General features: G+C 45.8%; 1 protein-coding gene across 1 annotated transcript; it reads left to right on the forward strand.

Annotated features, from left to right (window-relative positions):
• Nucleotides 1-11460: 11460 nt before the first annotated feature.
• On the forward strand, nt 11461-40963 carry ATP5PF (ATP synthase peripheral stalk subunit F6). Its single transcript, XM_086934035.1, has 4 exons — nt 11461-11792; nt 25314-25502; nt 35185-35309; nt 40830-40963. The coding sequence occupies exons 2-4, from the start codon at nt 25333-25335 to the stop codon at nt 40853-40855; spliced, it is 321 nt and encodes a 106-aa protein (XP_086790161.1). The 5' UTR covers nt 11461-11792; nt 25314-25332; the 3' UTR covers nt 40856-40963.
• The last annotated feature ends 31126 nt before the right edge of the window (nt 40964-72089 follow it).

Genomic DNA, 72089 nt, shown 5'->3' on the forward strand with positions numbered 1-72089 from the left:
AGCGGCTTGGAGTTTCAACCGCAAACACTCGGAAATAGCCTTAGGGTTACAGGTCATAACGAAGCAAAGATCACCAGGGGTAATATTGAAAGTAGTAATTCTGGAATTAATAGGGACATTAAGATCTGGAATAAGAGTACATGATGGACAAAACTCATGGGCCGCGAAATCACCCAGAATAACATTAGGTCGGGCATTAGATACATTAAAGACATGGCGGAGGGTTTCAGTGGATGCAGGGACAGCTACCAAACAGGTCGCTAGAATGTCAGTAACGCTCTTCATAGGTGTGAGGCAAAAATGCGGAGAGTTCGTCACCCGCTTCGCGAGTGTGACCCAAAAGTTAGATGAAGTCCGCCACGCAGACCGCGAGGCTCTTATAATCCCATCAACCGGCGTCGGTGGATCCTCTCCTCTCCCGGCGTAGCAAGCCAAAAGGAGTCCAACGCCGACACATCCTGCAGCAGCAGTCCAAAGAATGATCTGGAAGAATACAAATACAGGCCTTAATCATTCTCGTAAGTAACATTTGTCAGCTGGGACAGCTTCCCAGCCATCTTTCCCTGGCTTCATCACCAAAACGGTGTTATCATGACCGGTCGCAATAATATCAGCCTGTTCAGGAGGATTTTTAGGCGATTGCACCCATATTTTAGCTCCAGGAAGATCAGACGATCCGAAGCCTTTTTGTCCTCGCACAGTTAGCAACGTTGGGGCAGAGCCTCTTTTAATCTCACCACTGAAGACAGGCATAATCAATAACTGAGCAACACGGTCAGACTTTTTAATGAACAAATCCGTCTCACTGCTATTAAGCAGGAGAACCTTAATCTCTCCCTGATAATCACTGTCAATCACTCCTCCGAGTACTTGTACACCTTTCAGGGCCAGGCCAGATCTAGGGGCAATTAATCCAAAGCTACCGGCAGGTATAGAAACACCAATGCCAGTTTCAACAATGATTCGATCCTTTCCTGGAAATTGTGCATCATTTAATGCATGCAGGTCGAGGCCTGCAGAACCTGGGGTCGCTCTACATGGAGCCAAAGCACCGGGGGTAATTTCCCAATATGTTACAGTGTTCGAAACAGAATTTGGTTTTGCATCAACATGTGGAGGAAACAAACGCATCAAAGGAGATTCAGCATGTAACAAAGGACGATTATTTAAAATTAACAAAGCTTGAAGTAGGACATCTCTCCACTGGCTGTAACGGTCATCAGTCAACTTGCGCAACTGTTCTTTCAACAAGCCATTCATTCTCTCAATCAATCCTGAAGCTTGTGGATAATATGGAATATGAAACACCCAATCAATATTGTTTTCCATACAGAATTCCTGCACCAATCTTCCACGAAAGTGGGATGCATTGTCTGATTGAATCTGGAATGGGACACCATAATACAGAATAATGAGCTCCAGGGTTTTAATTGTGTTCACTTGGGTAGCGTTCTTGCAAGGAAAAGCGACCAAAAGGCCACTATAAGTATCAACCACTGTACAAATGTATTGACAATTTCTGCTCATAGGGAGCGGACCAATATAATCAATCTGCCAAATTTGGGCGGGCAATTTACCTCGATGTAAGTGGCCTCGAACAATCTGAGGCACCTCTTTCTTCCTAGAATGCTGGCAAATGGGACAATGTAGAATGACATCTTTAATTAAAGAAAAGGGAATATGAATTCCTCTATCGGCAGCCCACCTGCTAGTGGCTTTCTCTCCAAAATGTCCTGCTTTCTGATGGGCCCACTTCGCCAATCCCGCCAAATCAGAATCTTGCATGTCAACCACTGCCTCAGAAATTTTAGACTGTTCATCTGCAATATTATGAAAAAATTTGTCAAGGGAGTCAATTGGGGTATGAGCATCCACGTGAAAGATTGTTACAGTACTCTGCGGGAGCAATTCCCAAATTTCTTGCCATAGTTCTTTACCCCATAACTCCTTGGAGTGCAATTCCCAATTATGAGACTGCCATGTTGGCAGCCACACCGCTAGTCCATTTGCAGTGGACCAAGAATCAGTAAAAATATGACATGTACCTGGTAACTCCTGTTTCAAAACCTGGTAAACCGCATAGAGTTCAGCATATTGGCTACTCTTACCGTCTCCAGTAGTGCTTAACAATTTCTTTGTAATCGGGTTATAAGAGACAGCTTTCCAATGTCTTTTGTCACCAATGAACTTCGCAGAACCATCCGTAAACCACACATGTTTTCTATCCTCCGCGGACAGATCATCAAATGATTTACCCCACTTCACGGGAGACTCCTGCACTACGGGAACCGAACACTCACTTTCAGCCTCATTGGAGGGCGCCTGCGCCACTCACTCATGTAAAATCGCCACACCTTTCGGACCCACACGTGCCCTGTCCTGAATGTACCATTTCCATTTAATCACACTAGCCTCCTGAGCATGTCCAATTCGATGGGACTTAGGTGAGCTCAAAACCCACTGCATAATGGGAATTTCAGGCCTCAAAATCACAGCATGGCCTAGGGTCAATTGCTCGGTATCCACCAGAGCCCAATAACAAGCAAGCAACTGTTTTTCAAAAGGTGAGTAACGTTCACCAGCCTCTGGTAACTTTTTGGTCCAAAAACCTAATGGCACTTTTTGTCTGCCCTGCTTTTGCCACAAACTCCAATTGGCATACAGGCCTTCCACGGACACATTCAAATCCACATCACCTTCACACACGGGCCACAAATCCAAAGCATACTGAATAGCTTCTTTAGCCAAATTAAAAGCAGTCTGTTGAGGTTCACCCCATTCAAACGCATTCTTTTTACGAGAGACTCGATACAGTGGAGCTAAGATTTGACTCAAATGGGGAATATGCTGACGCCAAAATCCAAACAATCCAATAAAGCATTGAGCTTCTTTCCTGTTTCTGGGAACAGCAAAATCAAGAATTTTTCGTTTAACCTGTGGAATCACTTCTCTGTGACCCTCATGCCAATTAATTCCCAAAAATTTTACAGCTTGGGATGGAGTTTGTAATTTATCAGGATTAATTTCCCAGCCTTTCGCTCGCAAACAGTCAATGATTTGATCTAAATGGTACTGTACCTGATCTTGCGTTTCACCCTGAATCAAAATGTCGTCAATATAATGACAAATCTGAACTTGTGGATTCGTGGGCACTTCAGACAAATGTTCCGCCACCAGCCGGTGACAGATTGTAGGACTATGTACATATCCTTGAGGAAGACTTCGGAACGTCATTTGACGTCCATTCCATGTGAAACTGAATTGTTCCTGACATTCGGGGGCAATTGGTATTGAAAAGAACGCATTAGCAATATCAATGGAAGCATACCACGTACCTGGATGCTTTTGAATTCTCTGAATCAATGTAACAATGTCAGGCACTGCAACAGTCAATTTAGGTGTATGTTTATTCAATTCTCGATAATCAACAGTCATGCGCCAAGAGTTGTCACTTTTGCGCACGGGCCAAACGGGATTATTCCAAGCAGATGTGACCGGAGTAATGACTCCTGCGTCAACCAAATCCTGAATCGTAGCGGTAATTTCTTCATGACCACCAGGGATGCGATATTGCTTTTGACAAATCACTTTCGTTGCTAAAGGTATTTTAATAGATGGCATGCGTAAACGGCCAACCCGTACGGGTCTGGTCGAAATGTACTGTCGTGTACCAAATTGATAATACCCATCATCCAAATACAAAGTCATACCTTTCAAAATGTCAATTCCAATAATATATTCCAAAAGTGGCACAACCAACACAGAGTATTCTCTACGAGGAATTCTACCAATTTTAATTTCAAGTGCAGTTTGAACTGCGGGTGTCTCTTTACCACCCAGACCGGTAATTGTGAAAGACTGTCCATTAAATTTTCTCGACTTACCATGAATTAAAGTGGCCTCCGCCCCAGTATCAACCAACGCTCGGGCCCTTTGGATATTACGATGTTTCCAAAAAATCTCAATATCTACATAAGGTCTGTAATCTCTGTGGGCCCACTTGCGTACCGGAGCTTGACCTATTTCCTAGTCATTTTTCCTGCGTTCTGTCAACCAAGACAAATCAGGGTAAATGTTCTCAGTTTTCTTGGGTATTAGAATTTCTTGTTCATATCCGTCTCCAGTACGAAACGGATTAGTGTCAGGTTCAAAAAGTTGTGAGTTACGGTCAGAGAGCCTGTTACGATCCTCCCTCTTTCTTACGTCAGGGGAATAACTCCTTGCATCTCGTCGTCTGCTAGAACCACGATCATCTCTTCCCCTCTCACGATCATCCTCTCTCCCCCTCCCATCATTACGACGAGGGGATCCCTCACGTTCATAGCGCCGATCATCACGGCGATCAGAATTCGCACGTCTTCTCTCATCACCACTGTCATCCGAACCACGATCACACTCATTCTTTCGCACACGACGGGCACCCTCCTTTCGATCCAAACCACGCTTACGAAACATGTCCCATAAGCGATTATTAGGCTCGCCATCAATGTCTTCTCTTTTGACACCATCAGCAATGAGAGCAAGAAACATGTCACGTCTTGAGAACTTGTAGTCCCCACCAGTACGACCCTCAGGTCGAGATTGTCTTTCAGGTTTAAACCATTCACCCAGCTCACCAAGCTGACGAACAGACTCAAGCACAACAGACAAAGGGTTGCCAGTTTGGTTAATCAATAATGTCATCATGACCTGCTTGTAAGCAACAGGAGAAGCACGGATTATGCGATTACGCACAGAAGATGTTAAAAGACCATCCAATAACTTGTCAGCAGTACTAAGGAAGATACACGTTTTCATGACTTCCTCTTTCAAACGTTGCGACGCATCGCGCAGAGTGTACCAAGGTTTTTCATCAGTAGGCCAATCAGATTCAGTCGGATATTTATGATTACAGCCGTCAGACGCAAGCTGGAGCAAAGAAATTTGACCAGCACCAGCGTAATTCCGAAAATGATCCTGAATCGTAGAATCAGAACTCAAAGAGCAAAATCGTAAGCAATCAACAGCATCGAGCATAATACCGGCAGCGCCAAGCTCATAAAGACGCACCATCCAGGTAAGCAAGGCCTCACCAGGCCGTTGTCTAAATCGTTGCAGAATGTCACTGACCTCCTGCTGAGTAAAATCTTCAATACAATCAAGAGCTATACCACCCGGATTACCAGGGGCCTGTTGTAATTTTCGTCGAAAAATCGGGTGAGCAGAAACTGCGGGAAGAGCTTCCGAGGAAGCCCGCATCTTAGATTTAACAGCACAATCAGGGCAAGCTACGTCATCCGTACGGGAAGAACGAGCACGGTCACAATCGGGAGTCGAATCAATACATGAAGCAGATTTACAATCACGTCCGGAGCGAGAAGACTCGCACTTACCACCCTCCTCTGCCGAGGAGTCAGAAGTATGAGAATCCCAGATATTACCGTCCCACTCATCGGGGTTCCAATCCATTCCAGCTTTTGCTACAACCATACGCACTTTGCGGGAAGACACACGTCCACGACGATGTTTATATTTGTATCGTGCAATACGGACCGCAGCTCTTTCGGCAATGGTCTGATATGTTTCAAGTTTATCGGCAAGCAATTTATTTTGACAACGCAACAAAGTGTGCGCATTTTGCAACTCAACACACTGTCCTTCCGAATCTTTAAACTGCTTCCGTAGTTGAACAAACCTCTCATGCAATATTCTGTATGCATTAAGAACAATCCACCCTCTGCGTCCTAAAATAGGAAGCTCATCACCCTTCACTACTGGCGCTTTCTGTAGGCACGAAACCACATCAGCAGGCTCCGCCTGCTCCAAGCATGAAGACCAATTTTCACTTAAACCAGTAGAATCAGCCCACTCACGGGCCAAAGCCTCGTAGGGCGTAGACTCCCAGCCGGGAATCTGGATCGGTAATTTAAAAACCGACGATGATTTTTTCGCAAACATAATAACACGCAAAAATTATATACACAATTATAAACAAAATTTTATACGTACAAGCCGAGCGCAAACCAACGAGATTAAAACAACACAATGCACACAGGCTTCGTAAGCAGTTCGTGACGCCAGATGTAATGGCCGGATTTTCTGTTTAGATGGGATCAGCCCCTAGGGGCCCCTGTGACCCAGCCAAAACGTACTCACCTTCCCTCCTTAGATCGTATTCACAATGGGTAGATATACAGATAAATATACAGGTTGCACCTAAGGATGGGGAATGACAATATACATATATGGATTTTCTACAATATCTTATTCACATCAGTTGGTCTCGCGGTCACCCCAACCCAGACCGTTCTACCCTAGGGCAGATCTGACACACAATCCGGTGTGTCTACACATGGGCCTGCAGAACCCAATGCTCCCTTTTCCAAACTGTTCACAATCCTGCGAAACTAAGCGCCAGTATCCTCCCTGGCGTTCTCACTTATTCAAGCCACAATCCAGTGGGTATGCACTGTTCTCCCACCCAGTGTTCTCATTAACGCCGCATATCAACGACGACCACATTCCTATGAACCATTATTAGGATAATATCTCAGCAATCTACTCAGGACACAACTAAAATAGTAACTTTGAATATGGTTCCAGATTGTATAGTGTACTCCCTGCTCTTGGCATCAAAGGTCCACTCACTCCCTATTTATTCGATCACCATCTACCTGATCGGGATTTCTCATCCGTTCACCTAAACGGCTTTCAACTAGAAGTGCGGTTTACCTAGATTGAACATGAACACCAGGTACACAATAATTCTATATGAATTAGGGTATTTATTAACAATAGACATAAATCACATTACTATGCAGTATAACATTTGCAAGAAAAAGGTAAAGATTAGAGTGCACATCCTAGATAAGTTGGGCGGGTGTCACCTGGTTAGTGGGAAGTCTGGACTCGGCAGTCATCTAGGCTCCTGTTTCGTCTCTGGGTCCTGGCTCGTCTTGCAGTCACCCTTAGCCGTCACAAGTACACGTCTGCACCGCTAGGCTCAATCTCGTCTGCTTCCCCTCAGGACCTCGGAACCTTGCTGTTTATTAGCTACCGTCTCTCTCTCTCTCTGTATCTGTGCGCTCCGCGCTACTTCTCGTTCAGTCTATCTCAGAGAGTTTCGGTCTTAAATCTTTCTCCGACTTCAAAGATGGCGACTCATCCACCATGAAAGTGAATAATGGCAGAGATGCTAACGGCTAGATGCCGCCTACGAACTAACTGACAAACTGACTAACACCTTCTCTAATATCAAAGCCCGTTCCTTCATGGAAAGTTACGGCCAGTAACCTGCCGCCCACCAAATTCTTGTACCTCCCCGTACCAAGGACACTTTCCCAGCCGGCCGGCCTGAAGTTGTGTCTTCGGAGTGGAGAAAAATACATTCCTTCGATAAGGGTCAGCCTGAACCGGTTCTCTCCAAGCGAACAACAGCTTAAAACTAAAACATTACTCTTCACCTAGAAAGCCTTCCCGAGCTACCGGGCAGAAAGCAAAATGGAGTCTGTCTCGTTTAAGGCCTACGGAGCCCATAATATGCATATCTCCATGAAAAACAGCTCAGCATGTTAGCAAATGAATGAATCATGACTAATACTTATATATCTATCCCCTAACTTAAATTCATAAGCCTTACTCTAAGGGAAATAATACGAAAATGCCTTTATATATGTAAGACAGGGTCCCTGTCTATCGGCCTAATCCCTATGCTATGGGGGTGATAGGCTGGAGTCACTCTCCATCATTCTCCTTCTCCAAAGAGCTAGCAAAAAGACAGCCATAACAGTGGGAAGAAAAATTTGTCTCCAACATTGAAGAGGAACTACGTCCGATGGACCTGAGACCGGTCACATACACTGGACAGAAGATTCCCATGTTAGGATACTGCCCCCTCCTGTTCGAGTTCAGGGGCCGTCACGCACAGTGCAAGCTATACATCGCAGAGAAGGGGCCCTCAGTACTAAGCTGGAAGGACCAGGGAGCGTTGGGGATACAGCTCAACCCAGGAGGCATTGAGAAAATCCTACTAATGGATTGGGAAGAGAAAGATGATACGGAGTCGTGGCGCAGAGCATATCCCAAAGTCTTCAACGGACAAATTGGAGAACTATCGAAGTACAAACACCTCATAAAACTTAAGGAAGGAGCGAAACCCGTCGTTCACAAGGTGAGGAACATCCCGTTCCGTTGTAGAGAAGCAGTGCAGATGGAGCTGGACAGGCTAGAAAAGGAAGGGGTGATCAGAGCCATAGAGAGTGCAGAATGGCTTTCACCACTGGTGGTGGCGCAGAAACCCAACAGTAAGGTGCGGCTGTGCGTTGACCTCAGGGAATTAAACAAGAACATAGTCATCGACAAATTCCCTCTGCCCCGCATAAATGAGATGCTGGCGAAGACTAAGAACATCAAGTGGTTTTCCACAGTGGATTTATCGTCCGCCTACCACCAAGTGAAACTGCACCCATCCTGTTGTCACCTCACGTCCTTCATCACGCCCTTCGGCTGCTACGAGTTCGTGAGAATGCCGTTTGGCCTGGCCTCAGCGGCGGCAGTATTTCAGAAGATGATGCACAGGATCCTGAGAAATGTTGAAGATGTACAGTTCTTTCAAGACGACATCTTAGTCATAGGAAGAACCAAGCAGGACCACAACGACAAACTTCACAAAGTGCTGCGCACACTACAAGACAATGGACTTACAGCGGAATGGACCAAATGCAAGTTCGGGGTGCAATCAGTTACCTACCTGGGTCACGAGGTAAGCGAAAGAGGGATTGAGCCAAAGAAGGCCAACATGGACGCCATCCTGCAGGCTCCCACCCCGAGCAAAAAGGAGGATGTTCGGTCATTCCTGGGAATGGCCGAATACTACAGCAAGTTCATTCCTCACTTCGCAACGAAAACCCATCTCCTGCGCCAACTACTGAAAGAAAAGAACAAGTTTGTATGGAGCCAGGAGGAACAGACGGAATTTGACACCCTCAAACGGGAAATGGGAGCCGCCATTCCACTAAAGGGATTTGACCCAACGGCAGCATCTATCCTAACAACAGATGCCAGTGACCGGGGTTTGGGAGCGGTACTGATGCAGCAATCCGAAAATGGAGACACGTCAACAGTCAGCTTTGCCTCAAGATCTCTAGCGCCAAATGAAGAAAAGTTCAGCGTAATTGAAAAAGAAATGCTGGCTGTAGTATGGGCCATGGAAAGATTCAGGCAGTACTTGTGGGGTGCAAAACTCCTGGTAAGGACTGACCACAAACCTTTGGTCAAAGTGCTGACCTCCAGTGGTCATGCTCATGCGACACCCAGAATTGCGAAAATGACACTCAGACTACTGGACTATGTGTATGAAGTAGAGCACATCCCAGGGCCGCAAAACAAAGTGGCGGACTTTCTCAGTAGAGCGGCAGCCATGGAAGCGGCGGAGGACCAGGAGAAACATAAGTGGGAAGGAGTCGTGGTGGCCACCATCCAAGAGACAGAGAAGGTAATCAGTGCCCAGGAATGGGAAGAAGCCTATAAAGAGGACAATGACTTGGAGGCCATCAAGGGGTACGTAGTCCACGGGTGGCCGGAAAAAAGACGCCTCAAGGACGAGCTCAGGAGATATTGGGAAGTAAGAGAGGAACTGTCATTAGCAGAGAACCCAACGTTCCTATTGCGAGGCAACAAAGTGATCCCGCCGCGCGGCATACTGAATCATTTGATGTCCTTACTGCATGAAGGGCACCAGGGCATCACAAAGACCAAAGCCCTTGCTAGACAAGCGTACTGGTGGCCGGCCATCGATGCTCAGATAGAAAGATATGTAAGGCAGTGTGAATCATGTGCCAAGGCGGACAAGTCGCAGAGCATGTTAAGACCACAGTTGGGTCGGTTCCCAATCCCGGATGGCCCGTGGGAAATGTTATCAGTGGACATTATGGGCCCCATCCTCAACAAAGCAGGAACGCTGAAGTATGCCATGGTTCTCATCGATAGATTTTCCAAGTGGCCGGAGGTGGAAGTGACGGAGACCGTGGACACGGAAGCAGTGGTGAACTTCTTAAGCTCCACGTTCGTCAGAGAAGGAATTCCAAAGATGGTCACGTGCGACAATGGGCCGCAATTCACATCCGCCAAATGGACTGCCTTCACCGCCAGGAATGGGATAGAAGTCAAACATACGCCCGTCTACCACCCTGCAGGAAACGGCCAAGTGGAGCGTTTCAATCTAGTGATCATGGGCACCATCCAAGCGGCGATCAATGATGGATTGGACTGGGAGAAGGAGTTGGAGAAGATGATTTGGGCCTATCGGATCACCCCGGGGAGCACGGGATACAGCCCAATTAAAGTTTTAAGAGGAAGAGAAGCCTTCACAAGAGACAACTTAGCGTGGAGGAAACTTGTGGTGCAAAGCAAATGGTCACCGGCGGTGGTCAGAAGGAACTTGGAAAGAGCTCAAGAAACATATACGACGCACTTCAACAAGAAACGCAACGTGCAAGGTGCTGAGCTGGAGAAAGGCGACTGGGTATGGGTGAAGCTAGCTATCCTCAAGAAAAAGGGAGAGAGCACGTTCTCACCGCCTTTGCAAGTATTGGAACCTTACGCACGTTCTGCCCTACTCAGTGATGGGAAAGTGTGGTCACTGGACAGAATGGCAAAATGCAGCAAGATCATCAAGTGGGGCAGTGAACAAGAGGAAGGTGCAGAGTATGTAGAAGAAGGCGAAGAAGCAAGTGGAGGAAGGCAAAAGGAGAAAGTCAGTGAAGGTGTGCAGCAAGTGGAAGACAGTGAAGAGGAAGGAAGTGCGAACGAGGGAACGAGGAGCTGGTGCAAGGAAGAGAGCAGTGAGGAAATGGTAGAAAGAGAAGGAGAAGGCAATGGAGGAAGACAGGACAGGGTTCCCGGCGCTCCGGCAAATTAAAGAGAACTTTAATTACTTATATAGCGTGTCAGCGGAGTTATTTCAATTACTACAGCTACTCACCAGAAAAGCGATTCAACACCCACCAGGGGTAACAAGTGCTATATGAATGCAAATCTTTCTTCCCCTTTTATCCCTCCGCTATCCTTCTCACTCCAAGTAACTGACTGCCACTGAAGTAATTTTATATTTCACCATATTAATTCACCACTAATCCTTTGTAGGCTTCCCGAATAGCGTGCGTCAACAAGCGCTATATAAATACAAACCTTTGTCCTCCTCTATGCTATCATTCCAAATCCAAATAACTGACTAACCTATCCACCACTTAAAATGTACTTGCATGTTTCACTATACTAATTCAACACTAATCCTCTATGGGTCCTGGAGTAGCATGCTACTTGCCGAAAAAGCGCTTCGACGCCTCGTCAGGGGTAGTAAGTGCTATATAAATGCAATTATAATACAATACTTTCACACAGCGGTCAGAGATTTAATGGAACTGAACCCACTCTTTGTTCGCTTTTTGTCTCGGCAAGAAAAGACGGACGTCCTCATCCAATGTGGCCGTCAACGTCTACGTCCTGTTAGGAACTTAATAGCCGTTCTAGTCTTCCTTCGACCTTATTTTGTCCACCCCGAGAACCTTCCTCTAAGTTTACAACGATCCAAGAGCGTGCCCTTTTTCATAACTGAGTTCTATTATTATTTTTTTCTCGAAACGGAGAGCTTTTGATACGGCTCATTTCTCTGGGCGAACACGACCGGCTAAAAACAAGTATCAGCCGCTCACGCTTAGAAGCGGTGCGCATGCGTGATTTCCCATCCTGCCCCTCGCGGTGTCTCTCCCTAGGCTGCCATCTCTGCTGGTTCCCGGAGGTTACAGTCTCGCAAGGTGAGCGAGCGAGCTTTAAGTGACGGGGATTTTCGGGATAGGGCTCGTGGCTCGCAGGCAGAGCGGCGCGAGACAGCGGTTGTAGTCAGGACCACGCGCGCCTTTGTACAGTTTATTCCTTTTAAAAGACTGTGCGCTGTCGTGCCCGTGGCAAGGTCAGATAGGTTCTGTGGTATCCGCTGGTCGCCGTGTAATTTTTAGCAGAAAGTCTTTCGTTTCAATTATCACTGCCCTTCAATTTATGCTGGGCTGCTTTAGGCAAAGCTATTTTTCTAGGTAGAATTTGCAAAGTACTTTGAGCAGAAAGTATTGCAGATTCGGTCCGCTTCATAGAAATGGAAGGGGTGCGCAACTCGGGCTTACCTGCAGCAGTTAGTTTGTTCCATCGCCGGCCGTTTTGAAGATTATTGGTGATGGTCTTAGGCCAGCATCAGAATTACCTTAGTGGCAGGGTCAGACCTTTTGTTCCAGCTAGGATAGAGTCAGAGGGTATTATGACAAGGTCTGACTGAGTTCGACAAGCGCACTGCAGACTTCAGAGCTTCTTATTATGGGTGGTAGAAGGTCAGTAAACAGCTAAATGGACGGACCCAATGTAGGAATCTAGATGTACAAACGTCATGCACAGGAATGGAAAAAAAAATCGGTTTTTAAGAAGAACCTTCAAACACAAACCTAGTTGATGGCATGTTTCATCATTGGGTTCCCATCTGTGCTGCCGAATGCAACCCAGCTGTGCTGCGAATCCTGAATTACAGTGGAGTGGGTTGGTTTTTTGTGTACTTTTTTTTAAAATAAAATGGTAGAAGAAGGTGACGAAGGTGACACTTTTTTGAGCTGTGGTGGAGAAGGCGAGCTCAGCTTGGAGAAGCTCGAAGGATGAGAAAGGCAGAGAGGGGATGCAAAATCAGAATTGCTGTCTAGATCCATATCTAGTATAGTTTCTGAAGTATTGGTGCTATCGGAAGTTGCAGAACAGTAGTTGAGAAGGATATCGTATAGTGCAACCGTCTTTAAACTTTTTTTGCTTTGAGCCAGCCACCAACCCCCCTCAAGCAGAATTTTTTTTAAGTCCGCCCCCACCAAAACTTTATTGTAAGAATTGGTGGAGTGGCAGGGCGGCGCATATGAGATAATGTCATGGGTGCTTTTTTCTGTAGCTTATGATCTACACAAAAGGTACATTTCCATATTTACTTAACCTATAAATTTATATTCACTTTTCAATGTGCAATAGGTTTTCGCCATTAACAGTGTTATAATATATTCTGAAAACGTTGCATTGTAAAACTTTCTACAGCTGTAAATCTGCAGTTCCTTGTTTCATCAGGACACCCTTTTACCTTTTTCAGGTTTTGCCTGAGGTAGCGAACTTGTACCAATATTTTGTCTTTAAAAAACACCTCTTAGAAGGGGCTTTTAGCCCAACCATTACTTAGTATTGATTGGTTTCTTTGTTAATCTAATTCCCTTGCTTCTCATTGGTCAGCATGTCTTCCACTTCCTTCTTCGTGTGTTTGCCCCTTCAGATGAAGCGTGGCCCAAGTACTAATTAATTGCATGATCAGTGTCCTCCGCTGCTCACGTGCTTCCAGAGGTACTCCTTGTTTTTTTTAGTGGCACCACTCTGTAAAAATTTGCGATGCAGGGCGTGCTAGAAAATTGGCTTTATTTATTAAATTGTTTACTTACCTCCAATTATCCATATTCCGGTTTTTAGCACCCCCGCCCCGCCTTTCTGCCCCACCGGCACTTCCTCCACGGGCTGTGGCTCTGTGTGGGTGTAAATGCAATAGGTCCTGCATTTGCGAGCGATTACGCTATTGGCATTGTAAATGACAATGCCATTTATTTATGATTTAAAAAAAAATAATAATGAGCAATGCCAATAGCTCTCCCTTTAATAATGCCGAGACCATTGCATTGTAAATGCTTGTTTCACAAATAATACTATTTCAAGTAAGAGTTGCATTTATAGTGATTTTAATGAAGGTGCTTAATTTGTTTAAAAAAATAAATACATTATAAAATAAAACAAATAGTGTGCTGCATGGCTAAATACGTATAAGGTTCCAAAGTCGAGACCTTGTAGCTTCCCAGGGAGGGTAAGCTCTAAGTGTGAAAGGTTCATAGTTTTGAGTGGATTTTTTTGTAAGAGTGCCCGATAATTTACTCGGGGTAGGGTTTGGGCTGATGCCATCAATTGTACTCCCAGGTACGGTATGGAATGTTTGGCTCAATTAATAGGAACCGTCTCTCTTTAATGTTTCTTGCTAATCCAGTGGGACAGATTTAAAATTCGGGACATCTGTTATTTAAAAAAGAATCCAGATACTTCTCCAAACCTCTTGATTGCTGTAAACGGTGGTGGGAGAGATGTAATGCTCTTCACCCGTAAACTGTTTTTTCTTCATTATCACATGAGGGCACCGTCAAATACGTGAGTTCAGCATGTGTGATGTACAAAAAAACTTTTGTTTAACCCCTTCCATGCTCATGACGAGCTCAGCTCGTCATGATGTACGGTTGAGCTATGCTGATGACGAGCTGAGCTCGTCATCCAAAATGATAATCAAAAAAAGTCAGCATGGGAGGGGAAAACACCTAGCAGCCAAGGTGTTAATAGACTAAATATTTTCTCTAAGATCAATATGAATCTAGCCCACATGTAGGGTATCCATGACTCCTGACTTGTCTTTTAGTTTACTAATAGTATTGTCATCAGGGAAGGAGCAGACATGTTTCTCAGCTCATGTATAAATACACTCTATTAATAAATGCGCTCGGTGCAGTGATGTAATCTGATATGCTAAGATGAAATGCTTCCTTCCATTAAAGAAATACACTTTTTGAATTCAACACAAAGCGTCACACAGATGAGCCTGGCATGTGTCATCCCAGTCCAAGCGATTGGCGTGGCGGGTTTGTGATCCAGCGAGCTTCGGAGGCAGCTGATGTGTTATGATTCTTTGCCGCAGCTTAGAGTATGGGAGAAACATTTGTCAAGACGGACCACATGCCAAGTGCAGTCTGACACTGCTACACAATCCTGGGCAAAGCACAGATGCAACACACGCAAGGGATGGCAAGAGCAATGTGGATCCAAACCCCAATATTTTGATCAGCCCAAAATTGACCTCTGTCAGCTCAGCTCCTGCACCCTTGATCTTGCGACAAGTCTCCACCCTTCTAGATAATAGGCCTCACAAATCAACTTAGCAGAGTACTCACATAGTGACTGGAACCACTCAATAATTGAGTTCTAGATCATGGAAAAAGTTAAAAGATTTTCAGCCAGATTCATCATCGTCCCGTTTTGCGAGTCCTTAATAGCGATTATTAAGGAATCGCTATTAAGGACTTGCAAAACGGGATTCATGTAGGAATCGCTAAATAAATTGCGATTCCTACAGCTTCCTTATTTGCGATTAGCAATTTGCTAATCGCAAATAAGGATGCGATTTCAAGGGTGCCAGGGGTGTCCAAAGGACACCCTGTAGCAACCCCGAAATGTAATCTACATTGGTGTTGCGCACACACATTGTCAAAGGATGTGTGTGTGTAACATGCAACTTGGAAAAATGCATTTAAAAGCATTTTTCTAAGTTTTCGCTATTTACCACGAGGTTTGACCTCGCGGTAAATAGCGGCCCGAAATTGCGATTTCGTAATTTAAAAATTGTTAATGAATTGCATTTAAGGAATTTCAACTAGAGATTCCTTAAATGCAATTTAGCGAATTTGCAATTACCGATTTTTGCATTTGGGATGATGAATCCCAAATGCAAAAACTGCACTCGCAAAGGGCCAGATTCTGGCCCTTTGCGAGACCATTTTTCGTTGATGAATCTAGCTGTTTATTTCAAAATGAACAATACAGAGAAATGCAAAATATATTCCACAAACGCTCAGATACGAGTACCCAGTCAGACATCAGAATTATTCTAAGTCCCAATAAGCAACCTCAGTCATAAAGATAGCATCTATAGGAGAAAAGTAAAGACTGTCTACTCTACATGGACAGAGTGCTGTAAGGAAAATCTGAAAAGTGTCTAAATAAATGGACAGATTCCCCAGAGGAACAGGGAAGTCCTCTGCCTCTCTCCCAAAGCCAAGGGGGTTTATACACATTTTAAGAATAGTTAAAGCTAAAACTGCAAATTCAGCATGGCATGATAACACATTCAGCAAATCAGAACCTAGATTGTTATAACAAAAATATAACTATCCCATTTTTGAAGGAAAACTCAATTAGCTTCCTCAGCAATAGCGCAGCCTGGAGATGTACAGCACAATCTGAAACACTTTCAAGCTAAGACTCGTACACTAATGTATTCTAGCAAGCTACGTCCGAACTTCCAGCGTAATGTTCAGAAGGATACATACAGTACTCGGTTTTATTCACAATACAGGCTCTCTAAGGAGAACCACCAATTGCACTACAGTGTCTGTGCTCTGCGAAGACTTTAGGGGAGAGAAGACCTGCATTGATTGGGAGGGGTAATGAGCAGGAGAACGATGAACAGAACATCAAAACAGCATCCATATTAATAAAATGATGTCTGCAAAAATGGGGCACAACTAAACTACATTAATAAACACACTTCTTAGTGCCTACTAAAACTCATTTCAAGAGCAGCATTAATAATTAAGCATTTACAACTATACTCATAAAAATCTTTAGTGTTCAAAAGTAATTTATCACCCAAGATTGTACATTTAGAAAAAGCTACCACCGCAGTGTGCATGCGTCTCAGGCTGTATATCCTGTCCTGTAATTAGCCAATGAGTTGCACAGTATCATTGATCGAAAACATAAGTGTGAACTGCAGTCTGATTCGCTTATTGTAACTCGGGCTCTGCATCTGAGCCTGTGCTACATTCAGCCAATCAGAACCAGTGGTGCTTGAACAATTTTCATAGTGACTAGGTCTTGCCATCAAAGTTACATCACTGAAGTCGTAGGAATTATGAAAAATCAAAGCCGCACATAAAGAACAGGTATAACACACATGGGCCACACCCATGCAGCATGAGAGCGGAAATGGTGTGGTATGTAGTCGGTGGTGCATTTTGGAGCACACTGTCACACATATTAGTAAAGCAGGATGTTGTACTGCACTGTTATTTACAGACCGCACAATTTGCGTTGAAATGGCCGCACAATTTGCATTGAAATGGCCACACAATTGCTTGTGATATACAGTTTTACTGATATAGTGTGCAAAAGATAATCTGTGGATATTGTGTTTCCAAAAATTTTTATCATTTGCACAACCAAGTAAAGTGTTCTGATATGGTTTTATCCCCGTACAATCATTGTTTTAATCACACTTCAAAACTCCAAAAATGTGCTTTTCTAATTGCTGATATATTTAGAAATATTTGTACAGTTCACTAGACGGTATTTAAATGTGTGTTAGAAAAAAATGACGCGCTACAGCCTTTCCTTTCAAACTGCCTGTATCGCAGCACGATTGTCAGACTGCTCACTTTACAGAACCCTCTAACTTTTCAGAGAAAGAAAAGCAAATACCAGTCTCCATGATAAAATAGGCCGCAATTTGTAAGAAGACATAACCTGACATTTGACCTATGTCCTTGAATGCATAGGAAATGCGCCAAGATAATATCCTTTAAAGGCATCTTTATTGCTCCTGCACTTTTTGAATGAGAAGAACACCTATTCTTTGCCAGCCCAAACTCTCTAGCCAGACAGGGCAAGTAAACCTTAAAAATAGATTTCCTGGTTATAAAAAAGTGTGTGTGAATAGAATTTCTGAGGCCCATTTGTACCTCTCTATGGGAAAAGAGAACCAGCCTTGGAGTGTTTGTACCTGCAGATGACCCATCTACAATGCTTAGGGCCAAAGCTTTTGAGTCTCTTCTAGACAAGGCCCTTGCACACTCAGGCATGTTCTGCTTGCCATTTACTAGTAGCAGGGCATTTTTCTTAGTTATTTTTCACGTTGTCACCTACGTGTAGGATCCGTTTGGTGGTGTTGCTACAACTCCTAACCAGGATAAACCTAGATTGATAGGGTCGACTTGTGCAGACATAAAAGGAAATAGCCCAGAGGCCAGAACCCCCTGTGAACAGCTTGATATCCACATTGAGGAGTGACATCGGCCTATACAATGAGCAGAGGGAACGGTTCTTTAACATTGATACCTGTAACAAAGATTTTGTGATTTCCACTGAATCTACAAATGAGTTGAACTATTGGGTCAGGAGTCGGGCCAGATTGAGGGAAAATGTTTATCAGAAGAGTGGCGTACAGTTACCCAGTCCAGGGGATATTTTAACTGGAAACCTGACGGTTGCTGAAATCGCCTCTTCTCTTTTGATAGGGAGTTTTGTGACCTTTACGTGTTTGAGAAAGTTTTGTAGTTTATTTCTAAGCAAAGTATTTCCTGATTACATGCAATGATACTTTTCCTGCTGCAGGAAGAGTTTCAAAAAAGTCCCTGTGCTCTGGTGAGATAACTGCGGCATTAGTTATGTTAACCTCCTTCCGGTTCCTCATTGCTATCAACCTCTCCTTAACTATTTTAACTCTGAGTTTACATGTAAGCTTCTTGGTTCATTTATTCTCATTTATATAATACTGTGTCGGGTTCAGAGTAATGCTTAATGGGTCAGATGTACAACCCTGTTCTGAATGCCCAAACGGGTTTGCAACCCGTTTGCGCATGCAAAATGTGAAAGGGCTATTAATTTGCGACACGCCATTTAGGATTTGCGAGTCGCTATTAGGAAAGGGCGTTCCCATCCTAATAGCGACCGCAACCCCATATATGAATGTTTTACAACCGCAATTGCGGTTGCAAAACACTCTCAAATTACCACCCTCTTCAAGAAGGTGGTAATGCAGTCGCAATTTGGAAGGGGTCCCCAGGAAACCCCTTCCACTTTGTGACTTCTCAAAAAATATTTGTAAGGGCAGGCGGTGGTCCCAGGGACCACTACCTGACCTTAAAAAATGAAGCAAAGCGTTTAATTTTTTATTTTTTTAAATTCGCCCTGTTTTCCATTAAGGAAAACGGGCTGTATTAAAAAAAAAAAAAACTGCTTTATTTAAAAGCAGTCCCAGACATGGTGGTCTCCTGATCCCAGCAGGCCACCATCCCTGGGAGTGCCTGTCATTCCCAATGGGCTCGCAAATTACGAGAGGCTCATTATTATTCATGAGCCTCGCAATTTGCGACCCCATTGGGGATCTCAAACAGTGTCTGAGACACTGTTGTACATTGTATTTAGTGCCTCGCAATTTGCGACTCGAAATTTGTTGCAAATTACGAGGCGCTAAATCCAATGGTCGTACATGTGGCCCAATATGCACCGTCCATGACCAGCATTTTGAGTTCTGGTCTGCTTAGTTTAAGCATACAACAAACCTTGGGGGAAGTGGCAGTCCCTTTGTCTATGGTTTCTAATTCTCTTACCTTAGTTTCAAGGTCTCTTTTCTTTTTCTTTTTTCTTTATTCGCACCGACTGATATTACTAGTATGGCTTCTCTAGGACCGCCTTTAAAGATTTCCCAAAGTGTGCTAAACCTAATATTTCTCCTACTACTTATGGTCAGGTATTTTTCTCTCTTATTATGTTCTTGTTGGATAAGGACTTCTCTCAGTCGCCAGTGAGTTATCGTGCCTAGACCACTAGGGAAGCGTAATTCTCGGACCACTAGAGAGACGCAGAGCAACGGGCATGCAAATATTGTCTGACAGCACCATTGTTCCCATCTCTGAGTCATGATTTCACTAGCATTTGTGGGTGGGGATCTTAAATAGTTTAGTCTCAGTAAGGTGTGATATAAGACGGACAAAAGTGTGTAGTCATTGGGGGTTGTGCCTTCCATGTGTCTCAAGCCCACTCCATTTATTTTCCTGTCCTTAATACCTCGGGTTAAAGGGAAATCTAGTGACAGGGCGAAATGCACAACGTTTCTGCAGGATAACGAGGGACAAATCCTGATGTACTGTCAGCCTTTGTCCTTCAAAGATTATAGTTCCAGTTCCAGTTTCTCTGGCAGCCTTAATGATTTTTTCTTTTAGCTTGAAGTCCTGAGCCTGTTTGAGCATGTCTACGGGTGTGCTTCCTTTTGGATGTGGAGTTGCAAAATCTTGAGAATCTCTGGTAACATCCTGCCCCTGTAGTTTTGGAGTATTTACTTGAATAGTCGTATCACAGAGCATTCGATATTGTTCACTTATGCCTCTGATGTCGTCACTCTGATTTTTACATTTAGCCTTTTTGAACGATTCTCCAAATCCTTTATACGTCCCTGGAGGTCTCTATTTATATCCCTAACCATCAGCAGTTTTTGGCGTATTGACTCTTCCCCTCTTGCGTCACTTGAGGCTTCCTGTGAGGAAATCCTGATACCGAGGTATGTGAGGTCTATTGTCAGTTCACTGCATAGAGAGGAAGTATCACCTTTCAGGCTGCAGAATAACTCTTCCATAAACACAGTGATGACAAGTGTGATTTTCTGAGAGCTGTTTTCTGTCTGGTACGGGTGAGGTGTCCCCGGGTGTGAGGGATCACTTTTACTGGTTGTCAATCTTTTCAACATGTCCCTGATGTGGTCTCTTTTTTTTTTGTATTTCCTGGATGCCGTTGTTGCACAGTACAAGTGCCTTCAATTCCTACAGCAGAGTGCACAGTATCATTGATGCCGGCCCAGTCTGCATCTGAGGAGGGTCTTGTCTCTCCAGGCTGGTATACTTAATTCTTTGTCAGAGTACAACCGAATTGCTAGTTGTTTGTAACCACATTTGGCCACTATGCTGTTAAGTTCACCTCAGGTCAGACACGGCTAATAGTCTGCAAACTAGAGTGCTTTCAAAATCTCCTAAATGTTCAGTTAGGGTCAAAACAAAGGCCTAGGGAGGGGGTGCTCACTTTGTGAATCGTGCTCTTTCCCCTCGGGTCTTCCCTCCTTGTGGGTATCACCTAGGCCCTAGGTGAGTGAGGGGAGGGGAGTGAGGGGAGGGGAGGGGAGGGGAGGGGAGTGGAGTGAGGGGAGGGGAGGGGAGGGGAGTGGAGTGGAGTGAGGGGAGGGGAGTGGAGTGGAGTGAGGGGAGGGGAGGGGAGTGGAGTGGAGTGAGGGGAGTGGAGTGGAGTGGAGTGAGGGGAGGGGAGGGGAGGGGAGTGGAGTGGAGTGAGGGGAGTGGAGTGAGGGGAGTGGAGTGAGGGGAGTGGAGTGAGGGGAGTGGAGTGAGGGGAGTGGAGTGAGGGGAGTGGAGTGAGGGGAAGGGGAGTGAGGGGAAGGGGAGTGAGGGAGTGAGTGAGTGAGGGGAAGGGGAGTGAGGGAGTGAGTGAGTGAGGGAAGGGGAGTGAGGGAGTGAGTGAGGGAAGGGAAGTGAGGGAAGGGGAGGGAGGGAAGGGGAGGGGGAGGGAGAGGGGAGGGAGGGGGAGGGGGAGGGAGGGAAGGGGAGGGAGAGGGGAGGGGGGTAGGGGAGAGAGGGAAGGGGAGGGAGTGAGGGTGAGGGAAGGGGAGGGAGTGAGGGTGAGGGAAGGGGAGTGAGGGAAGGGGAGTGAGGGAGAGGGAAAAGAGTGAGGGTGAGGGAAGGGGAGTGAGGGAAGGGGAGTGAGGGAGAGGGAAAAGAGTGAGGGTGAGGGAAGGGGAGTGAGGGAGAGGGAAGGGAGTGTGGGTGAGGGAAGGGGAGTGAGGAAGGGAGAGGGGGAATGGGGGTAGGGGAGTGAGGGGGAGGGAGAAGGAAGGAGAGGAGTGAGAAGGAAGGAGAGGGAGAGGGAGTGAGACAGTCAGAATGAGGGGGAGAGAGGGAGTGAGACAGTCAGAGTGAGTGAGACAGAGACAGAGAGAGGGAGGGAGACAGACATAGAGAGGGAGAGAGAGAGAGGTGTGTATGCCAGGTATGGTAGCTCAGTGGACGAAGGCGTCTGCTGCAGAGACCTGTGTTCAACCTCATGGTCAGTTTTTTTTGTTGCTCTAGACCCGCCCCCCACTGACCCCGCCCCCACCGGTGCGGCCCTCGGATACAAACCACACTGTAAATTTGGCCCCGAGAGAAAGTTTGTGAGTACCCATGACCTAGGGAGTGAGGGGTGAACCCAAACCAAACGCCAACAGGCTGTTGGGTGCAGCACCATCTGCCCTAAGGCCTGCCCACCATTGCAGACCCACCCTTGGACCGGCCCGCCTCACTTTGGACATGAGTCCACATTTTCCCATGAGTGTTTCCCAAAATCCCACCCCAGCTGTCTAAGAACCTGCATTGTCTCTGGTGGCTACAACCGTCAAGTTGTAGGTGATATATTGAAAGTGCTGTGTGCGCGGAGCATGCTAGTCAAAGTTTCTTCTGATGAAACTCTGTGTCTGTTCACCCGTCTCACTCCACTGGTTCGACTTGGGCTTCAAAGCCACCTAGCTGAGAAGAAAAGTGGGTGGTCTCGCTGTGAGTGCTTGCTTTGAAGGGGCGGGATTGGATGTTGGAGGACTGAGAACGTCCTGCATTTCTGCCATCTTCTCTCTGCTCCTTATATAGTATTGGTTAATTTCAAACCTGTAATAGGAGCCTTACACTTGAGGAAATAATGAATATAAGCAGATTTTTTTGTTTGTTTGCAAGTTAGTGTTTATTGTTCATACTGATGCCTAATAAACGTGTGTCAGTTGCTCTTCATGGCGGTGAGACAACTAGTCACCCCGTCTTCAGAGCTGGCTTTAATCTTTACTCCACAGCCTTGCACTCAGGAGTTTACAGATAAGTTTTGCAGCCGCTTTCTTGTATGTGTACATTTTGCCGCGACTCAGCAGAGATTGCAATTGAATTTATGAGATAACTGGGTTAGGCGCACTTCTCTAACCACAGTAGAATTTCCCCCTTCCCTTCCTGCAAGACTGCGTTATGCAGTAGTATTGGTTTAGAGGGTCCAGTACTTTTCTCACCGAACCTTGCTTAAAAAAACTTTGAAAGTGATTGTAAGGCTTGCTGGTGCTTGCTTTTTGCTATATTGCAGCAAAAAGTACAGTAGGTCCTTTTTATTTAACAGAAAAAAGTAGTTATTTCTAAGGGCTAGTTGATTACTTACGTTATAGGATGCGAGAATGACGGCAGTGGTTAACAAGACAGAACAGTCAGCACATCTGTTGTAGTTTGCACAAGAGTATTCCAAAATGTATTTAAGTGTGCTCAATGTCGACACTGTGCCACTTCCTCAATACACATCAAATTAAACAAATGCGATGACCGAGCATAACACCAATAGTAACTACTGACTAAAAAAAGTCAGTAATGTATTTAATTACAGAAGTGCAACATAGAAAGAACCAATCCATACGACAAGAGCATCAAGAAGCTAAATAATATCTCGCAGTGTTGACTGTATTTGCAGTATGTAGACAGCCGACACGTGTTTCGTCGTAGTATGACTTTCTCAAGGCTTAACCCCTCCCCTGCTGATGACGGAGCCGTTCCGTCATGGCCCAGCCGCCGCGCCTGCGCGGCGCTGATTTCGCGCCTGCGCGGGCGTTCTAATGAGCGGGGCGGGTCATGACGGAACCGCTCCGTCACCAGCATGCGGCGGCCGCCCCGCCCCTTTAGCGCTGCGGCGGAATAGCCGCCGCAGCGAAGGGGTTAAAAAGTTGTATCAGAATATCATGGAGTCAAACAATGTAAAGTTCCCGAACTATGTTCACCAAGAAACATCCGAATAAATGTGTGTCCGTATGCACAGAAGCCTCCACAAAGTGTCGGTGAACTGATAGTTCACAAGACCGCCCTTATCTTATAAAGGGTACCACAGAAGTCTTAATAGGATCTGTATTGGTCCGTGGACTCCCCCGACCTATGTGGAGTCTTTACGCTGGCAAGTGAGCGAAGAAGTCCCTGTTTTGATAGACGGTTAAGGGACCCGTGTGTAAGGCTCCCGTATTAATTCTCCATCTCGTCCCAACATCAGCAGAATACGCAGTCCGTATCCCGTGGTGAACAGCAAGAACAGCCCTGCACGGTTGGCAATATTTCTGTAATATTTTTCCACACCTAGTCAGTGCGTGAAAAAACAGTGTGAAGAACAAGGCAATCTGGTGGACTACTGCAACGGAAGCAACTCTCCATGAAGAATGCTGGTGCAAGTGGTAGAAAACTGCCAAATGGGAAGGAATATTTACATTTGAAATCAATTAGCAATCTAAAACGTCTGTCGCATAGTTTGCCATTATGCATTGTACACAAAGTAGATTAGGGCATGGAGATTAGAGAATTAAAAAGTAGTGCTTGGCACAATAGAACATCAGTTTTTCAGACCTTTATTTTGCGTACAATGCTCCATGTCTGTGAGGCAGTGCATAAACTGCTGACCATTCTTGAGATTATCAGGTATTTCAGCATCTAACTTCACACATCTGTTATCCAATGTGGTGAGTGTTGAGAATTATATTCTACTTACATTTCAATAGTTAATTATCCAAGGATCTCTGCGTTCTTAGACTGAGGTGAAAACGTTGAAAGAAGCTAGCAGTCAGGGCTTTCAAACGCCAATTTAAATTGCAGCATCAATTAACTTTTTCTACAAGTGAGGCAACTTTTTAGCAAAATGAACTCGCTTCCAGTCTTGACTTATAACTTTTTAAAAACCTATTTAGAAATGAACTCTGATAAGACTTGATGCACGTGCTGCCTTCCAATATCCCTGATAATCTGCCGACAAGCTTCTCTGACAAAATCGTTGTATTTTGTGATGGCACCCCTTCCGAAGAATGACTAGTGCTTCATTATGACCCTGTGTTCTTTGCTACTTGTTCTGAGTTCCCAGTAGTCTCATGAGATCATCCCCAAGACTAGAGTTGATGAGCAATCGGTCTCCTCACAGATGCAACACAATTTGATTTAAACAAACGATTGTCCTTTTGCAACTTTTCAAACAAGGGTCAATTTGCAGTTAGCTGGTGAAAAAAGTTAAACATTTGCTTACTTAGATTTATTTTTGCGCCTAGAGCAAATGTTCAACTTTTATGCAGTTCTCAAGAATTGAAGTACTTCATGAACATAGCAATCTTTGTTTTTTAAATGTACGCATGCAAAATGTACACCTACAAAATGCCCACCAGATGGGAGTTTCTGTAGCACAATTACTTTTTGTTTTCGTGCCTCAGCAAAATATTCTTTGTCTTTCCGTACACCCCATTAAAAAGGGAGGGACACTCTCCAGAGTGTCCCTCCCTTTTTCAACCTGCGGAACCCACTTAGTTTGACAAGAGTAAATTGTCAATCCATTCCAGGGTGGGAATCTAACAACAAGCAATAAGTATTTGCACTCCTACAATGGGTAACATATGTGCTGCAGATGTCTGTGAAAGAAACTGACTGTTTATTGGCTTGAAAACCTTGGATTTTGAACTTCCAAGACCTATGATTCTTCATAGACTGAGGGTAGATTCAAAGCAGTTGAACACGTTTGTGATAAAAATGTGTCCGTTGGGTGATGACTAATTGACTCTTTTCTTGTTAAATTTAACCCACTGACAAATGTAATGTTTTAATTTCTAGTTGAGACAAACATCACATCATGCTTCTCCAGGGTTTGTTCCGTTTGTCCTCTGTCTTCCGGTCATCTCTCTCTCTCCAGCTTCGAAGGAACATTGGGCTCTCGGCCATTGTATTCAACAAAGCAAAGGAGCTTGATCCAGTCCAGAAGCTTTTTCTCGATAAAATCCGGGAATACAACACAAAGAGCAAGTAAGTGAGAGAGCATCTATTACCAATTTAGCGTTGAAATCGATGAAAGGGAATGAAAATATTTTCATACAAAATGTGCACAGTTATTCCTACAGCCCTGCTATACTTGCTGTTCTCTCTAGAGGGAAGTCTGAAGTACTTTAATGACCACGTCAGCACACTGACAGATACATTTGTATATAAAACACCTTCAGCAGTGATGTATTTCACTTCAGTCTGTGCACATTAGGGGCCATATTAAACAAAGCATCCTGGGCAGCTCAATTGGCATTTGCATCCCTGAGGCATTGTGATATTGTAAAAGGTGCTGGAGATGCTTGTGTGGTGACTTCTGTATTATCGATCACATCAGCGATCATTTTGCTGAGCCAAAATTGCAAGAGGGTTATAACTCATTTCTATGGAGCATTCCATTAATTCCAGTTAGCTTGCAGTATAGTTCATGGAAAAGACCGGTTACTCACTATTATCATTAGTGGGCACTTCGGTTTACCAGGGTTTTGGGTAAACTGTTCACAGTATCCTAGTGGGCTGGCAGGCGTACTCTAACTTGTCTCAGGCAAAATGCAGGGAGTAGTCCTTGACCTCCTAGTCTCGTGAGCCACTCCCCCTGCTGACCAGCTCCTCCTGAATGTGACACATGTCTGCCCTCTAGGCCAGCTTATCAGTCCCACTGCCAAGCGACTACTGCCTGTCTAGGCAATTTAATTGGATTACTGGTAACTTTAATTTGTGGTAGCCTTTATCCTTGATTTGGGTTTGACATCTCTTTATTCAGTTTTGGTAATTGTTGGTTGGTTTCTCCGCACCTGCCGTTTTCCCTCTCCCAGCATTTTCCTGCTCCCTGTCTCCCCGGCAGTCCCTTTCACCTCCAGCGGCTACATCTGGTGAACGCTGCGCAGCTGCACCACCGGCGCACAAAAGGCACGCGGCGCCCAGCACCAGGACCACTTGCTCTTCCACCCCACAGAGCTACACCGCCACAGACCTCTGCGTCCTGGACCCCGCACGCACCAACAATATCTGCTGCTGCACATCCCCACGGACCACATAATGACCGTTCTCCTGCCGACACTGCCTCCTCACCTTTTAGCACCTCAGCAACACAGCAAACTCGCCACAACTGATACATCGACCAAGACCCTCACGACTACACTCCACACAGACGGGAAAAGCACCATCAGAGGTACCCTTGCCTACTGACCCCAGGACCAAGCCCCGGATTCTACAACACCATCCTGGAAATAATCGCCCGCTCGCAATCGACTCCGAGTACTACCTCTTCCTAAGAGATCTCGGCTTCCTCCTCAACGACCCCAGCTACGCTAACTCCACCAACCTCCTGGAAAGCATGCACAACATCAGACTCGTGCAGCTCGTCACCAACCCCACCCACATCACAGGATGCGCGCTTGACCCCATCTTCAGCTTTCACCTCCAATAACAGTCCGGTACATCCACACCACACCACTTGACTGATCTGACCACAATTGCGTATACTTCACCATCTCAGGGCCCAACTACCATGGCCCCCTCAGATCCACGCGAAGATAATGGAAAAAGGTATCAGAAGACCAGTGAAATGAGCTGCTCAGCTCCCAACTCCCAGATTCTACACACAACCCTAAACAAGCAGCAAAGCACTTCACCTACTGGATCAAAAAATGCACCAACGCCATCAGCCCTGCCAAGACAGCCAAGGTCAAAGAACAAAGAAAAGAGCAAGTTGGTTCACAGAGGATCTGCACTCCACCTGAAGTAACTTCCAACAACATGAAAGGAGGAGGCTATCGGCAAAAAAACAGAAAACTGCACCGCCTACATAGCCGCTGTCAACCAGTACCACAGTCTCCTGAAAGAAATCAAGAATGAGCTAACAGACTGTATCGAAGCCAGCACAAACCACAGCCAACAACTCTTTGCCATTGTGAAGGAGTTCACCAATCCCACCGCTACCATAAATTACATCTCTCCCTCTGAGGAATTGTGCAACAACCTCGCGGACTTCTTCCATGACAAGATCACGGCCATCTACGAAAACTTTGAATGCCAACTCTCCGCAGACAGCGTCAACCAGCGGACACCCATGAACACAAACCCTGAACACCTTCTCACCCACTTGGACCTCCTGACCACGCAAGGCACTTTCTCCATCATTAACTCAGTGCACTCTGGAGCACCCTCGGGACCATGCCCCCACGAAGTCTTCAACCTCGGAAGCGAGGCAATCTGCGATGAGCTCAGAAAGGTCCTGAGCACCTCCATCACTGCTGCCTCCTTCCCATAGGACTGAAAACACGCTGAAGTGAGACCCCTCCTGAAAAAACCCTCTGTTGACCTATGTTATGTTATGTTATGTTATCCTGATTTATTGAGCGCACAGCTGCCCCAGCAAAGGGGCGTCCTGGCGCTAGTGCAGAACAAAAAAAAAAAAACGGACAGGAGGTGGGAAACACAACACAACGGCAACAGAACTAAGGGGCTATGGAGAAAAGAAAAGTTTTAACCGCCTTCCTAAAGGCAAGAAGCTCATCGATGGCACGGATGTTGACGGGCAAGGAATTCCACAGTTTGGCGGCAAGGACTCGAAAGGAGCGGCCGCCAATCCTGGATCTCTTGAAACGGGGAACAGTGGCAAGGTGAAGAACAGAAGACCGCAGAGAGCGAGCTGGAACATAAGGAGAAATGAGTTGCTGAGGGATCGGAGGAGAAGAAAGCTTAAGGATTTTGAATGTCAAAATCAAAGATTTAAACTTTATTCTCTGTGCCACCGGGAGCCAATGGAGATTAAAGATGGTTCTCCTAGCTGAACAGAATTTGGGCAAACCAACCAGAGCCCTGGCGGCAGCGTTCTGGACGCGTTGGAGACGGGAGAGCTCAGCCTGATTGACTCCAAGAAAAAGAGAGCTGGCATAGTCTAATTTAGACAGAATCAAAGCTTGCACAATGAGTTGACGAGTAGGAGCGTCAAAGTATTTAAAGGTGGACCGAAGCTGACGCAAGATTCCAAAGCAAGATGCCGCGGTCTTTTTAGTGTGAGTGGAAAAGCTCAATTGGGAGTCAAACCACACCCCGAGGTTTTTGACTTCAGTGACAGGGGTAGGGGTAGGACCGAGCTCACGTGGCCACCAGCTGTCGCCCCACAGATGAATTTGTTTCCCCACAATGAGCACCTCGGTTTTTTTAGCATTCAATTGTAGGAAATTATCATTCATCCAGTGGGCCACAGATATGAGTCCCTCACGGAACTTGGCTGCCTCGAGATCGGAAGCCCCACTAATCGCAACCGCGAGCTGCGTGTCGTCTGCGTAGGACACGATGGAGAGGTTCCCACGCATGGCGACATCAGCCAGCGGCTGGACATAAAGGTTAAAAAGAGTGGGGCTTAAGGCCGATCCCTGGGGGACGCCCTGGGCAATCGCATGAGGTTTGGATTCAAAGGGGGGAGTGATGACCCTGAAGGAGCGATCAGATAGAAAAGATCTGAACCATTCAAGGGCCAGCTTATCCACCCCTGCCTCAACCAGACGTTGGAGTAGAATGTCATGGGAGACAGTGTCGAAGGCGGCACTTAGATCGAGGAGCACAAGTGCCGCCGTGTGACCTGAATCCTCTAACATGCGGAGATGTTCTGCCATATACAGGAGCGCCGCCTCGTTGCTATGGCCTGGCCTGAACCCATTCTGCGAGGGATCTAAAATATTCGCAGAATGGAGATGTTTTGCTAGAATAGTATTAACATGGGCCTCAGTCAGCTTAGCAGCCCACGGGAGGAGAGAAATGGGGCGATAGTTTTCAGCTTTTTTAGGGTCCAACGCAGGTTTTTTCAGGATAGGAATTACCTGCGCCTGTTTCCAGGCAGCTGGTACAGAGCCCGAGGACAGGCGCAGGATAGGAATTACCTGCGCCTGTTTCCAGGCAGAGGTACAGAGCAACTCGCCCAACACCTTAGAAGACCACCTCCTGAACCCTGAACCCCTCTCAGTATGGAGTTCGAGCTAACAACAGCACCAAGACCGCCCTGATCGCAGTCACAGACTACATCAGAGCCCTCCTTGACCGTTGGGAAACAGCAGCCCTCATCTTCCCTGGACCTGTCCGCCGCATTTGACACAGTCTCCCACCACATCCTTATCAACTGACTCCTCAACAGCAGGATTCAAGGAAATGCCATCAACTGGTTCCCTCATACCTACCTTGCAAAACTCAAAGTATACGCCTCCCGCCATTCACTCCTGAGCCCAAGAAGACCATCTGCAGAGTCCCCCAAGGATAGTCTCTCAGCCCTACCCTCTTCAACACCTACATGAACCACCTGGCCAACACCGTCTGATCACACGGACCCCACATCATCTCCTTTACAGATGACACTCAACTCATCCTCTCACTGTCATAAGATCCCCCCACGACAAAAACTAGCTTCCACAGATGCATGATGAACGTCGTAGACTGGAGAAAGGACAACTATAGTCCTCATCTCTGGGAATGACACCTCGCTATGGAACGACTCATGGTGGCCCGCGGAGCTCAGCACACCACCTGTCCCAACAAACCACACATGCAACCTCTGCATCATTCTAGACCACAACTTATCCATGAAGATACAAGTGAACGTAGTCTCCTCTGCCTGCTTTCACACCTGTCGCATGCGCAAAATCTTCAGGTGGCTCCCGGTAAACAGCAGAAGGACCTACACGCAGGCCCTCTTCACCAGCAGATGGACTACGGAAACACGCTCTATGTAGGAATCGCTGCACACCTCCTGAAGAGACTCCAGACAATACAGAACTCAGCTGCAAGATTCATACTCTTCCTTCCCCATAAGGACCCATATCACACCCAATCTGGCTCCCGACTCAGAAAAGATACCAGTTCAAGATGCTGACCCATGCCTACAAGGCCCTGCACAACGAATGACAAGCATTTAATCAAGAAACGCCTGACCTTCCCCCAACTGACCAGACACCTCTGATTCGCCTCCCTCGCAAACACGCCACGCATCAGTTGAGCCAACAGCGGAGGAAGCTATTGCTCGCACCTGGCAGCTAAGGCTTGGAGCAACTTCCCCCGTACCTCAGGACCGCACTGTCACTCCAACTATTCAGAAGAGAACTTAAGACCTGGATGTTTGAATCATCCAAACCCCATGACACAGCATACAGCTCCAGCGCCTCAAGACCATCTCTGGTTATTCGCTGCTCTCTATAAATGTCTGATTGATTGATTGAGGGGGTCTGGGCACCAAATGTCACCCACTTAAATAGTTTGCTGCAGGGTACCTCAACTTCAGGGGCTCTTAATTAATCAATCATTACATTTCTAAAGCGCGCTACATACCCGTTAGAGTCTCAAGGCGCTAGGAGGGGGCTTGGGGTGCCGCTACTGCTCGAAGAGCCAGGAGTCTTCTGAAGGCCAGTAGGTCCTGGGTCTTTCGCAGGTTGGTTGGAAGGGTGTTCCAGGTCTTGGCGGCAAGGTAGGAGAAGGATCTTCCGCCGGCTGTCGTTTTCCAGATGCGTGGGACTGTAGCGAGGGAGAGGTTGGCTGAGCGGAGGCTTCGGGAGGGGGTGTGGAAGCTGAGTCGGTTGTTGAGGTAGGTAGGTCTGGTGTTGTGGAGTGCTTTGTGTGCGAGGAGCTTGAAGGTGATCCTCTTGTTGACGGGGAGCCAGTGCAGGCCTCTCAGGTGGGGTGTGATGTGGCTGCGATGGGGGACGTCGAGGATCAGTCGGGCTGAGGCGTTCTGGACTCGTTGTAGTCGTCTCAGGAGCTTGTTAGGAGTTCCTGAGTAGAGGGCGTTCCCGTAGTCGAGTCGGCTGGTGACGAGGGCCTGGGTGACGGTCTTTCTCGTGTCGATAGGGATCCATTTGAAGATTCTGCGGAGCATTCGGAGGGTGATGAAGCAGGACGCGGAGACGGCGTTGACTTGCCTGGTCATGGAGAGGGTGGAGTCGAGGATGACCCCCAGGTTGCGTGTGTGGTCCGTGGGTTCCGGGGCTGTGCCTAGTGAAGTGGGCCACCAGGAGTCGTCCCAGGCCGATGGGGCGGGTCCGAGGATGAGGCCCTCCGTCTTGTCTGAGTTCAGCTTCAGTCTGCTGTCCTTCATCCAGTCGGCTACGGCCCTCATTCCTCTGTGGAGGTTAGCTTTGGCGGTGAGGGGGTCTTCGGTGAGGGATATGATCATCTGGGTGTCGTCGGCGTAGGAGATGATGTTGAGATTATGTTGTTGGGCGAGAGGGGCCATGTAGATATTGAACAGCGTTGGGCTGAGAGGATCCCTGTGGGCCGCCGCAGATGATCTCGGTGGTTTTTGAGCGGAAGGGGGAGGCGGACGTTCTGGATTCTTCTGGAGAGGAAGCATGTGGTCCAGGCCAGGGCCTTCTCTTGAATGCCGGCGTCCTGGAGACGTGTTGATGGGGTGCGATGACAGACTGTGTCAAAGGCTGCTGGAGGATGAGGGCGCCTGTTTCTCCTTTGTCCATCAGGGTCCTAATGTCGTCAGTGGCGACGATGAGGGCAGTCTCGGTGCTGTGGTTGCTGCGAAAGCCGGATTGGGAGGGTTCCAGGATACCGTTGTCTTCAAGGTAGCGGGCTAGCTGTTTGTTGACGATCTTCTCCGTTGCATTCGCCGGGAACGGGGGCAGGGAGATGGGGCGAAAGTTCTTGAGGTCCTTGGGGTCCGCCTTGGGTTTCTTCAGAAGGGCAGTGATCTCGGCATGCTTCCAAATTTCCGGGTAGGCGGCAGTCTCGAAGGAGCAGTTGATGGTTTTCCGGAGGTGGGGCGCGATGGTAGCGCTGGCGTTGTTGAAGACGTGGTGAGGGCAGGGGTCCGATGGGGAACCGGAGTGGATGAAGTACATGGTTTTGATGGTGTCATCGTCGCTGATGCTGGACCAGGTGGTCAGGCGGTTGGTGCAGGTGGTAATCGCACGGGCGGTGGACTCTGTGCTGGGGGGTTGGAGTTGAAGCTTTCGTGGATGTTGGTGATCTTGCGGTGAAAGAAGGTGGCCAGGGAGTCGCACAGGTCTTGTGATGGTGGGATGTCGTTGGTATTGGAGCTGGGGTTGGAGAGTTCTTTCACGATGCTGAAGAGCTCTTTGGTGTTGTGTGCGTTGTTGTGCAGTCGGTCCTTGAAGGCGGTCCTCTTGGCGGTCCTGATGAGTTGGTGGTGTTTGCGAGTGGTGCTCTTGAGGGCTGTGTGACTGTCTGCTGTTCGGTCGTGGAGCCATTTCTTCTCCAGCTTCCGGCAGGTGTGCTTGGAGGTCCGGAGGTCTTCAGTGAACCATGCGGCTTTCTTGTTGGTGTGGTTGGTTGCGGAGGTCTTGAGAGGGGCGAGGGTGTTGGCGCAGTCATTGATCCACTGTGTGAGGTTGGATGCGGCGGTGTCGGGGTCGGTGGGTGGTCTCTAGGCGAGGGTGGTCGTCAGTTGGTCCTCATTAGCGGCGTGGCAGCTGTTGGGTGCGCTGGAGTGTGGTGGGCTTCCTGAAGGTAAAGTGGACGCATCTGTGGTCGGTCCAGTGGTGCGGTTGAAGGAGATGTGGGGGCTTGCGGAGAAGATGGGGTCCAGTGTGTGTCCGGCAGCGTGGGTGGGAGTCGTCAGGAGTTGTTGGAGTCCGAGGTTGTCGATCAGGGTGGTGGAGTTGTCGTTGTTGTTCTCGAGGTGGAAGTTCAGGTCCCCGAGGAGAATGTAGTCCGTGGAGGAGAGGGCGTGGGTGCTGATGAGGTCGATGATGGTGTCGCTGAACTGTGGTCGGGGTCCGGGAGGTCTGTAGATGAGTGTTCCTCTAAGGGTGGTGCTGGGGTCGGTGTGAATCTGGAAGTGCATGTGCTCGGCGGTGGCGTGGGTATCATCGGTGTTAGTTGAGATTTTGATGGAGTCTTTGTGGACGATCACGATTCCCCCTCCTACTCCGTTGTCGCGGTCTTTGCGGGAGATCTTGTAGCCCTGTGGGATGGCTATGGCGATGTCTGGTGCCGAGGTGGCGTTCAGCCAGGTCTCCGTCAGGAAGGCGACGTCGGGGGCGGTGGAGTGTAGGAGGTCCCAGAGTTCGATGGCGTGCTTGCGAGCGGAGTGGGTGTTGAGGAGAATGCAGCGGAGGTGGTTGGGTTCTTTGGCTGGTGTTTTGGTGGGCTGGATGCTGGTGTAGCTGCAGTTGCGGCAGGTGAAGGGTCCTTGGGTGCTTTTCGGGGTAGCTTGGTAGCAGGGGTAGGTTCGTCCGGTGTCGAGTGCGTGGAGGGTGTTGGAGTCGTAGTGTAGTCTGGCGTAGCGGGGGGCGCAGGGTCCAGGCGTTCTGGCGCTGGGCGTGGTCCAGGCGCGGACGGGCGCAGACGGGCTTGCCTTTGGCGCACCGGCAGCGTTCCCGCAGCGCTTCCGTGCGCCGACCACCATAAATGGCGAAGTGGGAGGGAGGAGCAGCTGGGAGCGGGGTGGCCAATGGGCGGTGGAGAGAGGAGTACAGAAGAGAAAAAGGGGGCGGGGCTGCAGGGGAGCAGTTGCGGGGGGGGGGAAGGCAGCGGGAAACAGTCACGGGGAACACGGAATCGGCAAAATACTTGTAACTAAACAAAAGACCGCAAAGATACTGGCAGAAATACTGGTCACTAGACAAAAATCACACAGATATTGGCAGCCAGGCACTCAGCTGGCAAGAGTGCGGGAGACACGAGCACTGGGGTGATCAGCGCCGCAGGGTCAAGGGTCACCTGGTCTTATCCTGTTAATATCTATTCATGGTCAAGTATTTACATGTTAGGGGGCACAGATATGGCAGCAGGCTCTTTTTGGACTTGCTAATTGGCAATGGGGATCTCTTTGGTGTTCAAGCCCACCCTTGAGGCAAAATATCTCCCGGACTGCGAAGGTTAGTAGCACAAAGTCTAGAGGTCCATATTCACAGGTTCTATTGCTAGCACACACCCCACTTTCACCCTATAAAGATAAAGTTGAAGATGTCTTGACTTCCTCTGGAGATCTTACTGAAGAGATCTAAGCTTCCAAAAGTGGTTTCACAGTGCAGCCTTGTCATTTCAGTAGTTCTGGAAGCATCCTATAAGTTCCTTGACTTATATGGGTTTTAGTCGATTCCGTCCATCTGTCTGCAAGGTGTGCATAACTTCATAGAGAGCTTGCTTCATTGAGTCATCCTCCACAGGGTTCAGCTAATTGGGTCTTGTAGACCTCTTCCTGTGCCGAGGCCAAACTCTGTCTTTAGGCTGGGCACTTCAAGTCCATGTTCTTCGTGTCACAGTGCAGTGTGCTTCCAGTTCCAGTGCTTTGTTGCCATTCTTTGGAGAAATATGGCCACTGCCTGGCTCTATTCATATTAGGTTTCTCTGAGCTATTCCTCAAAAACTACTGGAAGAAATCCACAAATTGTAGGAAGCTTGTAGGGGGAGTATTTAATCTACTTCAGTAGCACTGGCGGGCCAGAGCCAGTCAAAGCTTTCTTCAAGTTTTTGAAGTCTACTAATGTAATCATTGGGCAAGCTTGTTGCAACAATCATGCCAGAAGGCGAAATGATTTTGTGCAAACTGGAAGTATAAATATTCTGTTTCAGTTGACTTCCGTGCAGTTAGAATTGTAAGCAAATGCCTAACTGCTCATTGTCAAAATTCATATCATATGATCACACTAGCTGATGCAATCTGTGTAACCAAGTGCATTTTTTTCCTGCTTTCTCCATCTAGGCAAGTTGGAGGGCCTGTGGATGCAGGTCCCGAATTCCAGAAAGAGTTAACTGAAGATATAGTCAAACTTCAGCGATTGTATGGAGGAGGAGATCTTGAGAAATTTCCAGAATTTAAATTTGAGGGTATGTTGAAATGACTTTTTCGTCATAACTAGTAGGGCAAATTAATTGCAGCAAAATTGCAAGGGGAATACTTTTGAAAATATTAGATTATTTTTTTCCTTTTGTTTATGGTACTCTAAGGAGGTTTTCTGTTACATTCGTTTCTGAATTTCTGGTCAGACTTTTCTTATCTTTGACAGCTTAGTTTATATTTAGGGACTTAAATTGCCATTGGCCCCAACTTTAAAATGTGATTGTTAGTTTAGACAGGGCTATATTATGCAAAGACATTCACGCTGGATGCATTTTATTTATTTTCGGAGTGCTCTGCTGGTGCTTCACTTGATGGTGCTCTGTAGGTGTGCTGTCTATCCCAAATTAAGGAGCCTTGTGTCGGATGGGGCCAGGTTATGCATCTGACATTTTTGAGAAACTATGACGTTGAACTTTACTTTGGATTGAAGCTTTATGTTCAGAGAGCTCTGTTTCTAGAAATAATGAGATCTCAATGTTGGACCCCCAAAGAAGGCTTTTTACTGGTAGTTTGCTATCCACCGCATACATCTGGTCCCTATCCTCTTCAAAGGGGAAATCCTTATAATGGAAGAACATTTTTCAAATAGGAAATCTGTTTCCCAACACCTTTTTATCCCACAGAAAAGCATTCAGTTCAATTTCTGGCAACAACTCCTATGTTAAATGTTTTATCTGACTGGCACAGTGTGGCGTCTCAACAGTAAGTGCAAGAGGTCTATTTGTCATTTCATGTCTTCTACTTGACCAGATACACACTTGCATTTCACTGTGCTGTATTCAAGTAATAAAACGTCATTAACACGTATTATTCAATTCCAAGAGTTATTGAAATTAGTTAAGTGGTGTGCAGCTAGTTTGTTCCCTCATCGATGAAAGCCTAACGACGTACAATTAAGGTTTGCGTCTGAAATCTACAATAGAAAGACCATGTTTATCCACCATTAGTATGAATAAGTGATGAAACACTCAATTGGTTTTAACCCCAGCAGATGATATCATTGCAAGAATACATGGCTGCTCAAGGAGTGCTTGCATAATGGACCTTGGCGAACCTTGTGGCAGAATTCTCTTCTGGTAAAACCGTGGTTGCAGTATATCTATATGAGAGTTCCTGTTCAGAGACTATATTTAAAAAACGAGTGTGTTACATACTCGTCCTTAACCAGTAATTCACTCTTATACCTTAAATGTAACCTCCCAAGTTCAAAACTCACTGCTGTAACAACTGTGTGGGTTGAGCTGGAATGTTTAGATCAGTACACACAAGCCAAAGTTTTGGATGGCACGACAAAAAACAAGTCTCAAGGAAATGAGTAGACTACTGCCCCAATGTCATGACTGAAAAAGCTCTGTGGGGAGTTTAAACAAAAAATGAAATAAATAACTGTCCTCTATATAGATCTTGTCACCAATACAAACACTATTTAAGTGGCAATTAAAGCAGCACGGGTCAAGTTAGATGAGTCACCTGGCTGGTTTTCAGGGATGGAACAAACACACAAGCAATGAGAACCAGCTGGCATCACATGAGCAGTACATTCATTTTTTTTGTTATATCTGTTTTATTGGTTTTTGGTAAACATTTACATGAGTTATTGCATCATTGCTGTAGCTTGTAGCAACAGTAGATATTATACGTCACTAGACATCAGCATATGTGAATACGACAAAGGTGTTACAGTATTGATTTTCATCGTAATTAAAACATGGTTGTTTACCGTATCGATTTGTCCCTAACCAATATATCTGACATGTTTGCTCATTGTATGGAGTATATTATGTTTAAGAGCCAATTAGGTGCAGATAGGTTGGTGAAGCCGATAACGTGGCAGTAATTGTGTATATAGGGTAGTGAACTTGGAGTAGGGTTGGATCGGTCACGCAAGTTTGAGTACATGCATAGCTGTACTTGTGCCTCCGAGGGCGTCCCATTAGAAGTACCTTTGTTATAGGGCTATGAAGCGCAAGTGCATTGGGGAGGTACCGTTTAGCTGCTGGCACATGATCGGTTGCGAAAGTGTAGTCTATGGGTGTGAGTCGCGTGCGCGGTGGTGGTTGTGGAGGCCAGATGCCTGCAGGGGCTGGGTTGGGAGGTCTGTGGATTGCTGCAGTGTTGCCAGGATCGCATCCCAATTTGCAGCTACAGGTGTTTTCCTGAGGCCCATCAGTTCCTCTCGCCTGATTGTTGTGCCCTCTGCTCTGGCCCACGCAATGGTGGAACACCTCCAAGCCTGTACCTGTGGGGAATCCGATGCCTTCAATCTCTTCGTAATGAGCAGCTTGGCAGTGGCTATGCCCAGGTCTAGGAACGGGGAGGTGACCTTAGTGTTGTGTGTCCTACGAAAAACGTGCAGTAGATAGGTTTGCCACTCAAATGGTAACTCTCTCTCCGTACAGGCATGAAGTGCGTCTGCCACTCCCCTCCAGTAGGTTCTAAAATTGGGGCAACCCCAGAGCATGTGCACTAGGTCTGCATCAAGGGCTGCACATCGGGGGCAGGCAGAGTCAGCTCAATGGAAATATCTGTTAATATTAGCCGGTGTGTAATAAATTATTGTATTTGTCTGAGTCTCATATTTCGTGGGTTACGGGTCGAGCTGGACTGTATGTGTGACCAGGTTTTATCTGAGAGTTGGCGTCCTAAGTCATGTTCCCACTTGTATCTGAGGGGGTCTAGGCTAATTGCTGCGTGGTGACGCCTCGTCCCATAAGATGCAGATATTGGATGGCGAGGTGCATTTGTAGTTCAGTGCCTAGATCTCCCCATTTCTCTGTAAGGGTGGCCACCAGTGAGCAATGTAGGAGAAATTGTCCGGCGGGCAGTTCCTCGTCTGCTGCTAGTCGCATATGGAATCAGTGAGCTCTCGTGATAGAGATCCCCTAGAGTCCATATCCCAGCCTCGTGCCAATGGTGCAAATCAGTGGCTGTGCATGCTGTCGGACCCCTGGGGGTGCCCTCCAGCGGGAGAGCAGGGGCATAGGGTGTGACATGCCGAGTTAGGTAGAGGCTCCGCCGGTAGCACCTGTAAGCCACGTTCAAATATAAAGACTCCAGGGGACGTGCGCGTGCTCCAGGGTGGAAGAGCATAAGGATCTGCAGCATAGTGTATGGCGGTCGGGTGGATGCCGTGTCACTGCGCTGTCGATCTGAAAACCATCTGGCGACCCATTGGAGCTGAGCCGCGAGGTAGTAGTGCTCCAATCAAGGGGCCCATGATCTGTGGGTAAATATAACTTCCTGATCGCTACCCTGTGTCGGCTGGGACCCCAAATGAAATCTCTAGTTGTCCGTTCTAGCTGGGCAAAGAAGGAGGCTGGTACATAACTAGGCAGGTTGGCAAAGTAGTACAGGATCGGTGGTAAGGCCACCATTTTCATCAGTGCTACTCTGCCCGTGACTGTCGGGGAGTGTGCTCTAGAACCACATCTAAAAGCGGATGGCTGTTAAGGCCCTGCCTAGGTTGCCGTCAAAGAGGTCTTGGGGTTGCCGATAAACTCGTATGCCTAAATAACGAAACATGTCTGGGCTCCATTGTACTCCGTCTCCGTTGAGCACAAATCCTGGATCTGAAACTCCTGCCCCAAAGGCATATAACTTGGATTTAGCGGCATTAACTTTGAGACCCGATCTAGCTGCAAACTCTCCCAGAACACGGGCCAGGTCCCCCGGGATCCGACTGACATCCCTGCAATATGAGCAGTATATTCATGGCTGAATTCCAGCTGTGCAATGCTGAAAGTATATTGAGATTGAAAAGTAAAAAAGGAGAGGTACAATGATCAAGGCCCTGTTTCGTCCACCATAGAAGTGGATTAAGTTGGTTACAGAAAGTTGATGAAGCTGCACGATATGGAGTAATGGGCCCTATTAAACAGGGTTTCACTAATCCACCAGATAAACAATCCTTAGATAAAGAAAGAAGTATTCTGTAGCTTCTATTAAGGTCTTGGAATACAAACATTAGGTTTTGAGAGCCGCTATACAGGACTTTCACTGTTAGAGCTAGATAGTAATCATTTTCCTTCACCTCAGTCCCATGACTGGTGAGTAAAAAAAAGTTTGTTTGACACTTGGGAAGTGAGGGGTATCCAGAACATGGGTATCCAGAGACTTCATAGAAGTACCATGCAAAGCTAAAAATGTGGTGTACCAGAAAAATACTATCCTATTTTGCTTTTTTGTTCTGTAACAAAAGAAAAGACTGCTTTAGTATTACTCAGTCGAACCTGAGAAATACCACCCATGTTGACACCAATTGCGGCTGTCACAAACAAAGGATGGTGGTGCAGCTGGAGTGAATGTGTGGGGGTGGAACGGGGGTTTTGCACGGGGGGTTAATAATTTTTTTCCAAAAAAAACTAACCTTAAGCTGCCGGCTGGCACCCGCATCGCACCTCCATGTTTTTCCTGGTCCCAGCTGACACTGGGACAAGCTCCCTGTGCAATCCCCGCGCTGCTCTTATGCTATGAGAGCAGCACAGGGATTGGCCTGCTCAGGTTAAAAGATGCTCCACTCAGGACAGGGAGTCGGGTCTATTTTAAAGTGTGCGTGTGTTTTTGGTGGGCCTGAGACAACTGGCCAAACACAAATGCCACATAGAAGTGCACATAGCACTCCTCCTCCCCCTCCTGTGGCCGAGCCCGCCCCTTCCTACACACGCTGGCTCAGAGCATGCAAAGGAAAAATAAAACGATGATAGAGCATAGTTTTATTTTTCACCTGCCAGCTCTGAGCTAGTGGGGAAACGCTCCTTCGCCAATGCAGAGGAGCCACCCCTGGTTGACACTGTCTTTTCAATTCTCTTTGCTGGAAGTCATGCAGAACATAAACATTTTCCATTGCAGTGGAACCTCACCAGGACTCCAGATGAAACAATACTGTTACACTGGTTACTTCCCACTGACTGTCTTGTGGAATTAAAGATGGAAATTAAGCCCCTGTTTACAAGGAGAGCTGATCGAACGGGAAGATCAGCGAGGGCCCAGTCCTTGTGGCGTACACAACAAAAGGCTGAGAAGAGTTTCTCATTCAATTGAATAAGTACTCCACTTTCCAGGGGTCCCTCCCAAGTAATACAGTATTCCACAACCATCCCCAGAAACGTAATATAGCATTACAAATGTTTGATCAAGAATTAACTTGCCCTGAGGAGCCACGGTTGGAATCCATTTGGTTAGAAAAAACTATTTTTCGAGTCGAATGAGTCACGTAAAAGGTAAAATAAAAAATGTGATTGAATATAATCTAAATGTGAGAGGGAGGACTTCTTTGCAGGAACTAGCATGTATGTACATGCCTCAGCTCCGTGTGGTGCAACCAAGTGTACTTTACTCATTGCTGTTTCAATAGTGCTGGTGGAAGAAATAAACGTCTGATGTATTTTTGCATCACTCTTGTATGGCCAGGTCGTACACCTGTTTAAGATTTTGAAGTAATTTAACAACTCTTCTTTAAATTCTAATACAGCATTCTGATTAGCTTTTTTGCTGTTTTTCCATCACAGAACCGAAGTTTGAAGAACAGAAGTAGTTATTTGCAAAATCACCAACGGAAGCGGCACCATCAGTCTAGAATTATTTTCTCCCTCGAATCTGTTCAGTTGTAAATAAAGCATTTTGGTTCATTACCATACTATGACATTTTCAGTTCTGCTGTTATTTTGTATTGCTATGATTTGAAGCTTCTAAAATTCTCAATCTGCCATTAGAATGCATTGCAGTCAACTTTTCACTTTCTTTATATGAATGTAACTGCATCAAACACCAAGTAGAGCAAATATCTGTAGTCATCAATAAGCAGCTCCTAAATAAGTGCATAAAAAGAATCCTTTGTAACTTCTCAGCTGCATGTTATTTAACTTCATACATTTATAACTTAAGACACAGTGAAAACAAGGTATTACAAAACACCACCACTGGGTTAATATTGAGGCCAATTAGCATGTCCTAGTAGCAATGAGGTCAATGTTGGCATCCATTAACCCCTTGCATGTGTCAGACGGGGCCGTCCGTTCACAGTGGGCGTGTGCGGAGGGCAGCCGGGCGCCATCTGAACCCCGCCCACTCATTATTTCGCCAGCACCGTGGCGGAATTTGCACCGCGGTCAAGGGGTTACACAGTAAGACGTCTAATTTGGGACGTGTGCAATAAAGCAATGTAAGGCAGAAAAGTTTGATTTACCCCTAACTCTAAGACCGAATTTTAGGTGCTGTTCTTCGGTATTGGTAAGCAGTATAGGATTTTCTAAACCTGTTAATTACATTAACAACTATCCCCTCAATCTGACTAACAAATTAAGGAATAGAGTGTTTCTTGTGTGTTAGTGAACTGAATCCATAAAAAGCTGTTTAAGTTAAACAATTTGTTGAATGTACGCAGTTCCTTATCAGATGTGCACTGCATCTTTCTGCTTCGTTATTATTGGGCACCATAACATTATGTTCCCGTATTTTGTCCTGGGCTCGCAAGATTACTATATTGGACTTTACGTCTTAAATTGTTCAACATGATTGCAGATAAATAGGGGGTGTGGAGAACGAAAAGGGCTATTGACCTTGCAGCAACACTGACTTGATCTATATATATAAAAACTAAAGTATGTCCTTTATGCATTACTATACCATTCATCCGATCGCCATGAAAGTTTGGGAAGTTGTTGAGAACACTCCTGCGAAGGTTTCTGTCAATTTGTTTTTTTAAATCTGCCCCCCGGGGCCTCATAATCTTTTGAATACTGAAATAGACCGCGAATTTGCAAGCATCGTCGACAGTTATGACCCCCAAACGGAAATCGATTGGTCAATCTACATCAGAAGCACGAAAGAAAAAGGCATTACGAGCTTCAGAAACAGACGAGCAACGGGAAGCAAGATTAGAAGCTGTTCGAATACAAACTGCTCAAGCCCGTAATTCTCAAACGAACGAGCAAAGAGAATCAGGATTGGAAGCCGATCGAGTACGCACTGCTCAAGCCCGTTCTTCTCAAACGAACAAGCAACCAGAATCAAGATTGGAAGCCAATCGGGGACGCACTGCTCAAGCCACACTTAGAAATGTTTTCAAAAATAAAATGAATATGTTTCAATAACAATGACACAATGTAAATGTAATGTTATCATAACGAGTTTCCTTGATTTTCCTTTCTTCTGAGATCGCAGCAACGCGCGACGGGTAAGCTAGTACTAAATAAAAAACAACTTTGTTATATATTAGAGTACTATGGCTTTGCATCAATTCTAGGTAAGAACAAACCGCATCAAGGCTAAACCCCCTTATGACTGTAGTACTGGTTGGTTGTTTGGTTAATAACTTTATTCGATCTTAATTGATAAGGTCATAAAAGTATACAGATCATACATTATTCAAAGTATATAAAAAAGATACATCACAAGCAGTATAATTAAAACATTCCAAAGATGTACGAAAAGGAACTATTGAAAATAGTAATACTATTCATTGAATTGTTCAGCCTAACTTATCAGTAGCTCATAAAGTGCATAGTGCTTAAAGTGCTAGCAATGCCCTTTGTAAACTATGCCATTAAATTGATAAAATACATTGCAATGGCGAATATATGAATTATAAAAACATTTTGGATACTTATCAAATTAGACTCTCCCAATCAGTTATTATAAAATGTTAAATAATGCTTTTTTAAGCAGTCTAATGCCTCACTAACCTCCTTTTTGATAGAGCCGAACATAAATACGATACTACACAGTAGTTTACATGGATTAGGGAGCATTTGGAGGAAAAACAGGCAAGGACGACACTGGATACAATTATATTTTAGCAGTAATGGACGAATATACTGTTGTAGGCATATGGGCTGCAGATGGTACATTATGAATAGATCGCCATCTGGTGTTGGGCTCGGATGATTGCACTTGTTTTTCTCTTGGAGAAGTCTTTTGTCGTCACGAGACTGGTGACTCCTCCTTTGGGTGCTAGTGTGCATGGGCATCGGCTCCATCCTTAGATTGTTTTTTTCCGCCATCTGGTTCGGATGAGGATCGATGCGCTCCAGATCGACTTCGAGAAAAATTGATATTTCGGCGTGTTTCCTTTTCCAATTCGACGGTATTGTTATCAAACGCGATTTCATTTCCATTCCGACGCGTTTCGACTCCAACAATAAACATTTTCTTCTACGTCGACGAGACCGGGAGGCCTTTCTCGACGTAGTCCAGCCCGGAGTCCATGGAAAGGACTCCATTTAAGAGATGTCCAACGTGTGGTGCTAAGTCCCCACACAAGGACCTACACGAGGTGTGCAATCTCTGCCTATCGCCTGAACACGAATCCAGGGACTGCGAAGCCTCCGCAGTGTTCTCCTCCAAGTCGACGATTAGAAACTGTCGAGCCCGAAGACACGAGGTTTCAAGAATGCAGTCGGAGGCAATCCCGGAGCTGTTCGAAGACCAGCCCCTCGAAGAAGAAGAGGAACATGAAGACGAGTCTGGGTCGGAAGGGGACGAGTCTGATGTCGAGGACATCGACGTCCAACAAACCGTGAGTGACGACGTCCCCTTACCAAAAAACCGACCCCGTGTGGTACCGACCCCGCCTTCGAGCCCGGTCAGACCACCGAAGAAAGTTTCCGACGCCCCGCCTTCGGGCCCGGCAATGAAACCGAAACAGAAACCAAAACTCTCGGCCTCCCACCATGTCGGATCCGAGAAACGGTCGACATCGACACCGAAGCTCTATACAAAAGAAAGCTCGGCATCGAAACATTCCATGTCGAAACCGAAACATGCTTCGACGTCGAAGACTTACTCGACACCGAAAAAATCGGAATCGAGCAAATTCTCGGTGCCAAAAACACAGAACATTGACGGCCAGAAGCAAAGGCACCTTTCGGAACCAAAAACTTCGGTACCGACACAGGAGCAGCAGACAGATCCAAAACAAAAGACTTTGTTTATTTATTCCTCACAATAGGCCAACTATTCCTCCACCTTCTACACCAAGACCATCTACACCTCAAACAGATGTAGACAGTGATGCAGGGGAGGGAGAACCTCATGGAGATGACGACACTATCCCAGATGAGGAAGACCCATGGGAAAATTATGATGCAGGGTCAGACGATGATAACGACCCACAATTATACCCCTCAAAACCTTCACCACCTGATGATAATACAGGTTTTGTGCATTTGATTAATAGGGCAGCTAAATACCATAAGGTAGATTTACTTACAGAACCTCAAATAGAGGATTTCCTTTTAGAAACGCTACCTGCTGCACAAAGAACATCAGGCACACTACCTATGCTAAAGGGTCTTCTTAATCACACAGCAGATATATTCAAAGACCCTGTGAGGGCTTGGGTATTAAACCCAAGAATTGATAAAAAATATAAGGCAGACCCAAAAGACCCAATAGTTATCAAAGGGCAAGTACCTCTGGACTCGCTTGTAGTTACAAACGCTCTTAAAAGAGCAAATTCATTATCTACAGGAGAAGCTCCTACTCCTGATAAGGAGTCCAAGCTAATAGATGCAAAAGGGTAGCATCCCAAGCAGCAAACAGCTGGCGCATAGCTAATACACAAGCGCTACTGGCACGTTATGATAGAGCGCATTATGATGAATTAGAAAAACTCATCACACATCTTCCTAAGGAACATCAAAAAAGGGCAGACCAGCTTATACAGGAAGGGAAGATAATAACTAACACTTCCATTAAGTGCGCTTTAGACGCAGCAGACACTGCAGCAAGATCCATCAACACTAGTATCATGCTAAGAAGACATGCATGGCTTAGGGTATCAGAGTTCAAACAAGAAGTACAAACATCTTTATTGAACCAACCTTTTCACCAAAAAACACTTTTCGGCTCAGGAACAGATGAGACTTTAGAAAAGATGAAAAAAGACACAGAAACGGCTAAATCAATGGGAGCATTACAACAGCCAACTCAGAGGTTCCTTTCGTAGGTCCACCTATAGAGGGGGGTCATAAAAATACAGGCACAAGCCAACAATCTACCTCTTTTACACCAACATCACCCAGAGGTAATTCAAGAGGCAGTTACAGAGGTAACAACAACAAGGGTAGAGGTCGCGGAAATAATAACAACTGCAACTCCAAAACAGTGACTTCATACAACTCCCCCCAGACCATATAACACCGGTCGGGGGACGTTTATCACAGTTCCTACCTGTCTGGGAAAGCATCACTTCAGATAGGTGGGTGAGATAGATTATCCAACATGGTTATTGCCTGGAACTCACAGCTACCCCACCAAACATCCCCCCCCCCAGACAGCGTCCAATGAGTCAAGATCATCTAACATTGTTAAAACAAGAAGTACTATCACTGCTACAAAAGCATGTCATAGAGAAGGTTCCAAAACATCAGCAAGGGACAGGAGTATACGCTCTATACTTCCTAATCCCCAAAAAAGACGGGTCTCTAAGACCAATCTTAGACCTCAGACCTCTCAATGCATACATAAACTCTGAACATTTCCACATGGTCACGCTCCAACAAGTACTTCCTTTACTGAAGAAAGGGGACTTTCTTTCTACACTGGATCTAAAAGACGCTTACTTTCACATGAGAAAATCTGATATATAACTGATATTGACAAAAACGTCGACATGTTTCTGCTCTGTTGGCCCGTGGGTCTGAGAGCATTCGTCAGGACAAAGACAACAATAAACAGAGATCTACCTATCACTATTTGTGATGTAGAGGGGTAGAAGTGTAATTTACAGTCTTACCCTTATGAGGTTCTATGAAGTCACCTCTAATCAGGTGTACGTTTTTGTCAATATCAGTTATATATGCTATGGATTCCTAACCTTCCAGCGAGCATACCAACTTCTTTTAAATTAGTTGTCCACCGATACTAATAAAATAAGAGTATCTCACTCTGCTGGAAACTATTTTACCCTTTTTTGAGCCTTTTTTCTGTTGGGGTTATTCGAATTTTTTATCTCTGGAGACTGCCACGAAAAAACCAGAGAAAGCCTCGGGCGAGGCTAGGCAATACACACTTTGTTTAACCCGATGATTGCTGCCAAAACGTTTGTGTGGGGCGGAGAACAAGATATACCGCTTCTCGTTATACACAACGTTTATGAGGGTTTCACAATATTTCTCTTGGTATGAGTGGTAACAAGTGTCCTATCCAATTTTGATTTTCTCTACTGAGTTTCGGGGAACAGATAGGACAACCTTTCCTCGTCCCTCTATTTGATTTATTTGCTTACTTTCACATCCCAATTCACTAGGCCCACAGAAAATACCTCAGGTTTGTAGTAGAAGGACATTATCAGTTCAAAGTCCTTCCATTTGGGGTCACAACAGCACCAAGGGTGTTCACTAAAATGCCTAGCAGTAGTTGCAGCACACCTAAGAAGACAAGAAAAACATGTCTTCCCTTATTGGACGATTGGCTAATAAAAGCCAAGTCACAGGAAGAATGTCTTCAAAACCCACAGAAGTCCATTCAATTGCTGCACCAGCTAGGGTTTACGGTGAACTACACAAAATCCCACCCCCAACCAAACAAAATTCAACAATACCTAGGGGCTACTATAGACACAGAAAAAGCCAAAATATACCCCAATCCAGTCAGGATCCAAACAATGGTCACGTTGATCCAAAAATTTCAACCACAACAATCACTAACAGCTCGAGTGTTCATGCAGCTGTTAGGGATGATGTCCTCCTGCATACTGCTCATACCATATGCCAGACTACAAATGCGTCCACTGCAAGAGTGTTTAGCGACACAGTGGAATCGGGCTCAAGGTCAGATTACAGATCTGGTGTTGGTAGACGACTGCACACATCGCTCTCTGAAGTGGTGGAACACAACAAACATTTCCAAGGGACGGTCGTTCCTAGAACCGATTCCACAAGTGATACTGACAGTGGATGCATCGCTCCCCGGATGGGGAGCGCATATGGAGAAATATACAGTACAGGGAAAATGGAGTGTACAGCAAAAAAGACTGCACATCAATTATCTGGAACTACTAGCAGTGTTTCTAGCATTAAAAGCTTTCCAAATGCAAATCCTCATCAAAGCAGTCCTGATCAGAACAGACAACATGACTGCAATGTATTATATTCAAAAACCGGGGGGGACACACTCTCTCCAACTATCCAGACTAGCACAGGACATTTGGAGATGGGCCATTCCTCAGAATATCTATCTGTTAGCCGAACACCTACCAGGAGTTCAAAATCAGATAGACATCCTAAGCAGGGAGTCGGAACAAATACACGAATGGGAACTGCACAACCAAATACTGCAGCCATTCTTCCAAAGATGGGGACAACCAGAGATAGATCTCTTTGCCACTAATCAGAACGCAAAATGCCAAAACTTCGCAAGCAGGTACCCACACCACCTGTCCCAGGGCAATGCGCTATGGATAAATTGGTCCAACAAATTTGCTTACGCTTTTCCTCCTCTCCCACTAATTCCATTAGTGGGTCGGAAGCTGCGACAACATTCAATGACAATGATACTAGTAGCACCCACGTGGGCAAGAAAGCCGTGGTTCACCAAGCTACTGCAACTCTCACAGGTGCCACATCGAAAGCTGAGATTATTACCCATGCACCTTACACAGACCCATGGAGAAATAATGCACCCAGATCCCAAACAATTGAATCTAGCGATCTGGCTCCTGAGGTCATAGAATTTGGATACTTGGTTTTACCTCCAGACTGTATGGAAATCATTAAGCAAGCAAGACGTCCTACCACCAGAGCATGCTATGCAGCAAAGTGGAAAAGGTTTGCTGTATACTGTAACAGTAACAACATCAACCCTCTGGACGCATCCACTAAACAGATTATTTGCTATTTACTACACTTGCAGCAATGTAACCTTGCCTACACCTCTATTAGAGTACATCTTGCAGCTATATCGGCGTACCTACAAAACAGACAACCTCTTTCCCTGTTTAAAGTACCAGCAATAAAAGCTTTCATGGAAGGCCTCAAAAGAGTCATTCCACCAAGACTACCGCCTTCCCCAGTCTGGAATCTCAACATAGTACTTACCAGACTAATGGGACCACCTTTCGAACCTATGCATAGGTGTGAAATACAATTCCTCACATGGAAGGTGGCCTTTCTTATAGCTATTGCCTCACTCAGAAGAGTAAGTGAGATGCAAGCATTTACAATACAAGAACCATTTATGCAGCTACACCAAAATAAAGTGGTTCTTAGAACAAACCCAAAATTCTTGCCTAAAGTAATTTCTGCATTCCACATCAATCAGCCAGTGGAACTACCAGTCTTCTTTCCAAAACCACAGACGGTAGCAGAAAGAGCCCTACATACATTAGATGTCAGAAGGGCAATATTGTACTACATAGAAAGAACACAAACTTTCAGAAAGACAAAACAACTATTTGTAGCGTTTTCTCCTACACATAAGGGCAATCCTATCTCTAAAGCAGGCATTGCCAGGTGGATTGTAAAATGTATACAAATATGTTACTTAAAAGCAAAGAGGACATTAACTGTTCCTCCTAGAGCTCACTCCACACGTAAACTAGGAGCATCTATCGCATTCTTAGGAAACATTCCCCTAGATGACATATGCAAAGCAGCTACCTGGGTTACACCGCATACCTTCACAAAACACTACTGTGTAGATGTGCAGACAACACAACAGGCTAGAGTGGGAAAAGTTGTACTAAAGACTTTATTTCAAACTGTTGCAACAGACACTGCTGGCCATCGCTAGGGAGATAACTGCTGTATAGTCTATTCATAATGTACCATCTGCAGCCCATATGCCTCGAACGGAATATGCTACTTACCAGTATGCATCTGTTCTTGGCATAGAGGGCTGCAGAGTGGTACATGCCCTCCCAGCCTCCCCGGAAACATGTGTCTGTTCCAACACTATCTTATTTAGATACAGTTACATGGGCATTTCTATCTGTATTCTATCATACTACTCCATCTAACCCTACTATGGCAAAACAATCTAAGGATGGAGCCGATGCCCATGCGCACTAGCACCCAAAGGCGGAGTCACCAGTCTCGTGACGACAAAAGACTTCTCCAAGAGAAAAACCAGTACAATCATCCAAGCCCAACACCAGATGGCGATCTATTCATAATGTACCACTCTGCAGCCCTCTATGCCAAGAACAGATGCATACTGGTAAGTAGCATATTCCTTTTCAGAATACATGAATAAAATTTACAAAAAACTAACAAATGTAAGTTAGATTGTATGGATATATTGTCACGGACAAACGAAGGTTTTTTGCTGAGTAGGTCCCTCATGGATACCCTAACATACAGGGGATACAATTTAATATAAACCGTAGCAATATAAATCTATGTTGGGTATTTGTTACAGATGTCCAGTATAAATTAATTTCTCCTAAAATATACAGTAGGGATAAGTATAGTACCACTGTAGGTTTAGCACGATTTAAATTCTCTCTTTCCTGTTCTCTAAAGTCTTTAGCACGTGCTTTCATTACACCTTTGGGTGTACCCCTGCAGGCTGATGGATCTAAATACAGGGTCTCTAAACCCAACTTCAACAGTGTGTTTTTAACTTAACCCAACCAGGGGACTCGGTTTACCTGATCAAGCAGTATACAATCTTGGATGATACCTTGGGTAAGTCCTACTGTATCTCTCATCCAAATTGAATGCCAAAGTAAAACAGGGGCTAAAAAAGTCAGATCAGATATAAAACGTACTTGTAATTCCTGATGCATAATATAATTGGAGCACCCTTTGGGGATAGCAAACAACTTTTTAAAAAACATGCTGATAAGACCTAAAAACGTTTTCAGTGCAACACCTGCGTCATTGAAGTTTTCACAGAAGTTTACAATTGAATGTTCAATCTATAAAAAATAATACATTGGAAAATCATACTGTTATACAGTGTTTAATGTATAGCAACAACTCAATTATGCCACATAAAGTAGCATTAATTAGGTTGTTAACTCTCGTGTTTGGACTATCTGGTTACAGTTGTAGGAGGCTGTGAAAGAGTCAATATTAGGCCAGGTAGGAAACTAGATTCTGGATCATGGGCTTTAGTGCTAGAAGAGACATTGTTACATAGTCAAGTGGGAGAGTGATCAGTAGAGCAGCAACATTTAAGCAATGGCAAGAAAGGCCGTCCTGGGAGGTGGGGATATAGCGCTTTAGCCTCATAAAATAACTAGGGAAGGCGAATTCCTTTTAAGGTGCAGGGAGTCGTCTTTAGGGGGTGTAGTCTAGCCAGAGCCTCTCTGACTATTGGGCACATGTGTAGGACCCAGGCTTCTTCTCTGCAAAGGATTGTGATTCAGTCTTCATCTAGTATAAAATATTGTGGCCCGTGTATCAATGAGCAGTGATTGGTCGAGGAAGCGCAGCACCTTTTTCCACCACAAAATCAAGAGCATCTACGGCAACTTCGACGAAGACAATCAACACACTGAACTCTCACCAACCACCCCCGACACCCGGAAACCAGCGATTGATGACTGGACAGCCCTCACCACCAAAGACACACTGAAGACAATGAAGTCAATCCACTCAGGGGCCCCCACGGACCCCTACCCCCACCATATCTTCAACAGAGCCGCTGACACCATCGCACCCATGCTCTGCCACACCATCAACCGCTCCCTGGCGACCGCCTCGTTCCCCGACGACTGGAAACACGCCGAGGTCCACCCCCTCCTGAAGAAACCCTCAACGGACCCCACCGACCTCAAAAACTACAGACCCATCTCTCTGCTCCCTTTCCCAGCGAAAGTCATTGAGAAAGCGATCAACAGCCAACTCGCCAAATTCATTGAAGAACACAACATCCTCGACTCCTCCCAATCCGGCTTCAGAAAAAACCACAGTACGGAAACCGCCCTCCTCGCAGCAACAGACGACATCCGCACCCTACTGGACAAAGGAGAAACAGTTGCCCTCATCCTCCTAGACCTATCAGCGGCGTTCGACACAGCCTCCCACCGCACCCTAATACGCAGACTCTACGACGCAGGAATCCAGGACAAGGCCCTCGACTGGATCTGCTCCTTCCCCTCCGGCAGGACGCAACGGGTCAGACTCCCCCCTTTCCTCTCAGACCCCACACCTACCACCTGCGGAGTCCCCCAGGGCTCCTCCCTCAGCCCGACGCTCTTCAACGTCTACATGGCTCCACTTGCCCCCATCGTCAGAACCTACGGACTCAACATAGTGTCATACGCAGACGACACCCAGCTCATCCTCTCCCTATCCAACGAGCCCAACACCGCCAGATGCAACTTTCGAGAAGGCATGGAAGCCGTCGCCAAATGGATGAAAAATAGCTGCCTACAACTAAACACCAACAAAAGAGAAGTACTCATCATGGGCCCAAACCCCGATGCCTGGAGCGACACCTGGTGGCCCACCACCCTCGGAAACCCGCCAACCCCCACAGACCACGCACGCAACCTGGGAATCATCCTGGACTCCGAGCTCAAAATGGACCGCCAGATCAACTGTCTCATCTTCCTGCTTCCACACCCTCCGCCTCCTTCGTAAGACCTTCAAATGGATCCCCCTCGAACACCGAAGGACAGTCACTCGCGCCCTGGTCACCAGCAGACTCGACTACGGCAACGCACTCTATGCCGGAATAAACAAAAACCTCATCCGCAAGCTACAGAACATCCAGAACGCCGCCGCAAGACTGGTCCTCAACCTGCCAAAACACTGCCACATCTCCCAGCACCTGCGCACACTCCACTGGCTCCCCGTCGAGGCAAGAATCACCTTTAAGATGCTCACCCACGCACACAAGGCCCTCCACGGCACCGGACCAGCATACCTGAACAGCCGGCTCAAATTCCACGCACCCCAAAGGACCCTACGATCAGCCCAGCTCTCCTACGCCGAGGTCCCCCGCACCAGAAAGACCAGATCGGGAGGCCGCTCCTTCTCCTTCCTCGCGGCCAAAGCATGGAACGCCCTTCCGCTCCACCTCAGACCGACAACATCGCTCCCCATCTTCGCAAGAAACCTCAAAACCTGGCTATTCGACAGACCCCCTCCTTGATGGAATGGAACCTGCATCCCCCCCACCCATAGCGCCTTGAGACCCTTACGGGTGAGTAGTTGCGCTTTAACAAACTGATTGATTGCGTTTCATTAGGCTTTTTAAAGATTCCCAGAGCTCCAGTCTCTCAGGATACTAATTGTGGGAGTCCGGTTATGTCTGCCAGCTTCCATAGAATGCCGCATCAGAAGGGGTTCTAGGTTGGGGCAGATCCACAGGATGTTGCTGAAGCCCCCCAACTTGCCCCTTCCCCCTCCATAGCAGGCACAGGCTGGCTTAGCCAAAGGGAATAGACAGGTAATGTTGGATGTGGAGAGGTAAGCTCTGTGTCGTATGTGACCCTGGCTATTTTAAATCTGGCATAATGTGATACCTTGTGCAGATACTCAAGATAGCCAGCCTTTCCTTAATGTTGTGGAGGAGAATGGCACCAGTAAGTCCTGTGAAGAAATCAAGACTTATATCAGCTTCTTTTTCATAGGTACTTAAGTGCTTTAAGTGGTTACTTGTGTGTGAGATGGCTTTTACCTGTGAGTTTACAAGAAGTCGTAAAGATAAGTTATCTTGTAATTTGCACGGTATGGGTGGGAGTTCATAATAAACATAAAGACCACTGGTGTCGTCCTTGAAAATAAATGGTATTGTTTGGCTGCAAAGTCTTTGAATGTGATTATATACAGCATGATCAGACCTCTCTCTTGATAGCAGGATGAAGCAAGATGAAGTCCAGAATTACAAGCAGCAACTTTGTGCTGGAGCATGGTCTGATGGGCTGGCTGAAACTGATCCAGGGTGTGGTCGTACATAAGAGACAAGCTATGTTTGGAGTTGAAGAACATGATTTATTTTTTCTTCCTTACTGAATTAGACAAAGCTCATGGCCATGATGGACCAAAGACTGCATGGTGATGTAGAGTTGATCATGCATCTTAGGGAAAGAAGAGACGACTGCACAGGAACCTTGGAAGTATAACAGACTTCTACTGGAGTTGGAGCATCTGGCAGACTCCTCTTAGCTGCCCCGTTTTTCCAACTTAAAATTTTCCCTCAACCGCAGTATTTATAATACATGGGACCAAGAGTTACGTAGGGCTCTATTAACGAAAGCTATTTCATTGTACATCAAGAATTACTATTTGGTGTACTTCAAAATGTTATTCACAGTCCTTCAACCAGAGATCTCTGCCTACTCCTTTTCGATATGAAGCTCTCTGACCTGGTGATCTCTGCACACATACGTATAGGATTTTGTAGTAAATATGGGAGGGACAAGTGGGGATGAAGGGGAACATGGGCAATAACTACAACAGAACCAGTGGGGTAAAGGGAACCTGAAGGAGTTGTTTAGGGAGCAATATGCCAATACAAATACGCCCCCGTAAGAGTTAAGTTTACATTTTCTACAGTACTAGGACTGATGAAATCTACTTAAATCTACTCCAACTCGGCCTTGGTGAGTAAGTTAAGCCCCAAAAAGGATGAACCACTGGTTTGCAGAACAGGCAGAAAATTACAGCTGGGGAGACATAAAATAAATAAATAAAATAACATTTTAAATTAAAGTTTATTTATGTTAATTTGATTTTTTTTTTTTTTTTGTGTAAAATTCCTAAATGCAATTTGGAACATAAAACATTTTAATACAGTATGTTGTAAGTGATGATTCTTTTAACAAAAACTTTTATAATTTGAATTCAACACAACTGTTACTCTAAGCAGTAGGGTAGGGAGATCTACAATTTTATTTTTATTTAATTAAAGCATTTAAATACAAATTAAAATGCAATTATGTTATATATTAATAAAGGAGTGTTGTCCGTTGTTACAGTGGTAAACCTGAGTAAGCATTAGGGGAATGTATTTCAATTATTTACTTTGTATTAATTGCATTTTCTTAATAATTGTCTATTACTTTCTTTTGGGAGGTCTCTGCCACGGTGGCAGAGATCTCTGCAAACGTGTAAAATTGCTAATAGCAACTTTACACTTGCTATTTCAGCCATAGGAGTCTCTTTTGATGGGGTGGAGACTGTGTGTCAATCTACACATGGAAATGGTAAATTCCATCCATTAGAGACTTACATCTAGGTGCAGGTGTAGATCTACATGTGAGGTGATACACACATTTAAACATATATTTTTGAATAGCACCCACAGTTTTCAAGCTTATGATTTGGAGGTAGATACAACACACACTGGAAAATGTGTTTGACGTCTTTTGTGTAAGAAAGTGGATTATTTGGGGGTAGGTGACTACCTGTCTCAAGGAATAATCCCAACCCATGTCACGGTGAGCCCTCAAAGTCAATATATTAACCTGAGCTCAACAACAGTGAAGCTATGGCAAACAGCATATGGGCTTTACCTAGGACAATGTGTGAAGTATTTGTACATTACCAAAACAATAATAAAGTCATAATGCCCAAAAATTTAAATCCCAAATCGAATTAGAAAAAGTGTTATTGTAGGAAAGTAGGATCTGCTGCTTATGGTTACCCCCACTTTTTGCTTGATGTGATGCTGCTTTTGACTAGTCTGACTGGGATCCTGCTAATCAGGACACCAGGCTATCTGCTTTCCTCCTAAATTAGTAAATTCAGTACTTTGGTACATCCCAGATTGGATACTGGGGTACCCTTATCAGTCCCTTGCATATGGTGCCCATGTACACAGGGATTAGATACCCCAGAGGTCCCCCATCGGCTGAAGCATGTATTATGCTACCCATAGGAGACCATTCAAATTGGAACTACAGGCCTGCCATTGCAGCATGTGTGAGTTGGTTTACTATATCTAAGGGTCACTGCACTTAAAACCTATAAGTCGCCCCTATAGCAGGCCTTTACAATCCTGAAGGCAGGGTGCTTGGTTCTAAGTGAGAGGGTGCCCCTGCATGAGCAGGACACACCTGCAGCCTACAGAGTCCACTATCCCGGGTTGTCAGTGAAGCAGCCATATACTATATAGAGGGGCACCGCGTAATCGCGCAATGACCATCTCGAAAGTGGCTGCAACGAATCCTATCATTTTTGGTATCAAACTTGTTGGAATCATACCGCCACACCGTAAACGGTGTGGGAGGTATGATTCCAAGCAGTGGAAGAGTACTCTGTTAGGCTCTCAGTGTTCCCGGTACCAGCATTCTTGACCCAGACAGGACTGAATGGCTGCTGCTGACCAGAGACACATTTCTGCCCTCCTGCTGCTGAGCCACGCTCCAGCAGAGGAAGGTGGAACAATAGGCATCCTGTCACAGGGAGGTGTGACCACCCCGCAGACAGGATTTAGTGTATTAAGGCTGGGTGGGTGCACTTGCCAGCGCCAAAAAGTCTGCATGAGGGGCACATTTGGTGTCCCTGTGCATAGTTCAGTTCAAACCAGTCCTGGAAGCCGTTGGCTCCCATTGTGGCGCGAAACTGGACAAAGGACATGGGAGTAAGCTCTCCCTGTCCAGACCCTCCCCTTGATATTCCCAACCCTTTCCCTAGGGTCCTTAAGGGCTTTTCTGGGGGTAGGTCTTTAGATTTGCTGTGGGATGAGATTCAGATCAGACACCAGTGCACTTCTACCGTCTGGGCACCAAAGACTTCGTTTGGGCCTGACTTCTTCTCCATTCCAGTCTGCTTAATCGTCAGTGCTTGTGCATCATACAGGAACCTTCCAAGACCTGTGAAGCATCAAGAACAACCGAAGTAATCTCCCTTGGAGTGAAGGAGTCACTCCCCTGTATTTGAAGGCACCGCAACTAAGTCGACCGGTCTGCAGGTCCCGAGCTCCTCCAGACTCTGTGGGCTGTGCAATCCAGGTGGTGATTTTCTACAGCTCCCGAGGCCTACTCTACCCTCTCACCAAGTTTGAGGTCAGTAGTCCCTGTGGGGATTGTAATAACCGAATCCCTGAGTACTGTGTCCCCGTTGTAGCGGCAAATGCTTGTTGTCATCATTGCAAGAAGATCTTTGGACTCCAAGTAGCCCCATCCTCTAGCACCTCTAGTGACCAGAATCTTTGGGTACACCGCATTGTGTGTATCGTGGCCTACATCTTTTGGTGAGCTGCTTCAGGTCCTCTTGCGACTCCAGTGCGTCCGCTTGAGGGTCACATTTGTTTCCTAGTGGGCTCCCCTGATTGCTCAGGCCTGCCCTGGCTTCCCTGCTCATGGGTAGTCTCCGGGACCTTGCTGGTCCCAACTTTCTACCTTTTAGCCTTCGTGTGTTGGTTGCATTTGCCAAGGCTTGTTGGTACTCCCGCCGGTCACCGACCCCTCAGCATTCATTATCCTTCGCGGGACAGCATGTGTCCAGCTCCTGGTCGTCCTCAGCGCCGCCTGGTCCCCACAGCTGCAGAGTCAAGGTCATCTACATCATCCCTGAAGCACCCGACATCGGAGGAAATTCGTCTTCAAGACTCCTGGTCACCCCTGAGTGATATAGACTCTGTCCCCTCTGCTTCCAGGTACTCCTCGTCATGAATCCACGTTTGGATTCCTCAGAACATTATCTCCTCTTCCAGCAGCAGCACTTTCCTGAAGTCCTCCATTGGGTTCGACAGCAGTTTCCGACGCCACTTCACACCTATGCACCTGGCTTCCCTGGGATGGGTAACTTGGGTACCATAATATCCACGGGTGGGCTGGCTCTCAAACCTGTCTCCACAGGGTTACTTCAGGGTCCCTAATCTTTAAAAATCCAACTGCGACTTGTACGGAGCACGCGGTCATGTTCACACACAGCACACGCTTTTCGTGAGTTCCCTATCAACTTCCTGTGGGTGGTTCTGTGGGTCCCCAGCAATTCTACATCCTCTCAACATCGTCCTGGCTAGAGTAGTGGTTCTTATACCACTTTCTTAGTATACACTTTGGTTCCCCCCTGGGGCCCACTGTCTATTGGTGCTATTTACTGTGATTTGTTTGCTAAAGTATTGTGTGCCTTGTGTTGATCTGCGTGTGGGAGAAACTGTAACGTACTAGATAGTGTTATATAATAAATATTTTTATAAATACTTTGTGTGGTTCTTTTTCATTTATTCTATACTGTAAGATTGTATTCTGGTTAAAAAAAAGCTGCTTTACACTCCTTCAAGGCTAAGCCTGAAGGCTGCTCTCCACAGCTACCAATTAGAGAGCATTCTAAGGTTGTCTAAGACCTCTTAAATCACCATAAGGGTTGTTTGGACTGGTGCAAGGTGGCCACTTCAATTAGCGGACATCATATACCAGGCCAGCCGCTCAGTTATGTTACCAGATTTGTAAAGAGCGGCACATACCTTAAAATGTCTCCTGCTTTAAATACAAGGCAAAGGGGCTTAACCCTTTAACTGGTGGGCCTGTTTACAAAAGCAATATACCATTACGTCCACTAGGCCCTTGAGGTTGTGGAGTTATACATGCTTTGTAGGTTCTCCTAGAACCAAAGGTACCCAGAGCCAAAAACTAAGCTGCATCGTACAATGGGTTTTCATTATGTACTGAGTCTACACCAACTCGCATGATGGAATGTGTATAGTGAAAAATGGGTATCAAGGAAACCGGTGTATTTCTGAAGTGGGCACACGTTATGTAGTTTAGGAGCAGTGGTTGTTTGTACATATATGAATTTGTAGGTACTTGTACTAGCATATGATTTAGAGGGTATGTTTCAAAATGTCTTTCTTACACACTGGTTTACGTTTGGAAGGCACAAATACAGCAAAGTCCATTTGGAAATAACAAATGCTCTACTATTTTATGTTCCCACATGTCGTATGATGAAAACGGTACCTCACTTGTTTGGGTAGGTCTAGTGCCCATGACAGGAAACGGGCCAAAACACAACATAGGTGCATCACATTTCGCTAGTGAAAACTGATACGTGTTGCTGTGTATTTTGGAACCTAGCTCAGCCGGCACCTAGGGAAACCTAGCAATCCTGTACTTTAAAAAAAAAACTAGACACCTAAAGAATATTTTTTTTGTTACCCAGAATCTCTTACACACCTCAAACTTTGACTAAAAATCACATTTTCCTCACATTTCTGTGATAGAAAGTTCTGGAATCTACAGGGAGCCACGAACCACCTAGCATTCTTCCAAGTCTCCTAATAAAAATGGTACCTCATGTGTGGGTTGGCCTAGTGCCCACAGTTTGAAAACACACCATGGATACATTAATTTTCACACCTATGGAAACTTAGCAAACCTGCACATTTTTAAAAACTAGACACCGGGTGGAGTTTAGAGTGGTGTTCCTTGTTTGGATCCCATGAGGTTTGCTTACCCACAATGCCTGGCATACCTCAAACTCATATATATTTATACCTCAAACTTTGCCTGAAATTACTAATTTTTCTTAAATTTCTATGATGGAAATTTCCAGAATCGGCAGTAATCCATAAAATGTCTACTACCCAGCACTACCCCCCACCCCCTTGTGCCAATAAAAATGCTGCATCACTTGTGTGGGTGGGCCTAGTGCCCACAACAGGAACCGATCAAACCAAGTTAAATGGGAGCACTTTTGAGGGTGCTCCCATTGACCTCAGTTTGATCCGTTCCTGTGGTGGTAAGCTTCCAGGGGTGTCGGCTGAACACAGCCCCAAATCCCTCCGCTACCCCTATTGCTGATCTGTCCAGGTGTCACTTTAGGGCCTTTTGTGTCCAGGTCTCTTGGCCGTCCTAGACAAATGAGGTACCATTTATATCGAGAGACTTTGAATGCTGTGTGGTAGGACATTTGTGGCTCCCCTCATATTCCAAAAGTTTTCTTCATACACATGTGAGGAAAATGTGTGTTTTTAGGCAAAGTTTGAAGTTTGCAGAGCATCTTGGGGAAAGAAAATGTGTGATGCAAGTGAAACACACAACCCTAGACTGCCCCGGATGTTTAGTTTTCAGAATTGTCTGGGTCTAAATTTTCCCAGATCGAAACCTACCAAAGCCCAAAAAATGAAGCTGCCCAGGATTGCAAGTTGAACCATATTGGGATTTAGCCACACTCTCCTGGCCCATATGTGAAAATAACACCCAGAAAAATCAAATGGCCGCTCACTTGCCATTGGGAATGGGATGCTTTAGTCCGTAGGGGAGGACAAAGGCTGTTGAGCTTTTAGGGTTGAGGGTGAGACCTGATGTTTGAATGGGCAACATACACCCCCAATATTAAAAATATATATATATATGTATTTCTTCTATACAGTGGGCTTTCTGCCCCCCATCAGCAAATTGGGCGCTCACCTCCTATCTGCCCCTGGGGAAGAAAAAAAGACTGGTTTGCCCCTTTTGGGGTGGTGTGGTCAATGGCAGTGCGCAACACCCCAACCACTTTTTCTTGTCCCTAAGGCAAAATCTATGCTGTTTGGTGGATTTTCTACCCCCCAACCCCCACGGGGCAAGTTTTGGGCAACCTCCCCTATTAGGAAAAGCTTCCTATCTGTCTTCGGGGGGCAGAAAGCCACTATTGACCTTACTAGGACAGGGGTATGGCTCAATACCTGGTAAGCTTCACCATCCTTTTGTTTATTTTGGCGCAATAGTGAAATCTCTGGTGTCTAGTGAGGTTTCTGACCCCTGGGAGGGAGATGGCAGATTGGAGGTGAATACCCTATTGACCCCTCAGGAGGGGCAGAAAGTCAGTTTGGCCCTTGGGTAGGTGAAGCACAGGCCCATGCCTGGGGAGGGTGCGCCCCCTCAAATAAATATTGCATGAGTTCAGTCCCTAGTGTCTAGTGGGATTTCTGGCCCCAAGGAAGCAGATCAGTGATAACTGCCCACAACTGCCTCATCCCCCAGGTGGGCAGAAAGACTGTGGTACAATTTAGTTGGGGCGAGGGCAGCCCCCACGCCTATCTTTAGAAAAAGGAAAGAAATCTTTGCCTGGTGTCCAGTAGGCTTTCTGCCCAGATGGGGGGGGGGGGGTTTCAAGGACTCTCAAGCTATGGCCAGATCCTTGGGCCTATGCTCCACCTTTTGGCTAATCTAGCTTTCACCCCTTTTGTGGCAACAGAAGGGGTTTCCAGCCACGTCAGCCCTAACCCAGCCACTGTCTCATGCAGACTTCCCAAGTTGTGCGAAGAAGTGGATGCGGTTCATTCTGATCAAATGCCAGAAGTCATCAGCCACCTTACCCTTAGCAGCCGCAGCCTCCAAGTACTCCTAGTCTGACTCTGCCAGACCACACCACTCCAGTTTGTGGGAGAATACATCATCATCTCCCCACTAGAGGTTTATAACTCCGGACAAGTGGATCTTGCAGATCATTCAGGAGGGCTATTCTATGCCTTTCCTTTCTTTTCCGCCATTCATTCTGCCAACTCAAGAATGGCTGGCGGAGGATCTTGCTCTAAGAGGGTCCCGGATGCAGAAGTATGCAGTGGCTGTTGTTCCCACTACTTTCTGATTCCGAAGAAGAACAAAGGGTTGCAGCCCATTTTAGATCTTCGGACCGTCAATCTCTTCCTCAAGAAGGAGAAATTCATGATGCTCACTCTAGCTCAGGTCTTGTCTGCCCTAGACCAAGAAGACTGGATGGTGGCTTTGGACCTGCAGGATGCGTACTTTCACATCCCCATCCTGCCGGGGTTACCTGCAGTGCAAGGTAGGCTGTGAGCACTTTCAGTTTACTGTGCTCCCCTTCCGCCTTACCAGTGCCCCTCTGTGTTCACCAAGGTGATGGCGGTGGTTGCAGCTCATCTACCCAGGTTAGAGGGGTCAGTATTCCCCTATCTCGACGACTGGCTGTTGAAGGCGCCCTCACCCCAGGATGTCGTCTCCCACCTTCAGATTATAGCGTACCTCTTGCTTTGGCTGGGGTTTTCTATAAATGTGCCGGATTCACACCTGAATCTTTCTCTGACACTCCCTTTCATCGGAGCTGTTCCGGACACAGTGCAGTTTCTGGCCTATCCTCCCGAGCAGCAAGTCCAGGATATTCAGATTATGATTCAAATGTTTCAGCCTCTATCCTATGTTTTGATGAGACTGACTCAAAGGCTGTTGATCCTTATGGCCTCCTGCATCCTGTTGGTAAAGTATGCCAGGTGGCGTATGTGGGCTCTGCAGTGGGACTTGAAGTTCCAGTGGGCACAGCATCAGGGAAATCTCACCAACGTGGTCCAGATCTCGGAAGGAACTGCGAAAGATCTGCAGTGGTGGTTGACAAACGGCAGATCCCTCTCCAACCAGATCTCACAGTCGTGACAGATGTGTCACTTCTGGGATCGCCATCTGGGAGAGGTGGGGATCAGGGGACACTGGTGTCTGGCGGAGTTGGGCTCCACATACATTTGTTGGAGCTACGAGCAATTTGATTGCCTTTGAAAGCATTTCTTCCCTCTGTCAAGGGAAAGTTAGTGCAATTGTTCATAGACAACACCACCGCCGCCATGTGGTACTGCAACAAGCTGGGCGGGTCGTGGACACTTTGTCGAGAGGCCCTGCATCTCTGGACGTGGCTGGAAAAGCAAGGCATAACCCTGGTGGTTCAACACCTAGGAGGTTCTCTGAATGCCAGGGCAGACAAACTCAGCCGTCAATGCTTAGTGGATCACAAATGGCGTCTCCAGTCGGAGATGGCGCACAGTCTCTTTTAGCAGTGAGGAGAACCTTGGTTAGATCTGTTCCCCTCTGAAGAGCAAGCTCAATGTCAACATTACTGCACGCTGGAGATTCCTAGGCGACTATTGCTTGGCGATACCTTTTGTCGTGAGTGGAGTTTAGGCCTGCTGTACTCCTTTCCACCCATGCCACTCCTGCCCAAGGTTCTGAAGAAGATCAGGAGTGACTGGGCCAACGTCATTCTTGTAGCTCCGGACTAGGCGAGGAGAGTCTGGTATCCAGAGCTTCTGAAAATGAGCATCGCTCCTCTGATCAGACTATCACTTCAGGAGGATCTTCTGTCGCAGGGGAGGGTCCTCCACCCGAATCTGCCAACTCTGCGCCTCAATGCGTGGAAATTGAGCGGCAGCAGTTGATAACTTTTGCCCTCCCTCCTGAAGTTTGTAACATTATTTTGAGGGCTAGGCGGCCCTCCACTAAGATGGTATACGCCTGCCGTTGGCAGAAATGTTTATTTTACTGTACAGAAGGGTCTATTGACCCTCTTTCTGCTTCTCTGTCCACTGTACTTCTGTTCTTTCTAACCCTTGCTCAACAGGGCTCTGCTTTGGGAACTCTCAAGGGTTATCTTTCTGCTCTATCTGCTTTTTTGCAGCTACCAGACCAACCCTTTTCTCTTTAGGTCTTCGATTGTAAATAGATTTTCGCAAGGGCTGGCTCACTTATTTCTGCCCATGCCCTTTGTTATGCCACAGTGGTACCTTAATTTGGTCCTCATTTATCTTGTCTGTGCACCCTTCGAGCCTTTACACAACTGTCCCCTCCAGCTGCTTACCATCAATACAGCCTTTCTAGTGGCGATTACAACTCCCTGGAGGGTGAGTGAGTTGCAAGCGCGGTCTTGTACGCCTCCCTACATGATTACCAACTCTTTGTGGGGTACGAGGGAGCTAAAAAGTGGCGGGCAGTGCAGAAAAGGACCATCTCTCGCTGGGTCATTCTCGGCATAAGATCGGCTAAGCCTTGGCGAAGAAGCAGACCCCTAAGGGATTAAGGGTCCATTCCACCAGGGGAAAGGCTGCGACTATAGCCTTGGCTCTGGGTGTCCCAGTCCTGGACATCTGTCAGGAAGCAACTTGGGCAACTTTGCACACTTTTGCCATGCACTACAGTCTGAACGGTCAGGCTGCAGGGACGGGCATTTTGCCCGTTTGAACCTGCAGGCCTTCCTAGTGTAGGGAATTGATCTTCAACTCACAGACAGGATGGTATGTCTTGGGTGTCTAAAAAGAAGTCTATCAGATCTATCAGATAAACAAGTTACTAACCTTTGATAATGCATTATCTAATAAAGACTCTTGCTGCAGATTCCTGACAGGCCGACCCATGCCTCCCCGCTTTGCAGACTAATTTTGTTAGGACTAGGGTTACTCCCCTTTTCAAGGCCCTATTTTTGAACATGTATACGTCTGTTACTTCGTGGCTCTGTGCTTCTGGTGCGGAAAAAGCCAAAAGTACTGAAGTCTGCACACCCGGATGTCGCCTGTATAGGTGACCGTGACGTCATAACCAACGCTAGTGACGCCGATGATGTCACACTCAGCCTTATTGAAGTACCCGATTGCGTGTGCAAGGAGTATTGCTCAGCAAAAATTTCCAGATCCACACTGACGCCTGGGAAATTCAAAGGGAAGGAATCTGCAGCTAGAAAGAGTCTTTACCAAATAATGCGTTACCGAAGGTAAGTAACTTGTTATTCAGGGCTATCATATTCTGTAAAGTTCAGAGGAGTCTGTTCAGGTTAGCCTTTTGTTTGCTCCTAAGAAGCATTTCACACCTTTTTTTCACACCTATTCATGCCTGAGCAAAGGCTGAGAACTGGCAGAGGCTTAAGCTAACTAGACTTCTCATATTTCAGGCAGGTAAAACGTAACCTTCTAAGAGATACTTTTCCTTACTATTCATTAAAAATCGAATTCACCATTAAATTGGATTTTTAATAGCTGGTAGAATTATCTTTTTTATTATGTTTCAAGTGGGCCCCACAATCGGGATATACAGTAGTAGTGTTTAATATTGCTTCTCAGTGTTTCTCTGTGAGCTGGACTAGCCATCCTTCCAACAGTGAAAATAGCTTTGCCCGCTAGTCACTGTAAAGACATGTTAAATTTAAACTTTGTTTGCCCTACTTCTATTTACCTTGCTCTGCATTGTGAGGCCTACATCAGAGCGACTAATTAATATTTAAACAGAAGGTTTTTACCTGTCAAAGTAATTTATTTTGACTGCTCGCAGCACATATTGTGCACTGTTACAGCAAGGCTACAATTCTAGGCCACAAGCCATGTATACACTGCCACTATACTGGGTGGCACAATAGATGCCACAGCCCATTAGTAAACACAAGTAGACGATGGACACATCATCTGTGTGTCTTTTGCTTTCGCACCCTAAGTGCGCTGGGTATGCCCAGACGTGGGTCCTGGGCTCACTGTCACACTGGATTCAAGGTAGCCTGGTTGATGAGGGGTGATACCCCGAAACTGGTCCCAGGATGCTAGTTTCTGGTCCAAGGAGGACCTTGCTTGGCAGTTCAGTCTGGACTGTTCTGATGAGGCACAGGGTCAAGACTGATTTGCATATGACTGGGTCTAAACTGCAGTGGCACAGTGAACAAAAGAACAATGGATTTAACCCAAATCTATTGACTGGGGGTGAATGTTTGCTTTGCTCTGCATTCCATCCATCATCTGTGTATCATTTACAGTCCATTAGAGGCATTTAAATTCCTGGCCCTGGGAACATTTTGTATCACATACTAGGGACTTATAGGCAAGTTAAATGCACCAATTAGGAGGATGCTGTTACAACTGTGTTAAAAGGGGACACATGGGCACTTTACTACTGGATAGCAGCAGTAAAGTGCACAGAGTTCCCATAAAAAAAAGGATACAAATTTGTGAGGACAGCCCCCTAAAAATGGTAATTTCTTACATTTTTCATGACAATTCCCCTATGATGAGACTTAGAAGGCTGACTCAAACATGATTTACAAAACAATGTCCAACAAAAACACTGAAGCACACCAAATGGTTGTGACTCATCTAGAATCAATGATCTGTGGTTCAACCAGTCAGAATGAGTGTCCTGTAGAAGAATTTCACAACAATTTTTGAATCCGGTCCCTTTGATTGATTTATTCCATTTCAATACAGATAGAAATCAGCAGCAGCCAATGTACGTTTCGCCCCCCTAGGCTTTCTCAAGGCTGAAAAAAACATATGTACAAACTGTTTGTATACTGCTTTCCATTATACATTTTGTTTTATATTTAGCCAGATTAGGTCTATAAAACACCAAATGCCCTTTTGTTGTGTTTTAAACACAGAAAGGTACGAGATAAAAAGAAGAGAGACAGGAGTGTTCCACACAGTCAGCCAAAAACCTTGGATTCTCTCAAGAAATTCACACCCAATGATGCTCTAAATCATTATAGTGGAGTAATGGATCCAAAGAAATCCAACCTAGCAGTGACATGCGAGATTTTTATTTCATGTTAAAGAAATGGAGAATGCTCCCTGTGTTGAAATATCAACAGTGAATTAAAAAACGACGCATAAAAGAAATTGGTTAAGATTAAAAATATTTGTTTTATTCTTCCTAAATATAGATCAGCATCTATTGTAATCACAAGCAACATGGCTATAGAGGAAAAAATATATAAATCCTCATGTGCCCGACCATTACATTGAGAAGCGGGCCAGATGAAAGAAACCTCACCTCCGAATTAATTCACTGAGTTCTATTTCGTGTCTCATATTGCCAAGTTCCAGTTAAATACAGTAGGTTGTAAGTATTCCTAAATGTGAACAAATGGAGAGCAAACATGTTTAAAAAACAATTAGAGGGAGCTGGTGATGAAGCAACCCCCAAGAGGATTCTACTATTATTTAACAACCAAAAACAAGAGACAGACCACAACCCTATAAGAAGGCTCCCACGGCAATAAAGCTTACCAAAAAACGATGTAAAATATAAACCAGACTCACAGTCATGTCAATCCCTGTGGAAAATTGTGTTCATTTCGTCAAAACTGTGGAGGAAACTTTTCTCTTCCACAAGTGTAAGCAAAATATTCAACCTCTTTTGCCAACCTGTTCATGGGTCTGTTTGAGCACACACATCTGTGGAGGAAAGGTCCGAGACACTTGTTGGAGAATGTTCCATACTGGGGGTTGTTTATTGATGATATTATTTTGTTCTGCGCAGGGACAAGCGAGACCCTAGAACAATTCTTCACACACATCAATAACAATTATTTCAATTTGACTTTCAACAAAGAACAGAGTTCTGAGCAGATAAATTTCCTGGACATCACCATACGAGTGGATGGGAACAAGCTTAAAGCTGTGCCTTATAGAATGCCACTCTGCACGGAAGTAGTGAACACCCCCATCACAGATTAATACCATCCCCTATGGGGAAATGTTGCGGATAAAATGCAATTGTAGTGATGAAACCAGAATAGATGGAGAATTGGAAAATGTAGAAAATCGATTCCAGGCCAGAGGTTAGTCGCAGACTGTGATTAGAGAAGTAAGAAGGACTTGCCTTTTGACAGAAAACAAGAAGTCAAAAAACAAGCATAGGAAAAAATTGACCTTTATTACTCCCTATACTACCATAAGTACCGCTCTGTATAAGATTCTAAGGAAGCATTGGCATTTACTAACACATGACACCACTTTACAAGGTGCAATTGGACCTAAACCCACATTTGTGCATGAAAGAGGTCGAACACTATGACAATACCTGTGCCCGAGTTTCATGCCACCTTTGACAAACGCAACTTGGTTTCCAACAATCAATCAATCAGAGTACTTGTAAAGTGCGCTACATACCCGTGAGGGTCCCAAGGCGCTAAGGGGAGGGGGTGCTGCTACTGCTCGAAGAGCCAGGTCTTGAGGAGTCTTCTGAAGGCGAGTAGGTCTTGGGTCTGCCGTATGTGGGTAGGGAGGGTGTTCCAGGTTTTGCCAGCGAGGTAGGAAAAGGATCAGCCACCGGAGGTCGTTCGTTGGATGCGGGGGACAGCGGCAAGGGCGAGGCTGGCGGAGCGGAGCTGGCGGGTGGGGGTGTGCAAGCTGAGTCTGCTGTTCAGGTAGGCTGGTCCAGTGTTGTGGAGTGCTTTGTGTGCGTGGGTGAGTAGCTTGAAGGTGATCCTCTTGTCGACAGGGAGCCAGTGTAGGTCTCTCAGGTGGGGGCTGATGTGGCTGCGGCGGGGGACGTTGACGATCAGTCGGGCGGAGGCGTTTTGGATGCGTTGTAGTCGTTGTAGGTGTTTGGCTGGGATTCATGAGTAGAGTGTGTTGAGTGTGTTGCCGTAGTCCAGTCTGCTGCTGACAAGGGCCTGTGTCACCGTTCTTCTTGTTTCGGTTGGGATCCACTTGTAGATCCTGCGAAGCATGCGGATGGTGTTGCAGCTGGAGGAGGAGATGGCGTTGACCTGCTTAGACATGCAAAGGGAGGAGTTGAGGATGAATCCTAGATTGCGTGCATGGTCGGTGGGTGTTGGTGCTGTTCCCAGTGTGGTCGGCCACCAGGAGTCGTCCCAGGCTGAGGGGGTGGGTCCGAAGATGAGGACCTCCATCTTGTCCTAGTTCAGCTTCAGACGGCTGCTCCTCATCCAATCGGCGACGGCCTTCATTCCCTCGTGGAGGTTGGTTTTGGCGGTGTGTGGGTCCTTGGTGAGGGAGTGGATGAGCTGGGTGTCGTCAGCGTAAAAGATGATGTTGAGGTCGTGATGGCGGGCCACTTGTGTGAGGGGGGCCATGTAGACGTTGAACAGCGTTGGGCTGAGGGTTGAGCCCTGGGGGACGCCGCAGATGATGTCGGTGGCTTCGGATCGGAAAGGTGGGAGGCGGACGCTCTGGGTTCTGCCGGAGAGGAAGGTCATGGTCCAGTCAAGAGCCTTCTCTTGGATTCCGGCTTCTAGGAAGCGTGTCTTTAGAGTGTGATGGCAGACCAAGTCGAAGGCGGCTGACAGGTCCAAGAGGATGAGGGCTGATGTTTCGCCGTTGTCTAGTTGGCGCCTGATGTCGTCTGTGGCAGCGATGAGGGCTGTCTCGGTGCTGTGGTTTTGTCTGAATCCGGACTGGGACGGGTCCATGATCTTGTTATCTTCGAGGTTGCTGGCCAGTTGCATGTTGATGATTTTCTCTATGACCTTTGCCGGGAACGGGAGCAGGGAGATGGGCCGGAAGTTCTTGAGGTATGCTTTGGACTTCTTGAGAAGCGCGTTGATTTCGGTGTGCTTCCAGCTTTCCGGGAATGTTGCTGTTTCGAAGGAGATGTTGATGACCTTCCGTAGTTTGAGTGCGATGGCTGCGTCTGCTTTGTTGAATACGTGGTGTGGGCACGGGTCAGACAGAGATCCTAAGTGAATGGAGTTCATGACCTTGCATGTCTCGTCGTCGTTGACGTTGGACCAGGAGGTCAGACGGTTGGCGCTGGTGGTGTTCACAGGGGGGTGGAGTCTGGCGTAGTCGGGGTGGTCGTGGTGTTGAAGCTGTCGTGGATGTCAGCGATCAGCTCCCAATGGTTTCTACAGGTGTGGCTCTTGTAGCATTCACTGTTTTGGAATTTATACAATAAGGAGTTTCGTAAACTGCAATACTAAATTTGTGATTTATTGTATTAAGTGCATTTGTGAAAAAAATCTACATTGATAGCACTATAAGACCGCTGAAAGAGAGAATTCAAGAGCATTTTCGAGCGATACACAACAACATACAGTATCCTCTAGCGGTCCACTTTAATACAACACACAAGCCACATGACTTGAAGACATTGGGCTTTCATGGCATTGATGTGGTCAATCCTGATCTGAGGGGTGGAACTAGGATGTCACAACTACACAGAATGGAAAGTCATTGGATCATTAAATTGAGGGCGGTGGAATGTGGTCTGAACATCGACAAGGAGATGTGTGAATTCCTGTAAAAAACGAGTACTGACCTGAACTGTAACTCTGCTTCTTCTATCTTCTTGATGACTACTTCTTGACCATTTCTTGACTAATCACTCTCTCTACCCTTGCGTTCATCACTACCTATACAGGTATAATGAATATGGGTTACACTTCTTTGGCTGATCTTCCTTCACCATTTAACAATTTCGATCTTAATATGAAAATCTCGAAATATGTCTCTGACAAAATTAAATTCTTCTTTCTTTAATTCCTTTTTTCATATCAAACAATTTTCTAAAGCGAGTTAGAACTTCGGTACGAAGACCATATTGGCTGATCTTCCACAATTTGCAAATTCCAATTCCAATAGGGAAATCTTGAAATATGTCTCTGATAACGCTTATTCCAATTTCTTACTCGATATTGAATAATGTTTTAAAACTGGATTAGAGTGGGAATATCGGCACCTACTTCGTACTACATGACTGTGGCTGCAATCATCTAGCATTAGACATTTAGACAGCATTTAGCCAAAAAGGACGCGCTTAATCCACTGCCTCCAAAATGGGTAGGAACAACTGTTCAATCCCGCATGCATACTTATAACATTTCACCTAACTGGATTCACTTTCTGGATGACTGTGAACAATTGTATATCAGTTCTCAGTCGTCTGATAATGATTCTAAACAAATATGTGTCACAAAAGGATATCAATATCGCACTAGAAACATGACCGCGATGATTTTCCATGAGGCTTATGAGAGCCTAGAAACGGAGTCAGTTTTCCTTATCTATTCCACTCCTTGATCCTCCGTTTGGAAGGTACATGAATTCACAGAGATGTATATAATTGTAATTTTAAATGTTTTCATACAGAGATGGATTCTCAGATGCTTTTAAATGTTTGCAGTCATTTAAGACAAGGAATATTATGCACAATAATAAGTTCAATCTTAGATGTAGTATTACACATATTTGGGCTAATTAAAAGTTTTACTCTTGACACCTTTCTATTGTTGTCTAAAATATGCAATGAAACAATCGCAAATATTATTTAAACCTAAATAAGGACACATTCTGGAATGGAAAGAAACATGAGTCTGCTCTCCATTTTCACTAATTTTGATTGTCGAGAGTTAACAAGATGGCACCCGCAAGTGAAACTAGCGCTGCTGCTGGTTATGAGGTACACGGATTGCCTCTCGAAACAAGGTATTTAATCCAGTTAGAAGAGGTCGGATAGTTACAGCTTGCTTTGTGGTTAAACCTCTCTTCTTATACAACATGCTCAGGAGGACGATTTGGTAATAGCTGTCTCATTCTGTTTTTATCTAGAGAGGACTTATCAGGGTCCTACACTCATGGAAGAGAAAAGTTTCCTCCATGGTTCATGATGAAATGAATGCGGTTTTCCACAGGGATTGGCATGACTGCGAGTCGGGTATATATTTCACATCGTTTTTTGGTAAGCTTGCTTGCCGTGGTGGGACAGGGAGCAATCTTATAGGATTGTGGTCTGTCTCTGGTTTTGGTTGTTAAATAATAGTGAATCCTCCTGGGGGTTGGTTCATCAACAGCTCCCTCTCATTGGTTTTTAAACATGTTATCTCTCCATTTGTTCACATTTAGGAATACTTACAACCTACTGTATTTAACTGGAACTTGCCCTTATGATACAGGAAATAGAACTCAGTAAATTAAATCAAAGGTAAGGTTTCTTTCATCTGGCCCGCTTCTCAATATAATGGTGAGGCACATAAGGATTTTTATATTTTTTTCTCTATAGCCATGTTGTTTGTCATTACAATAGATGTTGATCTATATTTAGGAAAAACCAAACAAATCTTTTTAATCTTAACCAATTTCTTATATGCGTCGTTTTTTAATTCACTCTGTTTATATTTCAACACAGGGTGCGTTCTCCATTTCTTTAACATTAAATATACATCACGCATGTCACGGCTAGGTTGGATTTCTTTGGATCTATTCCTCCACTATAATGATTAAGAGCATCATTGGGTGTGAATTTCTTCACGGATCCTTTGTTTTTGGCTGACTGTGTGGAACACTCCTGTCTCTCTTCTTTTTCTCTTTTACCTTTCTGTGTTTAAAACACAAAAAAAGGGCATTTGGTGTTTGATATGCCTAACCTGGCTAAATATAAAAAAATTGTATAGTGAAAAGCAGTATACAAACAGTTTGTACATATGTTTTTTGCAGCCTTGAGAAAGCCCAGTGGGGGGAAACGTACGACAGCTGCTGCTGATTTCTATCTGTATAGAAATGGAATAAATCAATCAAAGGGACCTGATTCAACAATTGTTGCGAAATTCTTCTGAAGGACACTCATTCTGACTGGTTGAACTACAGATCATTGATTGTGGATGAGAGCCAAGACCATTTGGAGCGCTTCAGTGTTTTGATTGGACATTGTTCTAGGCTGGTTTCAATCCTAGTGGATTTATTGCCTAGTGGGTGGGTATTGTGACACTATGAGAGCACCCTAATATATTGTGGTTTCAAGGACACTGGTGAGACATAATGAACACTGATGTAAATAGATGTGCAGGTCGTGGAGTATACCCATAACCTTTGGAAACAGTATGATTTAGAAACACATTGCTGGCTGCTGTGTAAAACCACAATGAAGCCAGTGTTAAGCAGCAGGATTAAAAAGAAATGTGTGCTTCAGGGACAGTCATTTAAATATTACACCATAAAATATGATGACAGACAAACAAAAAATATCCCTCTGCAGATTCTTTGGGTAATCTGAAAATCCCATTCCAAAATGGGCCTTTGGGTTTCCTACTTTGAGAGAGTATCATTTTGCTCTCACATTCTCTGGAGCCCACCACAGGGTCAGTTCTTGTGTACCAACATGCCCCAGGTAGCAAATAGAAAAGCAGGCAATACAATTTGTACCCTTTCTAATCTTCCTCTTTGGGATTAATTTTCCCAAAGACAAAAGCTGCATGAAAACAATTTATATTAATCACTTTAGCCTTCTGGGGGGCGGGCTCTGATACAGAAAAAACAGCATATTCTTTTGAAAATTAAACCACTTTTCCAGGAGACTTGAAGCGAACACAAATTCAAAATAGCAGGTGTTGGACCTTGCCCTTTTTGGCAGGTTTACCCTGAAACTTTTTGCTTTTGCCTAGCCTGTTTCTGTAACCTGGTGTTGGTGATTTTAGTTCTCTGCGCACTTTTTCACTGTGGCC

Source organism: Lissotriton vulgaris, chromosome 8, assembly GCF_964263255.1.
Source record: "Lissotriton vulgaris chromosome 8, aLisVul1.2, whole genome shotgun sequence".
In the NCBI taxonomy this organism is placed as follows: Eukaryota; Metazoa; Chordata; class Amphibia; order Caudata; family Salamandridae; genus Lissotriton; species Lissotriton vulgaris.

Coding starts and splice junctions, on each gene's coding strand:
- ATP5PF (XM_086934035.1), top strand. CDS start 25,333: ATGCTTCTCCAGGGTTTGTTCCGTTTGTCCTCTGTCTTCCGGTCATCT. Junction 25,503..35,184: donor GAATACAACACAAAGAGCAA/GTAAGTGAGAGA, acceptor TTCTCCATCTAG/GCAAGTTGGAGGGCCTGTGG. Junction 35,310..40,829: donor TCCAGAATTTAAATTTGAGG/GTATGTTGAAAT, acceptor TTTCCATCACAG/AACCGAAGTTTGAAGAACAG.